Source organism: Prionailurus viverrinus, chromosome D2 (genome assembly GCF_022837055.1).
Source record: "Prionailurus viverrinus isolate Anna chromosome D2, UM_Priviv_1.0, whole genome shotgun sequence".
Classification (NCBI taxonomy): domain Eukaryota; kingdom Metazoa; phylum Chordata; class Mammalia; order Carnivora; family Felidae; genus Prionailurus; species Prionailurus viverrinus.
In genome coordinates, this window is record NC_062571.1 from 27,142,220 (window position 1) to 27,214,308 (window position 72,089).

The window sequence follows — 72,089 nt, forward strand, 5'->3', positions numbered from 1 at the left end:
TACTTTAAATCCCTAAACAGTAAATTTGTCAGTTTCCAGATACCAAATAGCATCTTAGATGTGATTCATTTGGATTCTACTACTGAAGTAATAACAGTTCAGGAAACCTAGGCTGGGATTTTCCATTGCTCTTGCCACAGAAATCCCACCTTTCTCTTGAGGAAGCAGATTAACAAGTTTGCACGTAGAGATGTTTAACCCACTTAAGATAAAATGAAAACTGTATGCAAACTCCTTTCCATAAAGAAGACTCTCCAAAGAATTCCCTACCCAGTAACCAAACCTAAGTCCACCAAACAAATGCAGCAAAACCAATCACTGGGACAAAAGGTTTGCAGCAAAGGAAGGGGTTATTTGAGAGGCAGTTGAATGAGACTGGAGGGCAAGTCTCAAATCTGCCACCTTGTGCTGGGAGAGAACAAGATTTTTATAACCACAAGGGTTGTGACTACATAGATATCGATGAAAACGGTGGGGCAGTTTATGACTTGGTGAGGAAAGACCGAGCGTGCACATTGAGCAAACATAGATGTAACATAAATCCCATGTCATGTTGGGGTGGAGAATTAACATCAGAACAAGGCAAAACTCAGGCCCTGATGACAGGAGGTTATCTAGGACAAGGAGATGGGTTATAGACATCCTCCACGAGCTGGTATAAACTGGCTGGGGTCTCTAGCTCTTTATCTCAGGTAAGGAATTCAGAGCCTTTCTTGTTCCTAGGCTGAAACTCTATCAGTTGACCTTGAGTCTAGGTTTCTGTAGAGACAGCTAGTGGACTTGTTGGTGGGGATCTGAAAAGACACAATAGCTGATTAAAGGGAAACAATTCTCTGAAAAACCAACATTAAATTTTGTGCTACTTTCAACCTCATTAACCCTATGAAGCATGGTTTCACCAGTACCTTATTAGCTTAGTTCAAGTTTCTGAATGTAATTGCAAGAAAAAAGATCAATTTATATTGTTATTTGATTCATGCTTTTCACCCCTTCAGATTGGTTTCCTTCCAATCATCATAAATTAGTAACGTTTATAAATTATTGAAAATCTTTTGTTGCTGAACAAATATTATGTTTAGGAAACCAATTTAAAATATAAATGCATTGTTTAGCACACATTTTTATGTAGAAGTTATCTTTGAGCTACAGGTTTCCTGTTTGTTCCTTCTAAAATATTTTGTAGATCTTATTTAGTAATAACACATGGCTTCATTTCCTCTCAGAAGTCTTAAAAAAGAAAAAAAAGCAATTCAAGTAAAATACTCTGGTTAGTGACATAATAAAAAAACAAACCTTTAACAAGTGTATTACCCAGGTTAGATTTTATTTTTATTTTTCTGCCCTACTGAAACTTTTTCCTCAGTGATATTGAAAGACAGGGTTTGCTCTGAGGATCAAAAGAAGTAGAATATATGAAAACTCACTGGGTAAATAATTATAGGAGTAGCCTAATGTGAGAAGTAAGGGTGATGATTCATTTTCAGAAATACCAAATAAAAACTGTGCTGCCTAATTAACAGTCGGTTTACAACCTATTGGAAATATGTACGACCAACCCCCCGCCCCCCCAGTGGAGTCCCAAACCCTGAGACACTTCACTTCCTGATTCTTCTTCCCCTCTCCATTTCTCATTTTAGTGGGCTTTGCAATGAGCATGCGCCAAAGAACAGGAGGAGGAGGAGGAGGAGGGACTGAAAGTCTGCATCACCTCAGACGACTTTTCTCTTATGTGGGCATAGGCCACATGGGGTGAGGCTGTAATCTCTGCAGTACTCAGCCAATGAGGAGCCAGGGGAGGGACTTGCATGCTAGGAGATAAATTGTCTGCTGTAACTGCACCAACTGTGCCTGTAGGTCAGACACCTACTCTTTCAAGAACATTGATGAAAACCTCCCTTCACTATGCTTCCAGTCTCCACCTCCCCCTTTTGATTGGGTCCGTGGGGCTTATGCTTCACGCCTAATGTTACATGTTCTCTAGGAACTTTGTGATTATTAGATGGTACTTAACAGTAAAAACAAACTAAATTTAAAAAGAAATAGATGCTTATGCTGTAGCCTCTTTAAAATCACGTGTTGCAAGTCCTACCAAACTGTTCTGGAATCCAACATTTTTGCCCTCCAATTGCTTTGTCATGACAACTGCAAGGAATGGCACCTCGATTACTCATATGGCAAACACTGCAGTCACAGTAGAGCAAAAAACCGACTCAAAATCCAAGGTGTGATGAGTCTAGAAATAATCAACTCAAGAAGGAAACCGAGTCATAATTATGATGAATGACCTCAGTTCTGTTCACGTGTTGATAATGGCAAAGCTGCCTTCCAGGCTCTGTAGTCAGTCTTATTGGCATTCGATTATTTTTCCTTAACTTTTATGGGTTAATTGGACTGAACTAGAAATATCACCAATGTGCCAGTGAGACAAAATAATGGTTATACCCACTCATTGTACTGATAGATAATACCAGTTTTAGAAATTGCCACAATGTCTCCAAAGAGGGAGTGGGATAGTTATAAGAGTTTGGGGTCTAGGTCACTGATAGATACATTATTTGTAAGTCATTGATTAGTTGCTTGAATTATAAATACTTAATTTTGGAGGTTTAAAAATAAAGGTATGGTTGAATTCAATTGAATTCAAATATATGATTTTATTTTTCATGTTTTCTTTATCAATTAGAACTTTAAATTCTAATTTTTAAATTCACCTCTCTCTCTCTTAAATTGCTTATTTAATTGAATTTTACATTTACCTTTATAGAGTTCTGTATACTAAATCCAAAGATAAGTTTTATAAAAGTTTATTTGTGTCTAGTCTCTTTTGAAATTTTATTTAAGCTAAGAATTCTCTCCTCAAGGAAATGAAGGTGCATGCAAAATATTACAAATAATTCCAGGGGTTCAAGGAATTCTTAAAGTCCATTCATGAAATTTTTGGAGAAAAGTTTGTTTAAGGATTAAACACTAGAGAAAGAATCTTTAAAACCTAAGAATAAGAGAGGTCACCACCACTATTATTTTTTTTCCAAAGTTTCTAGAAGCAAGAGATTAAACAAATTGGAAAACTAGAATAATTAGAAGGAGGCAAATTATTATTTTTTCAGACATCGTGATTATGTACTCAATCCCAAGAGAACCTTGAATTATTCCAAAAAATTATAATTGATGTGTTCAGTTAAGCATCTAGACACAAGTAATACATGCCAAAATTAATAGCTTTCATGTAACCCAGCAATATCCAGGTGAGCATGTAATAGGAAAGAAATAGTATTCCATTCAAAATATTAATGGAAAGTGTGAATGTGCAGGAGTCTGAAACAAGAAATGTACAGGAGCTGCCTCGAGAAAACTACGAAGTTCACTGAGAGGTGAGGAGGTAGATGTAACAAGAGGAGTGGCACAATTCACTCCAGGAAAGGCAAACAAAATAGTGTAAAGATAACAATTCTTCAAAATTTCATAAAAGCCGAATACAATTTCAATTAAAATTCTGGTGACATCTTGTTGGAACACAAAAACTTGCTTCTGGAATTAATAGGAAACTAAATATGAACTGGCAAAACTATGAATAAATTATAAATATCATATTAATGATGACAGACATCCTGTCTGAAATAATACAATATTTTATACAACTGGAACAGTTAAAACAAAGCAAGCAAAGCGGTACTATCAAAAGGATCCGTGGAGAGATTGATGGAATTGAATATTTAGCCCTGAAATAAAACCTAGTACAAGTTGACCAAATATATTCTCTGGGATTTTATTAGGTAGTCTCTTTCTTTTATTATGTTTTGGAAGAAGGCTGGATTGAGGAAAGGTCTAAATCCAAATGATTTTCGAAAACTCTAGATGAACATAATTTAAACGCATTATGTTATATATAAAACAATAGAAATATATAATATAAAAAATCTTTAAGAGAGGAATACAAATAATCATCATTAGCAAATAAAGGTATTATTTATAAGCAATCTTCCAAGATGAGGAATATAATACAGAATGCCCTGTCTTGGAATTTATATGGCATGATGTATACACATCATATATATATACATGTATATGCATATATGTATATGTATATACATACATACATACATACATATATATATATAAATTCTTATAATCCAACTATTTTGATTTTAGAAATACTGGCAGATTATTTGGATGGGAAAGGGTGAAAATAGATATTTAACTGATAAAATTCCTAAAGATAATAATAATGGAAGACATAACAGAGAAAATCTGTTTCAGATTTGAACACTTAAAAATGAAGAATTTTGGGGGATTCATACAAGCCATGAATATTTTTTAAATAAAGTGTGAAATCATAATAAATATTACAAAAGGGTTAATATTCACAATCTAAACATTTAACTTTAGTAATAGTGGCAACAGATGTCATTCTTTTTTTTTTTTTATTTTTTTAGTGTTTATTTAGTTTTGAGAGAGAGACAGAGTGCAACCAGGGGAGGGGCAGAGAGAGGGAGACGCAGAATCTGAAGCATGGTCCAGGCTCTGAGCTATCAGCACAGAACCTAACACAGGGCTTGAACTCACTAACTGCAAGATCATGACCTGAGCCGAAGTCAGACACTCAACTGACTGAGCCACCCAGGCACCCCTGATGCCGTTCTTATAATGTTACTTAATTTAATGAAAACAATAATCTAAAATGGAAGTTTTTTAAAGTTTTATTTAACTATCAATATGCCAAATTAAACATAACTCAGTAGTAATTTAAAGATTGCTTTAACTATAATCATTATTGCTCCTGTTATTAAACATTATCATTTCACTTCAGTCAATATGGGTCACAGAAAGAGATAATTTCCGGATTTTGTTCTTAAGTCTCTACATGTAATCAGGATTTTTTTTTATTGTTGTCAACATTATTATCTTTATCATTAACATATCATTTGGCTTTCAAAATAATCAGATAATTTCTAGGCACACTGCTTATTTTTATTAAACTTACTAAATTTTATTAATATTTAGAGGTAACATTCACAACAGAAACATCTAGAGTTTTTGTTTTTGTTTTAAGCAAAGGCATAGATTTTACTTTTAAGATACCAACTTTCCCTTTTTTCAACAATTTGTATAATGGAGTTTAGTCTTTCTATATCAGTAATTTTACACTGATTGCTTCGAAGAGGAACAGAGAGCTATCAAATAAATGGGATGTTTTATTCTGTGTTCATATCTTAATTTTATTTTGGTGAATTATAATGATGTTTAGGACAAACTGGTGAATTGCCATCATGACCATAAGGATACAACAAAAACTGAGTAGTACTGCATTGACATATCGAGGATACCTTAGTTTGACCTCAGGTGCTAAAGAAACAACATATAATTTCAGATGAGCAACTAAACAGCTGGATCCCAAATTAAGGGAACAGATTATTTTATGAGCCAACACATTTTGACAATTAATTTTTTGATAGGCTCACTCTAAGGAACCAAGAGATAATAATGTGTACTGGTAAGTTATTTCAGCGTTTTAAGTGAATTGAACATACTGTCCTGGATGATTTCTGATTTATAGAAATCATTAGATTCATAATTTGGGGGTTTAAGATCTCACTGTTAGCTGATAAAAGCCCAATTCTACATTTCACATTCCTGTAACCTTGTTCTCAGCCTTACTATAAAGTGAGGTAAAACGCTACTTCAGAAACGTAATTTCTCTTGTGGTAAAGGAAGATTTGATAGGCTTAATGGAGGCCAGGCAAGTTCCAAGCCATGACAACATATAAAAACTGTATTCTCCAATTACAACATTCAGCTGGCATTTCAGGTTCCTGCATCAAGAGTAGCTGGGGATATCAATTAGAAGCTGTACCCATAGTTTTATGCCATGGATAAATTCACCTTCAAAGGCCACAGATGTACAGTTCTGTATGTTTCATGTATTTAAATTATTTAAAAAAATATGTGTGCTGCCTCAACAAAGTAGGCTTAGAAGGAATGTACCTCAACATAATAAAGGCCTTATATGAAAAACTCATAGCTAACATCATACTCAATGGGGAGAAAGTGAGAGCTTTCCCCTAAGGTCAAGAACATGACAGGGATGTCCACTCTCACCACTGTTATTATTCAACATAGTACTGGAAGTCCTAGCCACAGCAATCAGAAAACAAACAGAAATAAAATGAATCCAAATTGGTAAGGAAGAATTAAAACTTTCACTCCTCCCAGATGACACAATATTATATACAGAAAACCCTAAATATTCCACCCCAAAACCACTAGAACTGGTAAGTGAATTCAGGAAAGTCACAGGTACAAAATCAATGTGAATAAATATGCTGCATTTTATACACTAATAATGAAGCAGCTGAAAGAGAAATTAAGAAAACAACCCCATTTATAATTGCATCAAAATGAATAAGATACCTAGGAATAAACCTAACTAACAGATAGAAGACCTGTACTCTGAAAACTATAAAACATTGGATAAAGAAATTGAAGATGACACAAAGAACTGGAAAGACACTCCATGCTCATGGATTAGTGGCACAATATTGTTAAAATGTCTACACTAGCTAAAACAATCTATACATTTAATACAGTCCCTATTAAAATAACAAAAAACATTTTTCGCAGAACTGGAACAAACAACCCTAAAATTTGTAACCACAAAGGACCCTGAATAGCCGGGGCAAGCTTGAAAAAGAAAAAGCTGGAGGCATTACAACTCGATATTTCAAGTTATATTACAAAACTCTACTAATCAAAATAGTATGGTACTAGCACACACACACACACACACACACACACACACACACAAATAGACACATAGATCAATGGAACAGAATAGAAAACCCAGAAATAAACCCAGGATTATATGGTCAATTAATAGCTGGAAATACTATCCAGTGGGATTTCCCAACAAATGATGTTGGGAAAACTAGACAGCTACATTTCAAAAGAATGAAACTGGACCAATTGCTTATATCATACTCAAAAATAATTTCAAAATGGATTACAAACCTAAGTATGAGATCTGAAACCATAAAATCTTTGAAGAGGGCACAGGCAGTAATTTCTCTGACATCAGTCATAGCAACATTTTTCCAGAAATGTCTTCTTGGTCAACAGAAGTAAAACAAAAATAAACCATTGGGACTACATCAAAACAAAAAGCTTTTGCACAGTGAAGGAAATAACTAACAAAACTAAAAGGCAACCTATAGAATGGGAAAAGATATTTACAAATGGCACATCCAGTAAAAGGTTAGTACCCAAAATATCTAAAGAAGTGATGTAACTCAAAACTCAACACCCAAAAAGCAATCCAATCAAAAAATGGGCAGAAGCCATGAACAGACATTTCTCCAAAGAAGAAATCTTGATGGCTAAAAGACTCATGAAAAGATGACCAATATCATTCATCATCAGGGAAATGCAAATCAAATCTACAATGAGGTATCACTTCACACCTGCCAGAATGACTGAAATAAAAAACACAAGAAACAGCAAGCATTGGCAAAAATGTGGAGAAAAAAGAGCCCTCATTTACTATTGTTGGGAATGCAAACTGGTGCAGACACTATGGGAAACAGTGTGGAGGATCCTCAAAAAATTAAAGATAGAACTCTCCTACAATCTAGTACCCCCAAAATATAAAAACCCTAATTCAAAGGGATACATGCAACCCTATGTTTATTGCAGCATTATTTTCAAAGCCAAATTATGGAAACAACCCAGGGTCCACTGATAGACGAATGGATAAAGAAGATGGTAGAATATTATTCAGCCATAAAAAAGAATGAAGTCTTGTCATTTGCAGCAACATAGATGGAGCTAGAGAGTATAATGCTAATCGAAATAAATCAGTAAGAGAAAGACAAATACCATATGATTTCACTCATATGTGGAATTTAAGAAGAAAAAAAAAGAACAAAAGAAAGAGACAGAGAAACCAAGAAACTGACTCTGAGCTATAGAGAACAAATTGATAGTCATCAGAGGGGAGGTGGGTAGGGGGATGGGTGAAATAGGTGATAGCGATTAGGGAGGCACTTGTCGTGCCGAGCATTGGGTGATGCATAGAATTGCCAGTCACGGTATTGCACACCTGAAGCAAATATAACACTGTATGTTAATAAAATTAAAATAAAATATTGAATAAAAAAAGACTGTAGTAAATTTTTTAAAAAAGCATGTACTAATTGAATAAATGAAACTGCATTCCACCTGTTTAAGTCACACAGCTTCCTGTTGTAATGCTGTGTGTGTGTGTGTGTGTGTGTGTGTGTGTGTATGTAAAGCCTCTCACATTAAAGTATATTTCTATTACAATCATCATTAGGTAGATGAGAGAGTTTGGACCCAAAGAGTTTAACAACTTTGCCTAATACACTGGGGACATTGACAGCCTTGCATCCTCTTAATTCCCAACCCCCTCCATCTTCTCTATTTTTGGAGTCCAACATTATACTCTGCAAAGTAAGAGATTTATAGGGATTTTGTTGTTGTTGTTGTTATTCTGGGTTTTTTTGTTTTGCTTTTACATCTCTGTTTGCTTTGTGTCACTGCCTCCCACTTGGGCTGTCACATTGCCTTTAATATAATTAAGGGTTAAATTCAAATCAGTAATTTTGCATTAAGGATTTCTTGGTGTCAGGAACGGTGCTAGGCATTTGTAGTTCAATAATGAGTAAACAACTCATTCTCTTCTAACAGAGACTCTCTTCTAACAACTACACTTTTCCCTGAAGAACAGAACTATTCCACAATGTGATACAATGATAATACTATTAATAGTAAGGGTAAAAATAAATTGAATCATAACTAAAATTCTTTAGTGTTTTATGACAACACTTTTCCTACATACTTTGCCTATAAACTGGATAACTCAGTTTTTTCCTTACAATGTCTTAAGAAATATTCTTATTTTCTTCATTTTGTGAATAAGAAACCTGAGGCACCAAGTAGTTAAAAAAAAATACTGCCAAAATAAATGCCAGTGATAATATTAATCTGAACACTATTATCTGAACACTATTATATCCAGGGGCTTCTCTTGAAACTATTATACTGTACTGCCCTCTCAATTGAAATGTATACTATTTTATAAAATTGATATTGAGGAACATTTAGGGTTAAAGAGAAGTGACCTCAAGGATACTTCACAAAGGAAATAAAAGTTAAGATGGGTCTTAGCACATGAGTTTGATAGGCAGATACAAGGCAGCTAAGAGTATCGTATAGAAACCACATCGTGGGGAAAGGCATCAACCTATGAGAATATATGTCTTCGCAGGGTGTAAGCTTCATGAGGACAGAGATTATGTCTGCTTTGTGCATTGCTAGATCTCCAGTGCCTAGACGAGATGCTGGGTTATTTCTAAATGACAGCAGGAACAAAAATCATATGCCATTACATTTTATGGTGTAAGCCATAAACAAAATTGCTGGTAGTTTTATGTGCACATTAAAATGCTCACTGCAAGCATAATATGCTAAACTATTTTTGTTTTAGAGAGCATGCAAGTGGAGGAAAGGGGTAGAGGAGGGAGAGAGAGAGAGAGAGAGAGAGAGAGAGAGAGTCTTAAGCAGGCTCCACACCCAGTGCAGAGCCCGACATGGGGCTCGATCTCATGACCGTGAGATCATGACCTGAGCCGAAATGAAGAGTCAGACACTTAACTGACTGAGCCATCCATGCATCCTGCAACGGAATTTTTACAGAAATGGGTCTTAGATAAATGACCCCAAACCATAATCAAACTTAAGTGCCATGGCAACAGTAATTTTGAAACGTACATCTTATTCAATTATAATCACCATGATTAAAAAATATACTGTCATGCTAAAGTAGCCCATGTAATTGATCAAGAAACTGCTGGCCATGAATTGGTGGGGTCATGTTTGCTAGTGCCCTAGTATCACAGGCCAATGTTACTACTGGAAACTCCACACTCACAATTGAATGATGCACAGACTTCTCAGTGAGGAGGTCATAGTTCCTTGGAGGTCTTCTGAATTTTCATAGCACTGGGGGTAACACGGAAGTGACTTTTGGAAGGTGCATCTTGAAGATCTCCTTGCCAAAGAGTTGTGATACTGGAGAGTTGCCTTTTCATCTCTCTCTGGAAAGGGCTCTTCAGCCTTGCACAAATTATGCCTTTTTTTTTTTTTTGGGGATGCGAACTCAGCTGTTGATTTATGTAGAAAAATGTCAATGCTTCAATGATTCCATAATGATTAATGAAAATAAAACTAGGAATAGATGAAACATGAGATGACTTTTATATTCAGTCATTAGTAGCCGTATAGGGAGTTCTGAAAGGCCCATTAAAATAGATTATTATAACAAGGCAAATTAATGGTTTCTTTAGAGTTTAGAAAATAAACTTGATTAGTTATATGAAAAATTCATTACCAAAAATCATTTTTCATATCTGAATAATAAATTACAGACTATGTACAACCAATTTAGATCCATTTTTGTGATGACATATTTGACCTGCTTTTGTTTATGGAATAAATGCAGCTGCTAAATGTGTTTATATAATAACTAATTAATGGTTGATGGTCCATCAGCTTGATCTATGAACTGTGTTGTTAAGAAAGCAAATAGAAATTACCAAAATGTGTGCCATGCCCTGAAGTCGCCAAGATTCTTCTGGGGAAAATATTTTGAAAGAGTTTTTTAGCAAAGTGTATTTTATTATATATGCACAATAATATGTAAATGAAATAGCTCACATCAGAAGTGCTGTTTTTCCTCAAGTAAACTGATTACCCACAGAATCTTTGCTCATCTCTTTCTATTTAAAACTAATACACATTAATTTCAAAATCTCGTTTTAAAATAATACATTTTGATGTGAATAACTCTTAAGGGGCAATTGAAGTGATGGGGAAAACTTTGCTTTTTATAATAGAAATTTTATACATATATTGGATTTATGCACGTTGACATTTTTTGTATTCAATATAAGAATATGAAAGTTAACTTTAAATTTCTATTTAAATCATGGCTGGAGAGCAGGCATTTGCCTCCTCTTCCTTCTGAAACCTCATTGTTATTCAGTGAAAACTACACAAAGGAATAATCTCTTAAAGCCTAACAAGAAGCATATGATGTGGTTATCAGCAGATGAGAACTCTAAATAAATCTCTGGAAAATGGAATATGGAATGCAAATTGATGGATGAAATGATGAAAACAAGCCACTATCTAGGGTTAGTGTTCAGGTGAAACTCACAGCTTAAGTGAAACTGCTTTGAGACCCCTCGTCCAAGCAATTGGCAGAGCAGAGCGTACTAAAAAATGAAGATCGATCCATATTTAACCACGGAATAACTAGGGAACTCGACCATCCTTTATACCTTCCTTCATATGAGAGGAGAACAGCTAGTTTTTACTCCCTCACCAAAAAAGAAAACGATTTCCTCTAAGGAAAACAGTTTAGTGAATTGTTTGGTTCCTAGTATTGGAAGTTAGCACTTCCGAGTTAAGAGCTCTTCCCTCTGGCATTACCTAAATACTACACTAACTTAGTAGGAAACACAACAACTGGATTTTTCTTTTTCTTTTTTTTTTCTTTTTTGCTATGAAAATTCAATCCATTAAAACCAGCAGCATGAAAGGGGGGAGGGGACTAAAGGAAAATCTTAATGCCATAATGGAAGGAGAAAAATAATTGTGTACAAAACCAGATCAATAAAAGAAAATAAATCATAGGAGGAAAAAATTGCAAGGTATCATTTGGAGTTGAAACGGACTAGAATACAATGTGTTTTGTTTTGTTTGTTTGTTATTGATTTATTTTTTTAAGGAAGTTACTTCTTTAGGGCAAACAAACAAAATCAAAGAAGAGAATAACCTGGGATTCAGAAAACAGTGAATGGAAGACAGGAGTGTGATGTGGTGAAATCTTAGAGTGGCAGCTGTGTGCAGAACAGATCCCAGTAAAGCAGAAGTTTGAAAAGTCTACAAAGCAATATCTCTGGCAAAGCGACTAGAAGAGATGATGAAACTCTAGATAGGGGAAATACTTTGTGGAGATGAGAGACATTCATTATACTTTTGTTAATAGAAAAGAAAGCCAATTAAAAGCCTCAGGAAGCAAAATATGTGGAAGAACATCATCATTTACATAAAAAACACACTATTCAATGTGATTTGAATTTAAGTGAACATGGGAGAGGAAGAGAAAAAATTGATTTTGCTTTGATGCTGGAAACATTTTCTCTGAGTGGTACGACAGCTGTGATGTTGGGTCTAAAGAAAAAGAAAAGTAATTCTAAGGTAACAATTAGCTCTGATAATAAATCCACACAATAGGGGCGCTGGGTGGCTCAGTCGGTTGGGTGTCTGACTTGGGCTCAGGTCATGATCTCACTATCCGTGATCTCACTATCAGTGAGTTCTAGTCCCGCATCAGGCTCTTTGCTGAGAGCTCGGAGCCTGGAGCCTGCTTCAGATTCTGTGTCTCCTTCTCTCTCTGTCCCTCCCCCACTAGCGCGCGCGCGCGCTCTCTCTCTCTCTCTCAAAAATAAAATAAAAACATAAAATTTTTTGAATAAAAAATTCACACAATAATTTCTCTATGTAATATACAATTTATATTATAATAAAATTATATATTACATACCTACATATTTATATAATAATATTATATATCCATAGATATATTATTTTCTAGAATTGGGAAATTAACTGTAGAGAAAGCCAGAAGACTTACCTGTCATCACAGTACAGAATGCAAACAGTATCAGGTAAAGTTTCAGGCGAAAATATTGCAAGGATAAACGGTGGAAGAAGTCTGCAGGAAAGTTGCTCTAAAATTTTTATCTTCAATAGTGGAACACTTGAAGAAAGTGTATCAATCAGGTAAGGAACAGCGGTTTAAGCACATTTTGTATTTAGTGGCATCTAAGAGCATCATACTGCAAGATCATTACCACTAGTGTTGAATAATTCCATTGTCCGTATGGCCTTGTTTGTTTATCGGTTCTCAAGGGCATCTTGGTTGCACCCAAGGTGTGGCGATCATGAATGAAGCTGCTATAAACATCCACATTCAGGTTTTGGTGTGGACGTTAAGTGTTCATCTAATCTGGGTAAATACCAATGAGTGCAACTGCTGGATCACATGGCTAGCTGTTGTCTAGCTTTCTAAGAAACAGCCAAACCGTCTTCCAAAGCGGCTGTACCATTCTACATTTCCTTCTCCACGTCCTTGGGAGCACTTGGTATCCTCAGTGTATTGGGTTGTAGCCATTTTAATAGTGGCTAGAGGTATTTCATTGTTGTTTTAATTTGCATTCCCCTGAGGATATAGGACCCTGAGCGTTGTCTCATACGTTTATTTGCCACTTGTATATATTCTTGGTAAGATGTCTTGAGATCTTTTGCCCATAGTTTAATCAAGTTATTTTAAGAGTTATTATATATTTTGGATCACAGTACTGTATCAGGTATGTGTTTTGCAAATACTGTTTCCAAGTCTAAGGTTTGTCTTTTCATTCTCTTGACATTGTCCCTCACAGAACAGAAGTTTTTAATTTTTTTTTTTTTAATTTTTTTTAACATTTATTCATTTTTGAGACAGGGAGAGACAGAGCATGAACAGGGGAGGGTCAGAGAAAGAGGGAGACACAGAATTTGAAACAGGCTCCAGGCTCTGAGCTGTCAGCACAGAGCCCGACGCGGGGCTCGAACTCACAGACCGCGAGATCATGACCTGAGCCGAAGTCGGACGTCCAACCGACTGAGCCACCCAGGCGCCCCCAGAAGTTTTTAATTTTAACAACGTTCAGCTTATCAATTCTTTCTTTCACGGATTGTGTCTTCAGTGTTGTTTTTAAAAAGTCACCACCGGGGCGCCTGGGTGGCGCAGTCGGTTAAGCGTCCGACTTCAGCCAGGTCACGATCTCACGGTCTGTGAGTTCGAGCCCCGCGTCGGGCTCTGGGCTGATGGCTCAGAGCCTGGAGCCTGTTTCGGATTCTGTGTCTCCCTCTCTCTCTGCCCCTCCCCCGTTCATGCTCTGTCTCTCTCTGTCCCAAAAATAAATAAACGTTGAAAAAAAAAAAATTAAAAAGTCACCACCAAACCCATGGTCATGTAGATTTTCTTGTATGTTACCTTCTAGGAGTGTTAGTTTTTCATTTTATATTTAGGCTATAATCCATTTTGTTAGTTTTTGTGAAGGGTGTAAGATCTGCGTCTAGAATCAGTTTTTCCATGTACACGTCCAGTTGTTCCGTCATCATTTTATGAAAAGACTATCATTGTTTCATAGTATCGTAGTTTCTTATTTGTCAAAGAAAAGAAGCCTATTTTTGTACTTGTATCAGTCTAGTTTCTAAATTGCTTAATAATTTTTTTTTTATTTGAGAGAGAGAGAGAGAGAGAGAGAGAGAGAGAGAGAGAGAGTGGGGGCTGGGGAGAGAAGGAGAGGGGCAGAGGGAGCAAATCTTAAGCAGGCTCCACACTCAGCATGGAACCCAACATGGGGCTCCAACCCACAACCCTGGGACCGTGACTTGAGCCGAATGCAAGAGTCAGATGCTCAACCAACTGAGCCACCCAGGTGCCCCTATGTATGACTTTTTAAAAGCTGGTATAACATGTTTAACAATTATTTTCACTGCCACCCTTTGGAGGTGTTTCTGACCTAGTAACTGGAACAAACTCAGGAAAGAAAACATAAGAAGAGAAACTTAGGGAAAAGTAGACTTTTTAAAATTAAGTCTAATTTGTTGATACAAAATTACATGTAAGAATTGCACACATAAAATTAATGGCCAAAATGTACATCATTCACCTCATTTCCTGTTACAAGAAACTATTCCCTGGGAGTAAATGCTAGTTAAACCTGTGGTTTCAGGCCCAATTTGCTAACTTGTGTTTCTCTTGTGTTCTGATGTCCAGGTCTGCATGGCATTCATCTCTCTGGCACTGTTTTATAAATCATTTTTATAAATGATTTTACTGTATACAAATTTGATCCATTCAACATGCAGATATCAAATATGTACTACGTATCAGATTGTGCTAAGATAGTGCATCTTTTGTGACCGAAAGTGCAATAAAACCAAACTACTCATGTTTTAGGTATCCATTATAATTCAACAGGGTCAAAGCACTGAATAGGATGGAAAGGGACTTTTTTTCTTATTTAGAATATTGGAAATATTTTGACTATCTGCCACTTGTTAATTCTACTAATGTTTCACAATGTGTAAAATAGTCAACAAATTGAGAAAATTGACACTTTATGTGTTATAAGGCAGTATTTACACCTCTAGAATACCTCTCAGAAGAAAAACCTTTTGAGAAAGTAAAACTTCTTAGTATATTACTGCAGAGAATTTGAGATGTTTGTGTGCAATAAATGAACTCCATAATAAGTATTATTTTTATGATTTTTGTTTTCTGAGTTTATATCTACCAGTAAGAGAAGAAATGAAGATAATTTACCTGAAGGTCTCCTGGCGTGTATGTGGAGAAAGACAGGGACGGAGATGGGTAGAGAGATGGTGGAAGTGAAAATTTAGAAGCTTAGATTTTATTATCACATATTCCCTTTATGGTTATTTGATGAGTTTTGTTAACAGTATTGCTATTGTACTGAGATCTTGGCAAATTTCAGGAGGATAACATCTTGAAACATTTACTTTAGGAGAATAATTATTTCCTTGATTCTACTTAGACATAGAAGGAGCTAGAATAGGGTAGCTCAAATTGAAGTCATTTTTAAAATTAGGTACATGGGGCGCCTGGGTGGCGCAGTCGGTTAAGCGTCCGACTTCAGCCAGGTCACGATCTCGCGGTCCGTGAGTTCGAGCCCCGCGTCGGGCTCTGGGCTGATGGCTCAGAGCCTGGAGCCTGTTTCCGGATTCTGTGACTCCCTCTCTCGCTGCCCCTCCCCCGTTCATGCTCTGTCTCTCTCTGTCCCAAAAATAAATAAACGTTGAAAAAAAAAATTAAAAAAAAAAATAAAATTAGGTACATGGATATTTCAAGAAGAAATGAAGATTGGGGATAAAAAAAGAAAGAAAAAAATGAGGTACTTTTCTATGAAAGCGACCATTATAAACACCATTTTGGTCTAATATTTGTCTCAGATATTTCTAGAATACTTATATATTTTCTAGTTTCTTTTACTAAAAAGTGAACTTATAGTGGGAATGTAAATTGGTGCAGCCACTATGAAACAGAGTATGTAGGTTTCTCAGAAAATTAAAAAGAGAAATACCACATGGTCCCATTATCCCACTTGTGGATATTTGTCTGAAGGAAACAAAAGCACCAACTCCAAAAGATATCTGTATCTGCACCCTATGGTGCAGCATTATTAATGGTAGACAAGATATGGAAACAATATAAGTTTCCACTGATGGATGGGTGGATAAGGAAATTGTTGTGTTTATTTATAATGGAATATGATTTAGTCTTAAAAAAGAATAAATTCTTACCATTTGGAAAAATGTGGATGGACTTTGAGGGCATTATGCTAAGTGAAGTAAGTCAGACAAAGAAGGACAAATACCATTTGATCTTTCTTATACATGGAATCTAAAAGAAAAACAAAAAACATTCATAGATACTGAGAACAGATGGGTGGTTGCCAGAGGCAGGGGTTGGGGGTGGGAGAAATGGTTGAAGGGGGTCAAAGGGTTAAAAATAAAAGAAATAAAAGAAATAGGAATGAAAGAAATAATAAAAGTAGAAGAAAAATAAAAGAAATAAAAGTGTAAAAAAGAAAAGATGCCTTTCTGATTAAAAAAAAAAAAAAGTTGACTGGGGCACCTGGGTGGCTCAGTTGGTTAAGGGTCCAAATTCGGCTCAGGTGGCAATCTCAGGGTTAGAGGCCCACATAGGGCTCTCTGCCATCAGCATGTAGCTTTAGCACATGGGTCGTCAATACATCAGTTCATCGTGAACATAGAATCTTACAGTAGGCAGTTTGGTTTCAGTACCCAAAGGATTTTCAAACCTAAACTTACTGATTTATAAGCAGATTGCTGCCACTGAATTTCTAGTCAAACATCTGCAATATCGGCACCACCACCCCCACAATATCACAATCCCCACTGTTTTGCTCAATTACACAAGTGGCAGCATTTATATTCATATTTATTATGAGATTTGTGTTAATGTGTTCAGAATTCTGGTTCCTAAAATATTATTGGTAGTGCTGTCAAAGAACTTTAATTATGGAGAGACAAAAAAAAAAGTTGTTATATTGAATTGTTTATTTCCTCTTTGCAAATATATGCTAGACATATTTTAATTTAAATCCTTCAATAACAAAAAAATCGAAAGAGTTTTAACTTGTAAACTATAAGTTCCCCATAATTTCTAAGGGCCATATTTTCAAAAAAAAATTTTTTTTCAACGTTTATTTATTTTTGGGACAGAGAGAGACAGAGCATGAACGGGGGAGGGGCAGAGAGAGAGGGAGACACAGAATCGGAAACAGGCTCCAGGCTCTGAGCCATCAGCCCAGAGCCTGACGCGGGGCTCGAACTCACGGACCGCGAGATCGTGACCTGGCTGAAGTTGGACGCTTAACCGACTGCGCCACCCAGGCGCCCCAGGGCCATATTTTCAGATAAACACTCTAAACTATTTCTGGAAAGTTAGTGCTTTTTATTCATAGATGAATAAACATTTAAATAAAATATTTTATGGATCTCTATATTTAGTCTGTCCAATATTAAAATCAGTTATATCATGGGAAATTGAAAGACTAAATCCTTTATATTTATGTAAACATTTGGTGAATAAAAACATCTTTAGAAAAATATAGTTATAGTTCATAGAAATTAAGTTTAAATATGTTATTGCAAATTTGAACCTCTAATACATTCTGGATAAATTTGAAAAGAGCACATAAACAATACATGAAAATGTTAACGATGTCAGTTAATGCCTAGAAGGATGTCTGTTTTCAAATATACGTTTCCCAGTAGTGGAAAACTTTCAGCTTTTATAACAGGGAAGAAAGTTCAGATACATTCAGTGTGACTTCATAGTACAGACATAGACCCAAGTAATTCGTCAAGTTATATACCAGAAATTTGTAATAGATTTTCTCCATAATTATTACATGTCTACAAAACTAAATAGATTATTCCTGTGAAAAGCTTAAAAATTGTCTGTCTTGGATATGGATAATTTTCAAGCTTTTCTCAGAAAAATATATCTCAGTTTATATATTCTTCCACTGGGTGGGGATTGAAAACAAACAACTATGAAGTTCCATTCTGACCTCTAAGATGCTCTGATTATTTATTTTTTTAATATGAAATTTATTGTCAAATTGGTTTCCATACAACACCCAGTGCTCATCCCAACAGGTGCCCTCCTCAATGCCCATCACCCACTTTCCCTTCCCTCCCCCCCCATCAACCCTCAGCTTGTTCTCAGTATTTAAGAGTCTCTTATGGTTTGCCTCCTTCCCTCTCTGTAACTTTTTTCTCCCCCTTCCCCTCCCCCATGGTCTTCTGTTAAGTTTCTCGGGATCCACATAAGAGTGAAAACATATGGTATCTGTCTTTCTCTGTATGACTTGTTTCACTTAGCGTAACACTCTCCAGTTCCATCCACGTTGCTACAAAAGGCCATATTTCATTCTTCCTCATTGCCAAGTAGTATTCCATTATGTACATAAACCACAATTTCTTTATCCATTCGTCAGTTGATGGCCATTTAGGCTCTTTCCATCATTTGGCTATCGTTGAGAGTGCTGCTATAAACATTGGGGTACAAGTGCCCCTATGCATCAGCACTCCTGTATCCCTTGGATAAATTCCTAGCAGTGCTATTGCTGGGTCATAGGGTAGATCTAGTTTTAATTTTTTGAGGAAACTCCACACTGTTTTCCAGAATGGCTGCACCAGTTTGCATTCCCACCAACAGTGCAAGAGGGTTCCTGTTTCTCCACATCCTCTCCAGCATCTATAGTCATTATAATCCTCCCTCCCCATTCACACCAACATCCTATAAAAGTGCAATTTTTCTAGCTGGGGTTTTATAAAGTAAAAGCCTCCTTTTGGTTTTATGCTGTGGACCTTCTCTATGTACTAAGATAAATTTTTCTTGATAAGGAATCACAATATTGTCCATGTGTATGGTCTAAAATAGTTCAGTTACATTCCGTTGCTTGGTGTAAGATTTATTTGGCAAGCTTTCTTGGAGCTTTCGAGACTCCATTCAAGTATGACCAGGTCTCTGCAACCTTTCCTGACACTCTTCCATTTCCACAGAATAGAATCAACCTTTTGGGGGTTTGTATTCTCACTACATCTTCAGTAATTTTCTATTTTAGTCATAAATCACTCCGCTGCCCACAATTCGTTATAAATCTTTTTGCCCTTGATAAACATAAGCTACCCAAGGACAAATTCTCATTTATCTTTTTTTGTTTCCAATGTCTAGCATGATATCTCATACCTAAAATGGTGTCTAATAATTATTTTTTAAAATGAGTAATTAGTGTATAAATAAGTAACTCACAGGTGGCTCCTGTAACTTTGCTTTATTTAAGATTCTATAAATTATGTGAGATTAAAATTTTTAAAAAATATTGTTTTTCTCTGTTTTCCTAAAAATCAATCTTCACCATAAAATAACTTGATAGCATTTTATTTGGCTAGTGTCCAATTTATTTTAAATGTCAGCAAGGAGAGTTTGTCTGTAACTAGGTTCTTAAATTATTTTATTTTGTCATTAAATATCAATTCCCTTTAAAAACTGTTATCTAATAATCTAAACAAGATCCAGGTCAGGTTTAAACTCATCTAGTAAAAGAAGAGCAAATGAAATCACCACCCAGGAGTTAGAGGGTGTTTTCAGGGATGCATACTTGGTAACAGTTTCCATTTACTCTCATACTTAAAGCATTTCTTCTCACTTAACTGTTCACTTCCGAGACCAGAAATATTTTTGTCTGCTTTTTGAAAATGTGTTTTTGAAAAAGCACAAGCAATACACAGGGGATTCTTTAAAATCCGTTGTAAAATATTCTGATGTCCACTATCAGTAATAATATGGAATACAAATCACATAAAAGTTCTACATGTTTCTGCTAGTTATTATGTGTACCATTCATTTTGATATTTAAGAATAGTCACTTTTTCTTCCCTGTGTGTGCAACCCATCTATTACATCTGAATATAGTCTGTCAAAGCTAATCCAATCTTACTGTTATTTGGACAGATTCTCAACATTTTCTGATTGCACTTTTAGAATTCCTTGCAGTCAGTTCTTAGTCCACAGAACATGAATAACCAGAAATATCTGCTTCCTGGTCAATCTAGTTTTCCTATTCCAGATGGCCTTCTATTTCTCCCTCAATTCTAGATGCATCCTGTATATCCTTTGTGCTGGAACCAGAAAGACTAATGTCACACTGCTACCCTTTGTGTGCACGAGTGCTATGTCATTTATTTATTTATTTATTTATTTATTTTTGTTTTCTAATCCTGCTTGCTTTTTTCCCCCTTTATTTTAATAGCACCCAGTGCTTACCACGAGTGCCCTCCTTAATCCCCTCACCCATTTAACCCATCCCCTACTCTGCCTCCCCTCCAGCAACCCTCACTTCGTTCTCTCTAGTTAAGAGTCTGCTTTATGGTTTGCCTTTCTCTTTCCCCCCCATGTTCTTTCTGTTTCTTAAATTCCACATATGAGTGACATCATATGGTATTTGTCTTTCTCTCACTGACTTACTTCGCTCAGCATAACACACTTTACCTCCATGCACGTCTTTTGCAAATGGCAAGATTTCATTCTTTTTGATGGCTGAGTAAGATTCCATTGTATATATAATTACCACATCTTTATCCATCCACTGGTACATGGACACTTGGATTCTTTCCATAATTTGGGTATTGCCCCTAAGGCTGCTGTAAACATCAGGGTGCCTGTGCCCTTTTAAATCAGTATTTCTGTATCCTTTGGGTAAATACCTAGTAATACAATTGCTGGGTTGTAGGGTAGTTCTATTTTTAACTTTTTGAGGAACCTGCAAACGGTTCTCCAGAGTGGCTGCACCAGTTTGCATTCCCACCAACAGTGTAAGGGGGCACTTCTTTCTCTGCATCATTGCCTATTTGCTTTACATCTAACAATGCTTCAGAGAGAAGCTTCTACAAAACAAACAGATCACCCAGCATATTCCACTGGGGTGAGGAGGAAGCAGAGAAAGCCAGTTGCAAGATACGAGGATGCCTATCTTGTGACTTTATTTATGAGTGTCCCCCTAATATAAAGATTTTTATTTTCTGAATGGCAGGGGTATACTTAGATTGAAATTGCATTCCCCTCACACCAAGAAAATGTTATGTATTGAGTAAATAATTCAATAAACAGATGTAGTTATCAGAGTTTCTTTGTTCATTCAGTACACAACATAATTTAAATAATCATGAGAAAAATTTTACCTTCCAATAATGATTTCTAACTTGGCAAATCCAGTGAAAAGAAGAAAACATCTTACAAATGAGTCAAGCAATCACAAATACACAAATAGATTTTAAAATAATTCACTATGGTTCTTAGGGATTTCAGTGTGAATTTACATTCTCAAAAGTCTGCAAGTAACTGGACTATTATGAATCCAATATCATTATAGATCAGTGATTGCAAGGGAATTATCACAAAACATCTGATTAAATTCAAGACACTTTTCATGAGGTGGTTTCAATTTATCATTAGAATTATGCTAACATATTGAAGACAAAAGTATTTTTGTGCTTCTTTTATATCCACTATATCTTCTAAAGGTATGTTTTGATTATACCCAATAATCAAACTATGTTTGTTGAATAAATGAAGAACACTTTATGGTATTAAAAACTGAGCAATATGAAAACAATATATTAAAACACTTCTTTCTATGAGGAGAAATCTAAACACAATAAAAGATAAGAAACTTGCTAAATGCCTTTTTATTTTCATAGAACCTGGTCTAGAAAGATTATTTGAAAATGGCAAACATTTCCACTGACTTCCCACTTATTATTACTTCTTGGAAAAAATGTTATCCATTTTGGGGCTCCTGGGTGCCCCAGTCAGTTAAGCGCCTGGGTGGTTCAGTCGGTTAAGCGTCTGACTTCAGCTCAGGTCCTGATCTCACAGTTTGTGAGTTCAAGCCCTATGTTAGGCTCCGTGCTGACAGCTCGGGGCCTGGAGCAAGCTTCTGATTCTTCATCTCCCTCTCTCTCTCTCTGCCCCTCCATCGCTCACGCTCTGTCTCTCTCTCTCTCAAAAATAAATAAACATTAAAAAAAATTTTTTTTAAAGATGTTGTCTGTTTTTAATCTCATACATAAAAGAGCATGGTTTTTTCCTATACAATGTCTATGAGGCATCATATGTAGAAACACTTGAAAATCCTGAAGACTTTGAATGGTAAAAAGGTATGTTATTTTACCTTTCATTTTAATAGACTTTTCCCCATGTCTCTAATCATTTCTAAGTAATTTCAACTTTTTTTTTTTAGTAGGCTCCACGACCAGTTTGGAGCGTGTAGCCCAATAATCGGGGCTCAAACTGACAACCGACCGTGAGATCAAGACCTGAGCTGAGATCAAGAGTCTGACGCTTAACCGACTGAGCCATCCAGGAGCCCCAAAGTAATTTCAACTCTCTTGTCATTGTCCTCCTGTCTGATAAGCAGAACATAAAAATAGATGACACAAAAATCTGTGACCAATTCAGATAATCTGTCAGGGCTGAGAAGGCAGAAAGTGATGGCAGGTCACTAACTTGTTTAAATGTGAACTGGAGTGACAGGGTGCAAAGCATTTGAATTCAAATTACTTCTACACCTTTTAGGTATGTTTCCAGCAGGCAAAATGCTTTAAATCTTTCTCTTTTCAGCCCCTCCCTATGAGACTCCTTTAGCTAGAAAAGTGTGTGTGCAATGCCCAGTGGGCCATTTAATCTAAAGTCTTTATTTTCTTAGACTTGAGGGGAATTAAAAAACAATTAGTAAAAATACTGGGAACTAAGATGCTTTGTTTCAAAAAAGTACTTAACTTCAGCTTTAAAATGTAAAATGAAGGAGCCAGAGAGAGTCTTCTGAAATCTTTCAGCTTGAAACTTTTCTGATATTCTGAGAGGATTTATATTAGCTTTGTGTGTGTGTATCTTCTGATTACGAAAGTAATGTATATTTATTTATTTAATAATAACTACAAGCAACATGGGCTCAAACTCATGATGCCCAGATTAAAATGCTGATGCTCTACTGACTGAGCCAGCCAGGCTCCCCAAAATAATGTATGTCTATAATGAAAATAAATGAAAGTACAAAGGAAAAAAAAAAACAGTACATCAAGAATTTTTAACATTTTAGCAATTAATTTACATTTACTGACAAAAGCTCTGGGATATATTTTTGAAATGTCTGTTTCACTTGTTATCCTATGGCCTTGGATAATTTTTCTTCTGCTATTACTGTGATTTTCCTGAAACATTTTCTCTTTTCCTCCTCTTTTCTGTTTTAAATATATATTTAAGTTCCGTATTAAATGCGTGCAAATTATTTATAACACATGTGGAATTATAAAGCAAAAATAAGATGGACTCCCGTAAGCCCACTACAATTTAAGAAACGTATTTTGCTGTGGGATATTTCAGATTAAATATCCCATAGGCATTTAAGAACGTAAATGTAGAACATCAGAAATTATGTACACTACCAATTTGTAAAGACCATTGAATAAAAAAAGTATGTCGAATAAATATTAGATAAGTAGGGAATGCAAGAAGTGTGAAGAGAAACACCAATTAATTAATTTTATTAACTATCTGAAAATTTAGTTTTAATATTTTTTGTACCATATTCATAACGACTTGTCCCTAAATCACTTGTGTTTGAATAAGTCTGTTCCCTTAGTCATGCTACTTAAACATATGATATGTTCCATAAAATGTTTTGATTGCTTTCAGGGCATTATTCAAAGTCATTGGTAAATTTGCTTATTAGCGTCTAATAGCATATCTGAAATGGCAAATTATAATGATTTTTTTAATTCTTTTTACAATTTCATGAGTATGAAACATATTTTAAAGAAAAATACCAAATAGTTTTACTCATCTGTCAAATTTATGAAACAAAACAGATGAGCATAGGAGAAGCGGGGGGAAAGAGAGAAGGAAGCAAACCATAAGAGACTCTGAACTAGAGAGAACAAATTGAAGAGGGCTGGAGAGGAGGTGGGTGGGGGGTGAGCTAAATGGGCAACGGGGATTAAGGAGGCACTTGTGATGAGTCCTGGGTGTCATATGTAAGTGGTGAATCACGAAATTCTACTCTTGAAACCCATATTACACTATATGCTAGCTAGAATTTAATTAAAAACTTAACCAACAAAAAAAGATTTGTCATATTTGTTTCTTCAGCAATAGACTTCCACATGCATTTTAAAATCATTTTGCCAAATCACCTCTCAATTGCTTTTAATCCGTAGGTATTTTGTGGACAGATTCTATGATAAAATCCTCCTGCTCTTTGATCCCATGTTTCTTTAGATTGTATTTAAGCTCGATCTCTCTAGTGTGTATTATTTATGATTTTGCAATTAATTTGAGAATTTTTGCATCCTGGTTCAAGAATGTGTCTTGCACATTAGTATGTTCGAACTTCTCAACTTCTTATCACCAATCTTTTATTTATTTATTTATTTATTTATTTTTAAAAATTTTTAAACATTTATTTATTATTGAGAGACAGATAGACACAGAGTGTGAACAGGGAAGGGGCAGAGACAGAGGGAGACACAGAATCTGAAGTAGGCTCCAGGCTCTGAGCTGTCAGCACAGAGCCCGACGCAGGGCACGAACCCACGAACTGTGAGATCATGACCTGAGCTAAAGTCGGTTGCCCAACCAACTGAGCCACCCAGGTGCCCCACAAATCCTTTAATATTTAGTATCCATTTGCTTTCTAAACAGCTCTCAAGTGTCCATCTGTTTCTCTTTACCTTCACTAGTACTTTACCTTTCACTTTACCTTCACTAATACTACAAAATCCCTATAATCTTTGACCTGTACTTCCGAAACAGCTCCTCATTAGTGTCGCCTTATCTCCATTCAGTCCTCTCCATTTATTTTTTCTCATCCCAACTAGAGTGATCTCGAAGATCTTTTAAATCCGTAAATTATTCAGGGAGTCTGGGTGACTTAGTCAGTTAAGCATCCAACTTCAGCTCAGGTCATGATCTCCTAGTTCACGAGTTCGAGCCCCGCATCGAACTCGGTTTTGTGCTAACAGCTCAGAGCTTGGAGCCTGCTTCGAATTCTCTCTCTCCCTCTCTCTCTCTCTCTCCCCTCCCTAACTCACACACTCTCTCTCAAAAATAGATAAACATTAAAAATGTTTAATAAATTAATAGACTCTTACTCTATTGAGATCTCTGTCAGTATGTACTTACTTTGGGAAGCCTTTCCTATTATTCCTGAGTTAGGTTTCTCTCTTTCCTTATTTCATGAAATAATACAGCTACTCTTAAAACCACTTGTCTCCGTTGTAATCCTATATTATTTATTTATTTATTTATTTATTAGCATAATTTTCCCTCCCCAAGACTGTGAACCCCATGTGTGCAGAAGCCTTATCAGTTTTGCCAACCATATTGTTTCTGTTAATTTGGGGGGATGGATTTGTTATTTTATTTTATTTTATTTTATTTTATTTTATTTTATTTTATTTATTTTTTAGTTCCAGGTTTTTATTTAAATTCCAGTTAGTTAACATATAGTGTAATATTGGTGTCAGGTGTAGAATTTTTTGACTTTTAAATACCCGGCACTCATCACAAGTGTCCTCCTTAATACCCATCACCCAATTCTTCTACCTAATTAACTATACATAAAACTTTTTAAAATTATTTGGTGACAAAATTGATACAATGTCACTTTGGAATTAATTTTGTTTTCACTATGGCCTAGTGTGGTAGGTTGCAAGTTGGCCTAGTGTGTTAGATTTCAAGTTAGATTTTCAGGAGCACGAAGCTTCTACAGAAATGCCTGTCTTAGCCATGATGGAAGTAAGCTCGGGAGCTAGGTATCCAATTTCTGTTTGATCTACAGTAAATCTGCTACCATCTATGGGATTGTTTCACGGAAAATAATCTTAAGAAACAGTGACTTTAGTGCTAAAATAAAATGCCAAAAATTCCTGGGGATAGCCATTTTTAAATAAGTGTTCAATGATTGACTTTTTAAAAACCTAGTACTAGCTTATAAGAACCCACTTGTTGGGATGAGCACTGGGGGTTATGTGTAAGTGATGAACGATGGGAATCTACCCCAAAAGCCAAGAGCACACTTTACACACTGCTTATAGCCAATTTGACAATAAATTATATTAAAAAAGAAAAATGAAAAATAAAAAAGAAATATAATCCTATAATATTAAAAAAATATTTTTGTGTTTTGTATTTTATCTCAGCAAAAGCAATTGAAATACTCAGCTGACAGAGACTTAAGAAAATCTTGGTTTTGTTCCTTTTACATTTAGCATTTTAATTTCTTATATTCATTCTTTTATTTCAAGTTTATTTATTTGGACAGAGAGAGAGAGAAAGACTCAAGAGGGGCAGAGAGAGGAAAGAGAGAGAATCCCAAGCAGAACCTGATGCAGGGCTCAAACTCACAAACTGAGACTGTGACCTGAGCCAAAATCAAGACACTTAACAGACTGAGCCACCCAGACAGGCTTATTCATTCTTAAATAAGGAATGATCTACCTATTTGAACGTTTGCCAGTATATAGTGAAATTTCAATACATTATCCACCTACTTCCTTTATTTTATTTTCACTCTCCCTCAATAACTGTGGGGAGGAAACCTAGTCAAAAAATAATCTGAAGCATTATCTCCCACCCATTACCATTAGAATATATATATATATATATATATATATATATATATATATAATAACAAGTGTTGTCTAGGATGTGGATAAATTAAAACCATTGTGCGCTGGTGCACTGTTGATGGAGATATAAAGTGTGGTGACTGCTATGAAAAACAGTATGGTTGTTTCTTAAAAAAAAAAAAAAACAACCAACATAGAATTACCATATGATCCAGCAATCCAGCAATTCCATCTCTGGGTAATACTCAAACGAATTGAAAACAGTCTCAAAACTATATTTGTACACTAAGTTCATAGCAGCATTATTCACAGTAGCCAAAAGGTAGAAGCAGCTCCAGTACCCATCAATGAATGAATAGACAAACAAAATGTGTGAATGCATACAATGGGATAGTATTAGCCTTACAGAGGAGGGAAATTCTTTTTTTTTAAGTTTATTTATTTACTTTGGGAGAGAGTGTGCAAACACGAGCAGGGGTGGGGCAGAGAGAGAGAGAGGGGGGGGGAGAGATAGAATCCCAAGCAGGCTCCACACTGTCAGTGCAGAGCCCAATGTGGTGATCTAACTGACGAACTGTGAGATGATGACCTGAGCCCAAATCAAGAATCAGGTGCTCAAACGACTGAACCACTCAGGTGGCTCAAAAAGGAAGGCTATTGTAACACATGCTACAATATAGATGAACCTTGAGGACACTGCACTTAGTGAAATAAGCCAAACACAAAAAGACAAATAATGTGTGATTCTGCTTATATGGAGTAACCAGAACAGTCAAATTTATGGAGACAGAAAGTAGAATGGTGGTTGCCAGGGGCTGGAAAGAAGGAGGAATGAAACTTCCAAAAAGGAAGTTCCAATTTTGCAAGATGACAAGAGTTCTGGGATGGATGGTAGTAAAGGTTGCACAACGATATGAATGTATCTAATGCCAGTAAACTGTACATCTAAAAATGGTTAGAATGTAAATTTTATTTGTATGTATATACCAAAATTTTTTTAAAAATAAGAAAATCAGAAAAAAAGATAATTCTGAAGCAGCCAAAAATTGGCAACAACTTAAATGTCTACTAATTTGTGAATAGATACACACATGGAGATTATCTTCCTTTCCCATGTAAGTATCACATTTCTTGTGAAATTTCTATTGCCTGTGACAGAATGGAAAGAAAGAGTAAATATCTAAGAGTGTTTGAAACTCATGCCTCACATGCTTAGATTGAACTTGCCTCAAGTAAAATGAACTGGCATAAACAGGTAAGGGCATTTCAATTTATATGATTTTATGTTTCATTATATTACATTACTTTTTCTCCAGAACCATGATCGAGACTGAGTTCCATCATTAAGATCTTTCTTTAGTTTCCCTTTGCATCGTGCACTCAACCTGAGAGTATGAAGACTGAGAAGCATAAGATCGGATTATGAGTCTAAAGTGCCTTTATCATGGAGACCACATCGCTTCTTAAATCTCCCATTGTATCTAACCAGTTGTCTTTATCTAAAAAAAAATACATCATGGTTGTACTTGAGGCAAGCTCAATCTAAACATGTGGAGGCATGAGATTCAGACACTCTTAGAGATTCCCCTATTCTTTTCATTCTATCACAGGCAGTAGGAATTTCACAAGAAATGTGATATTTACATGGGAAAGAAAGATAAAAAAAAGTAGGATTATAAAGTAAGGTTATATCTTCTAGATGAATTAGGATATCACAGAAACAACTTTTGAGGAAATGCTGCCTTTTAAAATTATACAACTTTTCCATAGGAGATTACCATGAACAAAAATTTTAGCTGGAATGTATGAGTTATTAGAAACAGTATTTGATTATATGTCTTTGACAGGTAGGTGCTTGTCAAATTTGTTTTATCTTGATATGACAAGTAAGAGAAAGCATTTCTGTCATCTGGCATAAGTGTTTTGTATTTCAAGTCAAATATATTGTTATTTTCCAGGGAATCTATACCTTGATGACTTGCACATCCAGGAAATACATCATGGAAACAAGAGTATCAAATTGAGTTTAGGTGCTCTCGCTTTGGCAGCACATAAACTAAATTGGCTTTATGCAACTATTTTAAACTATGAATATATACACACCTTGAGAAGTGTACATAGATGGAATTTTTATGCATATGTACATATCAATATATTTAATAATGGAAGAAAAGGAAGCTTGCAAATGGGCTATAATGAGACAAGAAAACACAAGGATATATATATATAGATATAGATATAGATATAGATATATAGATATAGATATATATCATCCACACACTAAAATTAGAATTGAAGTTGTATAAGAATAAAATATAAACTTGCAACTGTATAGTTTTCAGTTTCTGAATTCTTAAAAACTGAGTAGGTAGAAGAATGATACATATTAAGAGACTTTCTAACTTCTAAAAATCATTCTGATATTTATTAATCTTTAATGATTTTATTATGCATTATAGAAATGGGAAATAAGTTGGTTTGTGTACAATCAGACTTAAGTTTTGTTTTGTTTTTTTGGTTTTTTTTGTTTTTGTTTTTGTTTGTTTTTGTTTGTTTTTGTTTTTGTTTTTGTTTTTGCTTCTTCCTCACACAAGCAAAACCTTGATGTCTATATTAAGATTAAGAAAAACAAGGTCACCACATGTTGGACCATTCCACTGAGTCAAGCCCAGGATACAATGGAACACTTGTAAGAAACCATATGAATTGTCCCTGTTAGCATTCAGGCAATAATGTAGATATTAGACTTTAAACCAATTTATTTATGTGAAATGAAACCTGGAGCAAAATGTTTGCTTTCCATATACCCACATACCTTCTCTAAAATAGTACATTTTTTAGTAGTTCAAGATCACCAGGAATACTGTACTAAAAATGGTAAGGAAAGTGTCATTGTTTTCCCACAGACGGTTGTTTAGAATTTGGTAAGTGCCTTTGTTAGAATTATATCATTGTAAATACATTGATTTGTTTGAATTATAGAGCTTAGATTTAAAAAATAGCAAACTCAGTTTTACAATATATATCAACATGATAATAAGTTTTGTTTGGTGTCTTTTTTCAATGAACTTAATTCACTGTACTTGACTGGAATATTTAACTTGAACAATTTAATCTTCATGGTTAACCAGTTCTTAAAAGTTTGTATATCATTAAAATAAACACTTGATTAACCATGCCATATATAGTCTATGCCATTTATGCAAATACTTAATCCTGTTCTTTATCTGATTTACCTATGCATAATTATCACTAGAAATTTGTGCAACATGTGTAAATCTACACTGTGCAAAAACAACCTCAACTAACTCTAATGTGGTGACGGGACTGTAAAAATACTGGAATAGTGCACAGTTCATTGGTGAATTGATTAAAAAGTTGCATTCTGCCACAAGTCCGCCAAAGAATGGATGTGAGGATTCCTCCTATTCTTTCATTGTCTCCATCATTTGTCAGTTGCTCTGTTTGCCAGACAAGATTCTTTTAAATAGATAATTTACTGCATAAAAGCCAAACACTTGCTACCTTTCATCTGTTTCATGTTTCTCCTATTCCCCTATCATTCCCCTCTTCCTTCTCCTCCTTGCCTGCTCTTTCTCTTAAAGTATCTTAGGAAAGTGTGTAGTCTATATGATCTATAGATCTATAGTCTATGTGATCTTAAAGCAAAAGTTAAGGCTTTTACCACAAGACTTCTTTGATTACTCCGAAACCACACCAGTATGCGTCAGTTGATTGAAAGACTAAGATTTTGCCTTGCTCTCTAACCTGTCCATCATTTTTTGGTTGTTCCATTTGGAGGACAGGGCTAAATCTCACAGCACACCATTTCCAGAATTCATGAGTGTCCATCCCAGTCAGTATGTCTAGGAGTTTCTACCTCTAGCATGAATGGTGGAGAAGGAAAAGAGCTTGTGGTTATACAAACATGGGTTCTTCGTATTGCGCGGACAGGTGATTTACGATGGAAAGATTAAGATGTTCTTTAATTTTATTGCTTATTTTTATTATTTTATTCCGTGTTTTCTGTCTTAATTATTGTCAGGGCCTGATACACTGTGTATGAAGTCTATTTTCTTTCATTGCACACACTGAATTTCTTCTAACCATCTATCCAGTCCTCCTACTTTATGATGGTAGTTTTACTTACTCTTTGCTTCACTTTCCAATATTGCCACATAAGTAATTTTTTAAAAACTTTAAATCTGCCCCACTTACTTCCACTAATTCTCTAATTTGCAAAGTGGTCATTACATCCTGCCTATTTCAACTACCATTTGGCATTTGGGATTTTCATCAAAATCTATCATTTTGTTCCGTATTTGTAAGTTTACTCTTTCTTCCTAATTCTAATTATTATCATGCTTTGATAACAATCCCATCCTGACTTGAAAATAATCTTGAATTCTGAAGAAGACAACCTTTACCATACAGTCCTAGGTTGGAACCAAAGACTTTTTCACTGATTTTTCATTAGTTTTAGCTTGGTCAGCATATTATTGATTTACTTCAGACACACCCTGAAAAGTTCATGATCAATGAGGTTGATGTTCATAAAATGTGTTTATACATAAATTCAGTGATTGCTCAAGAGACTTGACTTCTTAAAATAATTAGTAACAATTCTTTAGTAATTTCATAATTCACTTAATTTTTGGTAATGATATTTAGGTAATAATTTACTACCAAATGTAATGTATTTATGTTCTTTTTTTCTATTGGCCAGGACTTCTGTAGTGTTTTACTTGATTAGGTTAGGGACACATTTGCAACCCAAGGAAATCAGTCTGATAGAGAAGATTCAACAATGTCACCCTCTTTCTAATGAGGGGATTTTAAGATTCATGGAATGTTCATATTAGTAAATATGTTCAAAAGCCACTTTTTCTTAAAAATGTTTTTAAAAAATATTCTGGGATATTTTCTATGTGTGAAAACCATATTCCATCTCTCTTACAAGGTCTATTAAGAGTTTTAAAAAGTAACACTCCTTTGTATTCACAAGTTCTTACCATGAAAATATTGATGTATAAATTTTTGAGGAAATAGAGAAAAATTTGTATGAAGGAGCTTCTTAAAATAACATATATATTTATTTACATTCTAGAAAACAACATTTGTAATGAGTCATGTGTAAATCTGGAAAAAAAATACAATGGAGAAAAAAGGCCATAAAATATTTCCAGGATGTTATTCAGTAAGATCATTTGTCCTCATTCCTCATTAAAAATGTGTACTGTTTGCGATGCCTGGGTATCTCGGTTGGTTGAGCAGCTGGCTTTTGGTTTTGGCTCAGGTCATGATCTCACAGTTTGTGGGTTCGAGTCCCACCTTGGGCTCCACACTGAACAACTGATGCCTGCTTGGAATTCTCTCTCTCCCCCTCTCTGCCCCTCCCTGCTCGTGCTCTCTCTCTCTCTCCCTCCCTCTCTCTCTCTCAAAATAAATAAATAAACTTAAAAAAAATGGTTACTATTCACAACACCATCATGTTTAACTTTAAAAGTTACTATTGAGCCCATATAAGAAAATGAAAACTTTGTGTCAACTTAAATTTGTTTTTGTTTTATTTTTAAGAAAGTATTGCTTAGGAAAGAATTGTAAATATTAGCCTTAATCCTAAACTGATACAAGTGTATATTTACTAGATTCAAGGTTATTTTCCCTGAAATATCGGGACTTTAAAGCAGATTACCATCTGCTCATTGTTTCTAAAATTTTATTCTATTTTTATTTTTTTTTCTTTCAGTTAATGTTATTAATTCAATATTTTCTTCAAGCTCTAAAATATGCCATATACCAACAATAGTTTAATCTCGTGAATATTATGGTGAGCAGAAAACCTGTGGTTTTCACCTTCAATGTCATACAGATTAATAGACAACCACACAATCAAGTCCAAATACTATACAGCTTAAAGGAGCTGCTGCTATCTCCTAAGTCGGATAGGATATACCTTCTCTAAATGTGATGATGTTATTGTCCTGAAAGATGCACCCCATGATCATTTAAATATGATAAATGATGATATCTGAAATCAGAGGTTGATACTTCAAGAGAGTATGGGTAAGTGAGAATGTGGGGGTAATAATAGGAAATTTCCTGGAGAGATGTGGTTTGACAATGAGGACCCCTATAAGGAACCTCCAATATAGTGGAGATTTTAGAGAAATTATGTGAACAATAAATGTTTATTATACACACACTAGTCTCTAGTTTTGGAATTTGCCAGATGTAACAGCAAAAGGGAGGCAGAGGGAAGTGAGTAGAAGATTGGACCACAGAAAGATTGTGACCTAAAGAGGTGATTTACTTTATCTTCATCCATTCTGCAAATCTAGTGTAGACACAGCTCAAGATAAAGAAAAAAAAATGGTTAGAGTTTGCTCAGAACAATGTTAATAAATTGACTCTATTGCTTGTCCCGATTTCTTAACCCCTCTACGGTTACTCTTCCTTCTCCACTCTACTTGTCTTCAGACACTCTTGGGTCTAACTCCAAGATAAGAATCAAAATGAAACATGAATCGTAAGATTGATTGATTGATTGATTGATTTTACTTTTTTTATCTTTATGTATGAAAGAGAGACAGGGTGTGAGCAGGGGAGGAGCAGAGAGAGAGGGAGACACGGAATCTGAAGCAGGCTCCAGGCTCTGAATGTCAGCACAGAACTCAAGGCAGGACTTGAACTCACAAACTGAGATCATGACCTGAGCCCAAGTTGGCGCTTAACTGACTGAGCCACCCAGGTGCCCCAGTTGAAAGCACTTCTAATTGATAGGTATTCCACCCTGGTGCCCCCCATAGAATTTGTTTAAAAAAAAGAGAAATGTGGGGCGCCTGGATGGCTCCTCAGTTAAGTGTCTGACTTCGGCTCAGGTCATGATCTCTGGGTTCATGAGTTCGAGACATGCTCAGGCTCTGTTCTAACAACTCAGAGACTGGAGCCTGCTTCAGATTCTGTGTCTCCCTCTCTCTCTGCCCTTCCTCCACACGCACTCTGTCTCCTTCTCTCTCAAAAATAAACATCAGAAAAAAAAATTTTTAAAGAGAGAAATGTAAACACACTGCTATGAAATATTATGCACCATAAGAGGCATTACTAAGGGAAACACAAAATGGTGTTGGATAGAACATCCACCATGATTATAATAGAATTACAGACTTGATGTTTCCTTTAAAAGAAAAAAAAAAGTAAAGAAAACTCAACAGAAAAAATATATAGCATAACAATGAAAAAAGCAGATATTTTCCAGAAATAAGACAAAAATAGAACTAAAAGAAATAAAAGCTAAATGAAAAATAAACAGACAAAAACAGTAAGAATAATTTTAAAATGCTAACATAATGGATAAATCTTAGTATATCATAGTAAATAAAATTGAAAACTAAATAATGGCAGGGGCTTCTGGGTGGCTCAGTCAGTTAATCATCCAACTTCAGCTCAGGTCATGAACTTGTGGTTTGTGAGTTCTGAGCTGTTAGCACTGAGTCTGGAGCCTGCTTTGGATTCTGTCTCCCTCTCTCTCTCTGCCCTTCCCCGCTAATGCTCTGTGTGTCTCCCTCTCAAAACTAAATGAACATTGAAAAAATGAGGACATAAAGTTGAGAGAAAGTGATTGTTATGTAATACAGGCAAAGGAAATCCCCTTAAACATATAAAATTCCAAAAGAAAAATACAGTTCAAATAGAACGGAAAGCATGTTGAAAGATAAACGATGCATTCCCTGAAAAAGAAACCTGATCTTGAAAATTCAAAGGGCACAGCTTATCTAAGAAAAATAAATGAATGCCATAATCTAACAAAGGTTTGTTTGTAATTTATGCTATATGTCCATTGAGCCATATGAGATTGATTGCCATTTTACAGGTCAAAATGTTCAAATATAAATAGTTACATGTGGCTCAAACTATGGATTAACAGGGGCTCTGAACCATAAAGCATTATCCTCACCAGCTGGAACGTCGTGGCCCCTTGTCACAGTAGCATATGAAAATCCACGCTTTTGATGATTTCAGCAAGTTTAGTTTACCATCTCCTCTCATATCTCATTTTCAGCAATTTAGTTAGGAAGTATGGTCATTTGTGTTCCCAGAAGATAGGGAGAACCAAACATTGGTACGTATTTGTAATGTGGGTACAGACACGATCAAGTGTAATAAAAGGGGAAAAATTAAATTATCTTCATAGTTCTACATAGCAACACAAGCCAGATGATGGTTGAGTGATCACAGAAAGTTCTGGCAAAACTAAAATACAATTCTAATACTTTTCTACACAGTCCACTTGAGTTTGAAAGTGTGCAAATATGTTTAAGTATACTCTAAATTAAGGGATATAGAGCGTAAGTAGGACATTCATGAGAAGCCATACAAAAAAAAAAAACAAAAAAACAAAAAACAAGGCAAACAGACCCATCAATATAGTAAAAATGAGAATAATTTAAAAAGCAATAAGCTGTGATTTAAAAGGTAAATCTATTCACATATGAACAAAGCCTAAACATCTGTAGCCATTATGCATACAGTGGAAAATTACATTTTTTTAAAGAAATTAATTTTGTAGAGACACCTGGGTGGCTCAGTCTGTTAAGTGTCTGACTCTTGATTTCAGGTCAGGTCAGGATATCACGGTTTGTGAGTGCAAGGCCTGTATCAGGCTCTGTGCTGACAGTGCAGAACCTGTTTGAGATTCTCTTTCTCTCTCCCTCTCTCTCTGCCCCTTCCTGCTCCTGCTCTCTCTCTCTCTCTCTCTCTCAAAATAAACAAACTTAAAAAAAAGAAATTAATTTTGTAAAAGTAATATAACCAAAATAAATCATTGATAGGAAGAAGGTGAACTGAAAATAAAGTGTGGTGATGCCATCATATTTTATTTTTAAATCAGTACGTATTGTTTGATAGAATATTACTATTTAAAAAAATTAATGACCAAGACCAATACATTTTTATTTTGACTTTTATTACTTTTTAAAGTTTATTTTATTTATTTTGAGAAAGAGAGAGCGAGTGCGTGCACATGAGTGGGGGAGGGACAGAGAGAGAGGGAAGGAATCCCAAGCGGACTCCATGCTGACGTTGGGCTCATGACCTGAGCCAAAATCAAGAGTGGGATGCTCAGCCAAATGGGCCACGAGATGCCTCTAAACCTTTACATTTTTTAACTGCAGAGGACTCTTAAAATTAACATCTTCTTTGTGTAAGGATTATGGCTTTGTTTTATTTCACCACTCTTTCAATATCAATTTACTTACATCTTGGTCAAATTAAGATTCAATTCAATATTTTTATTTTAAAAATAACACATAACATACAGCAGGTTCTGATTTAATCAATCTTTAAATTCACACATTAAGCAAATATTTACTTTATGCTCACAAAGTGCCACTCTGTTCCTACAGATAAAACTGCAATAAGAGAAGCTAATCCCCTATCCCCATTGAGTTCGCATTCTAAAAGGAACACATTCAGTAAAATTATCCAAATAATCATGCAATATAATTTTCAGTAAGTATAAGTGTTATGAGGAGAAATAAAGTAGGGTAAGAGATAGGACACAGAGCTGCCTTTTAAGGATGGTCTGGTAATTCCTCTTCATAGTCCTGTTTTAGCAGAGATCTAGTAAAATATAGAAGTATTCCAGGCAAAAACCTTGGGAAAGAATATTCTTAGGGGAGAAAAGAGCAAGTGTCAAGAGAAGAAATGACCTCAGATCCTTCTAGGAAGTTCAGCATGACTGGAACAGAGGGGGCCAAAGGGGAATTGCTTGAAGATTCTCTCAAAAAGGCAGCTCAGGGACCAGTAGGACCATAGAGGCCATGCCAAGAAATTGCATTTCATTATCAATGTGACAGGAAGCTCTCTTATGGTTTTGAGTGAGGGGATAAGAGGGTCTGGTTTTTATGTTTAATGGATAATTATCATGACTGTGGTGAAAGATGAAAGAAAGAGGTGTTGAAGGGAGACCAGAAGCCTATGGAAATGGTCAAGGAGAAGCACCAGTAGGAACTTATCGTTATTGGTGGCACCGATGGCAAAGTGTTCAAAATCAGGAAATATATGGTTTCAGTTACTGAAATATATACATTTTGGGGTTGGTGGAAAATGAATGTCATTTAAAGTCACAGGACTACATGAGCTCTTCTGGGAGCAAAAGTGGGAAGAGCTTTTCACTTCATCCATCCATCCATCCATCCATCCATCCATCTGTCCATCTATTATTGATCTGTTTATACACTCACAAATACATCTAGAAAAATAATCTGTGATGTCATTAGATTTTGAGTAACTTTTTTGTTTTGTTTTGTTTTGTTTTTTGTCTTACTTAATGACAAAGATATGCATGTGTGATTTTTACAAAAACAGTGACCTCAGTGATTGATGACAAGAGTGAGAAACAAGGAAGCATAATGGTCATTAAAAAGACGATGAATTAGTATCTCCTGGAATAATGAGGTTTTTTCATGTAAACACCTTTAGTAACAGAAACCAAGATTTAAGTATCATCTCCGAAAACGAGAGGGCTGAATGCCCACACATGTCACTTTCTGGACATCTGTGTTTAGAGTTTGCCATTCAGCTTCTATAGAAAGAACTAGAAGAAAAAGGTAATAGCAACAAACAACATATGGTAGAAATTAAAGGGATAAATAATCTAGAGAAAATGTAATTGTTAACAGTTACATTTTAATCTTTTAGGAGTGATGCCAAGTAGCAGATTAAGAGCTCTTTCAAAATTTCTAGGATAAACTTTTGTTTGTTTTTCAAGCAACACATTGCTAATTAAAAATCCAAATACACTGTGCTGCATATTTAAAAGGCAAATGTTGACATGTAACTTTGTCAGATTTTGACAGATCTAGGTTGAGAAATTTTGAATTTCTGATAAAGTGAAATAAATTTGCAATACCACACGTTAATTAGACTGGAGTTTGAGTCACAGCTTTGTAAATACCTAAATGAGGAAACAAATCGGATGATGTTAAAGAATTATGTAACACCACCACCCTGAAATGTGTCAGGGGGATCTTTGACACTGAAATGACAAAATGTACCAAGCCAACAGTTTGAAAAGAATGAAGTAGTGTTATACCAGGGATTGTTACAGTATTACAGAAATAGCCAGTGTTCGGTCTCTCTCATGCTTTCATTCATCAAAAAATAAAATCCCCCAGCGACTTCACACGACCCACCTATCATTATCTTTCTCTGCTGCTGTTCTTTGTCTGCTTTGTTGATTTCAGGGCTAGTGATCAGAAGTAGAAAGAGGCTGCAGATTCCCGGATCTTTAACTTAAACATTGCTGTGGCAACGTCTGAATTTCACCAATAGCCCTCTCTAGGGATTGGTGATCTTCCAAACTCCAGGAGGTCAGTTCCCTGATTGCTAGCTCTCCCCGTTATACCAGGATTTGTTTTATTCTACACAATTTTTTTAAAAAATTTCCTGTTAATATATGTAGCTACAATTCAATATGTTTTGTCAATCTATGAAATTCTATTTTTGTATTTGTACAAACTAAAACTATTTTGATCTCTCCAGAAAATCTGGAATTTGTCTTTTTTTTTTTTAATTTTTTTTCAACGTTTATTTATTTTTGGGACAGAGAGAGACAGAGCATGAACGGGGGAGGGGCAGAGAGAGAGGGAGACACAGAATCGGAAACAGGCTCCAGGCTCTGAGCCATCAGCCCAGAGCCTGATGCGGGGCTCGAACTCATGGACCGCGAGATCGTGACCTGGCTGAAGTCGGACGCTTAACCGACTGCGCCACCCAGGCGCCCCTGGAATTTGTCATTTTTAAACTAATTTTCCTTTTTGTTAAACTATAAAATTTATAATATTTATTTTTACTGTAAATATATTTTTCTACCATATTTGATAACTGGCCGTTGCCCTTAAAAACCTCAAAAACAAGGGGGTGCCTGAGTGGCTCAGTCGGTAAAGCAACTGACTTCGGCTCAGGTCATGATCTCGCAGTTTGTGAATTCGAACCCTGCATCGGGCTCTGTGCTGACAGCTCAGAGCCTGGAGCCTGCTTCGGATTCTGTGTCTCCCTCTCTCTCTGCCTCTCCCTGACTCATGCCTCTCTCTCCCTGTCAAAAAAATGAATAAATATTAAAAGAAAAAAATAAAAAAAAACCTAGAAAACAAGATGGATATACTAAATCAAAAGCAAGCATAAAGATAGAAATGATGAAGAACGGAAATCAATATAATAGAACAAATAACTCTAAAATTACAATAAATAAAAAAAAAAGTGGTGTTGGTTACAATGTAGACACACACAGCACAATGGAATAGAACACAGAGTTTGGAAACAGACACACAAATCTAGTCAACTGAGCTTTAATTAAGATCCAAGCCAATTGAGAAAAGTACAAGTAACGATTTTAACAAGCTGTGCTAGAATTGTCGAGTGTAAACACACAAATATAAGAACATTCACCTATATCTTGCAAATTATACAAAAGTTGAATGGATCATAACCCCAAATATAAAATGTAACTATACAACTTCTAAGAGTAAGCGGGGAAAATGTCTGTCACCTTTGATATGTGACAGACATTCTTAAAGAAATGAAAAGGCAGACCACAAACTCAGAGAAATTATTTGCAAACTTCACTTATGACAACAAATCCAGAATAAAGAACTCTCAAACTCAACACTCATAAGAAATCAAAAACAAATTTCAGCAAAATATCTTAACAGACACATCACCAAAGAATGGCAAATAAGCAGGCAAAAATATGCTCAACAGCAGTAGCCATTAAAAAATTGCAAATTAAAACAAGATACTACTATGTACCTATTCTGACAATACCAGCTGCATGTGTAGTTTCTGAGTTCCCAGACTTTCATAGATTCTGGGCGGGGGCGGGGAAGAAAAATGGTAGAGTCACTTATTAGCATTTTTATAAAGTTAAATATACACTTATCTTATGACCCAGAAATCTCATGCCTACCTATTTACTAAAGAAAAATGAAGACTTATGTTCACCCAAAAACCTGTATGTGAATATATATAGAAAACTTTATATATAAATGCTAACAAGTGGGAACAACACATACGTCCTTTAGTAAATTCAATATAAGGAATATTATGCAGCAATAAAAAGGAATAAACGACCGAGTGATGTGACAACGTGGATGGCTCTTAAATGTATGTTGCTAAGTGAAAGGAGCCAGATCCTGAAAGCTCCATCTTGTATGATGCCATTTATATGATATTCTGCAAAAAGGTAAACGTTAGGGATGGAAAACAATGTTTTCTAGGATACTGAGTAGAAGGCTGTTTTAACTATAAAGGGACAGCATGGGAAAATTTTTGGACTGATTGAACTGTTCTATATCAAGACTCTTATGGTGGATAGAAGACTTTGTGCATTATTAAAACCCATAGAATAATATACTGCATAGTACAAATTTTATAGTATATAAATTAAAAAACTTCTCAGCTTAGAATATAGAGGAAATCAGAATGTCATTAATTCATAAAACAGTTTAAGTCAGTGTGTAACCAATTGTGGCCATCCCTGAAACGTATTCCTTCTCTCCTTTTCCTTACTTTTCTCCAGAAGATGCTTGGCCCTGGGACAGATATTTGTGTCTACAGGATCATATTTTACAGATAGCGATTGTATAAGAGGAAAGGAGAATGGCCAGATCTAAGGATATGGCAAAAACAATTGCACTACTGTATGTAATATATGAAATGTTTGTAATGCTGAAAATTATAATGCCTTGACATATTTTCTTAATTTCATTAGTTTTAGCAATGAAAATACAAATACACTGGATGTTCTCAACAAACCTAGTCATTTTCATTAGTGGAATGAAATGAAGTATGTTTTTCATGACATAGGTTTTTAAAAATAATTCTACTAGTTCTTTGCAGATGGCTTTCTTTTTTTAAAGAAATCTTATTTATTTATTTTGAGAAAGACAGAGACAGCATGAGTGGGGGAGGGACAGAGAGAGAGAGAGAGACTGAGAATCTCAAGCAGGCTCCACACTGTCAGCAGAGTCTGATGCAGGGCTCAAACCCACAAAGCCGCAAGATCATGACCTGAGTGAATCCGAGAGTAGGACGCTTAACTGACTGAGCCACTCATGTGCCCCACAAATGGCTTTATTTCTTAATACTTAAATTAACTCATCTTAACTCCTTATTAAGATATTCTGGAAGTGAGGGAAATTAAAAATAGAGTTAATTCACTCACTTTCAGCAACAGCAAGAACAAGATAATGATTTTTTTTTCCAATGGGGTATATTGGTTCTTACAAAAATGTTTAGAAGATCAGGCATCAATTTTGTGCCTTTCTGCATCCATGGCAATTGTGTAGGTAGGCTCTGATTATAACAGGTCAAGTTCCCAGATTATGTCACTCTTCTGAGAAAATCTTTTAGTGGTTTTGCATTACTTCTGGAACTAGGTCTAAATTCATTTTTCACGGGACACCATTGGTCATCAAGCCAAGTGATTCTAGATATCATCATATCTACAAGAAAATAGATAGGATTTCACTTTTCTCTCTTTTTTTTCTTTTATCTACTCTCTTCCTCAATATTTTGTATGAAACTATTAATGAAAGTACAGCTTACTCTCATTGTAAGGGATTTGTGTCTCCATAGAAGGGATATTAGCCCTTTAAACTCAAGGGGGCATCAAAAAGATAGTTAAATATTCCAGTTAAGTGTCCTAGTTAAAGTTGCTACTGCTGAAAATTACAAAAGTAACTGTTCAATAAACAGTGAGGGAGAAAATATCATTTAATTAGAACTGCTAAATTGACCACAGTATGCCAACAGAAACAGAGATTTTCATTTCTGAAACTGGGCTAACTATGGTCATATCATTATATATATTCAAGTGAATCTTTTTTTTTTATATGAAATTTATTTTCAAGTTGGTTTCCATACAACATCCAGTGCTCCTTCCAACAGGTGGCCTCCTCAATGCCCATCACCCACCCTCCCCTCCCTCCCACTCCCCATCAACCCTCCGTTTATTCTCAGTTCTTAAGAGTCTCTTATCGTTTGCCTCTCTCCCTCTCTAACTTTTTTTTTCCTTCCCCTCCCCATGGTCTTCTGTTAAGTTTCTCGGGATCCATGAAAACATATGGTATTTGTCTTTCTCTGTATGACTTATTTCACTTAGCATAACACTCTTCAGTTCCTTCCACGTTGCTACAAAAGGCCATATTTCATTCTTTCTCATTGCCATGTAGTATTGCATTGTGTATATAAACCAAAATTTCTTTACCCTTTCATCAGTTGATGGACATTTAGGCTTTTACCAGAATTTGGCTATTGTTGAAAGTTCTGCTATAAACGTTGGGGTACAAGTGCCCCTATGCATCAGCACTCCTGTATCCCTTGGGTAAATTCCTAGCAGTGCAAGTGAATCTTTAAGTTCCAATTTAGTATACATTCCATTCCATTCTGACATAAACCAAGATGCATTGCCTAAAGAGAATACATGATCGGCCCCATAGAAAGTTGAATAACCTGTGTTATACTTTTTCCTAAATTTACGTTTTATTTTTATTTATTTGCTGTTGTTGTCCAAGGTTTATTGAAGATAGTCCAGCACCATAAAAAGATTCAAACGGCCCCACATGGTGTTTTGAAATCCATCCCACCTGTAGGCTGGGTAACCTACGGTTTGGACAGACTGCCCAAGTTCAAAAGTTTCAACATTTCCTTAGTGTCTGGATCTACTTCAGCCATCTCCTGATCTAAGGCTGAGAACTCAGGTACATAATGATTCATCCTTTCTCTCTCCTCCCCCTGCAGCTTGATGGAGGTAACTCTCCCCCTGCAGCTTGATAGAGGTAACTCTCAGCAGGCCTCTCTGAATCTGCTTCATCAGATGTGTGACATAGCCTGCTGTCTTATTGCGTGGCTTCTCGCTGGGAATAATGGTGGTCCTCTTGCCTGTGCGTTTGTTGGTGTGGAAGTCATTGCCCAGGTGAATGCAGTGTTTCTTAATGATGACCCAGCCTGCCTTCCTCATGGTTTTGGTGCGCAGGTGGCCCATGTCGGTGGGTATAGTCTCTGTTGGGGTTTTAAATAAATACAGGTTTAATAAGAATGATGATTTTTTAAATGTACATTGTAACATTTCCCTAACATTGCAAACTAAATGCAAATGCATTTTCATCTTTGAATCTTTGCAAGATATTAGCAGATACTGGAACAAAGATTGTCATCTCTATTACAAAGAGTAATGGCTAATATTTATTATTATTGTTTTTATGATTATTATTATTACTGTAGAGAGAGAGAGTGAGAGCAGGGGAGGGGGATGGAGACACACACACACACACACACACACACACACAGAGGGAGAGAAAATCCCAAGCAAACTCCTTGCCCAGCATGGAGCCCCATCTGGGTTTTATCCTAAGACCCTGGGATCACAACCTGAGCCAAAATCAAGAGTCAGATGCTCAACCAATGGAGCCTAGCAACAAATATTGCTAATATTTGTTGACAGCAGTATAGGAGGTACTGTGTCTAATACTTTAAACATATTATCTCATTTAATTCTCACTTAATTCTCAAACCACCCTATAAGAAAATGACTATTGTTTTATCATTTATTCTTTTAATATTTATTTTTTAGACAGTGATAGAGACAGAGTGCAAGTGTGTGGGGAGGGAGTGCAGAGAGAGAAGGAGACATAGAATCTGAAGCAGGCTCCAGTCTCTGAGCTGCAGCACAGACCCCAATGCGGGGCTCAAACTCGCAAACCATGAGATCATGACCAGAGCTGAAGTCGGACACTCAACTGACTGAGCCACTCAGGTGCCCCAGTACTGATGCTTAAAGGTAAATGTCAGAGCAGGTACTAAGACTCAGGGCCCAATCACTGCATGCAGCTGCCTTCTGAACGAGGACACTGAAAATCCAAGAGCTAGTATTAGGTAGCTAAGCCAGATGTAGAATCCACATTTCTAACTGCTTATCAAACACATTTTACTTCCATTTCACAAGCCATATTTTTATGTGATGCATTCTCCAGCATGCATACAACCTGCTAGTATCTGCCTTTTCATTTCAGAGAATACATAATGTATTTGTTCATCACTAAACACCATCTTGCTGATTGCTGCATGCCAACATAAACTGCTTATCATCCTCAGTCAGTCATTAACATCTTTAAAATGGTTACTTTGCTGGGCACCTGGGTGGCTCAGTTGGGTAAGCAGCCAACTCTTGATCTCAGCTCAGTCATGATCTCCCAATTCGTGAGTTCAAGCCCCACGTCAGGCTCTGTGCTGAGAGTATTGGAGCTTTCTCGGAATTCTCTCTCCTCTCTCTGTCCCTACCCCACTTGTGCTCTCAGCAACTCCCCCCCACCCCCATCTCTCTCAAAAATAAGTAAATACACTTTAAAAAACAGTTACAGTGCTGAATATTGATAGCTGCATCAAACAACTAATTTCACAATAACTCAGTGCTTTTACTCACACACCTTTTCACTTATCTATATCAGCAAATGAAAGAACAAATATTTGTCATTCATACAATTGAGAGCCAAGCCTTTTTTGCTGTTGTTCACAGAAAGAATACTTGGCTCTGAAATAGTTTTAAACACAATTGTTGATGCTATACCAGTAAAAGACAAGAATATCGACAGCAGCTTTAAGTCTTACCTGGACTATGTCCACAGCATTAATATAAAAAGCTTAGGTTGTCTGGATCTTATGCTAATTGACCCACCATTCTACATGTCTTTCTGGAGTCTTCCAAATGTTAGAGTGTCTTAAATTTGAGATTTATGATTTTCATGTTCATTAAATAACACCAGGTCCTATTGCCCTACTTAATAAACCAGTAAGATTTAAGTGTCATTTTCAACTTGGACTCAATTTTTCCATACTATGCACTCAGGTCTTTTTATCTGGTTAAGAAAAAGAATTTAATTCTTTTTAAAAGTTATAAAGATAAACATCAGCATGCTTTTTTGTGACAGAGAATGCATTCAGAATTAAGAAGCATGACAATAATTTAACTGCATAGAATTTAGATGTGTTCTGTCATTGACTGGGCTGAGATATATTTTTAAGATGCCCAATGGAAAAGGCAGGTGTTACAAATGAGAGAAGATAGAGTCTGGAGACAGGGTGTTGTGCAGTCAAAAGAGCTGAAGGTAAGAGAGATAATTAATTCTCTGTATTACCTTTGTACCTTGGACAAGCTTTAACTTCTTTCTCATCTGCAAATCTGGAATAATATGTATTATAATAATTTAGGGTGACAATGTTGATAAACTCTTATTATAGACGCTGACCACAGAAAGTACTCAAAACGTAATAACCGCCTTTAATGTGTATTTATTTTTGAGAAAGAGAGAGAGAGAGAGTGCGTGCAGGGGAGGGGCAGAGAGAGAGGGAGACACAGAATCTGAAGCAGGCTCCAGGCTCTGAGCTGTGGGCACAGCTGCCTCAGTAATTGCCCTTAGTAATCATTATTTCTAAATGTCAAATAGACAAATGAAGTTCCCCAGATATTATGTGACCAAGTTAAATATAATATAAATGTATATATAGATGGTTTATGACTACAAAATATTTATCAAAATAGGGTTACTTATTTCAGTTTACAAGGAAATTATAAAATTAAATATCTATAATATTGTAAGCATATGGAATAGTTAATACTATAATGACTATAAATGAGTAGTGTATTCAACATCTCAAAGCCTTCACAAATCTTAAAATATTTTCATATTTTCTTTAGTTACATTTTTAATTCAAAGTTGAAAACAAACACGAAGTCCCTAGTGTACCCTTCTTTAGGCTTGGGACCCAGATGGCCTTAATGCTCCCATAATTTAATTACATTTTAGACAGTTCCTCCTGACACGAGGTCCTAATCTCCTTTTTCTTAGAGCATTTGCTTTAACCAATTTACATTTTTCTCTGCTTCTTTGAGATGTCTGTACATTTTTTTAAAAGCCTCTTGCCAGTTTCACCACCTGGGATGTAATGATGAAAGGAGGTAGCATCCCATCTCCTAGTTCCTGTAAGACAGGAGAAGCCTAAGTTCCATGAATGCTTTGCTCCAACTTGAAAAACTGCCTCCTGTCATAAAGATAGAGTGAATTACCAGAGTCAGATGGACTGATGTCCTACAGAACATTCCTACCAGCTTGTTCCACACATTAAACCCTACCACTACCTGTGTTAGTGAATTTAAGTTCAGACTTAGCCCTGGCCTCTCTCCCCTATTGCATTAGTCTTGAATAAAATCTTCCCACTCTGTTTAACATTGTCAGTGCAATTTTTCCTTTAATGTGGATTATCTTCCACCCCCAATGCCACTGAGAAAATTTGCAGTATTTTCATAAAATCCAGAAATAAAAAAAATACTATAAATAGTTAATAACAAAACAAGCACAGACTTATAACAATAAGTTGATGCATAAATTAATAGTTTTTTCGGACACAAGTATAATCATCTGTCCTTTAAGGGCAGGGTTGCAGGGTGCCTGGGTGGCTCAGCCAAGCGGCTAACTCTTGATTTCGGGCCATGGTCTCATGGTTCCTGAGTTCAAGAGCTGCATCAGGACTGTGAACTGACAGTGTAAAGACTGCTTGGAATTTCTCTCTTTCCTTCTCTGCCTCTGCCTGCCTCTCTCTCTGTCTCTCTCTCCCAAAATAAATAAATAAACTTAAAAAAAAAGCAGCATTGCAAACTTTCAGTTACTATTTCTAATATATTGCTCAGATTGCAGATTTTTTCAACATACACTTTTTTGCCTAATATCTGCTACAATTAAAGACATATTCCAAAATTTGGCACATGTATGTTTTACTCTCCAAGCTTTCTTCTTCTATTGTTATCAGTTTTAAGGTGGAATAGGAAGGACATAAAAACTCTAAATGACAGATGTTGAGATCTGACTGTGAAAATATTGATGCCAACAAAACTAGATGATGTTTTGACAACTTCTCAGGCTGAACCTTTTTTACCACCTCCTGTGCCTTCCCCTATGAATGGGCTTTTTCAAAAAGACTACTTGATGGATTATCCATTCAGCCTCTTTAAGTGACTCACTAGGACCCCTTCATTTACAATGAGGCAGCTGAGAGAGCTAATTACCAAACTAAGCAAGACCCAGCGGGAACCAGTAATCATTAGTCACACATTTACCACACCTGGGAAAGGAATACATTTAGGAGGGAGAGCTTTTGACGTCTGTTATTTTTTGACATGAAAGTAGGTGAAATTTTTGATGCGAACTCTTGGTGGCCAAATGTCCTCCTGAAAGAGAAGCTAACTTCCATAAAAACTTTATGGAAGAGGAATCAAGAAACTGAAGGAAGATATGGGAGTGTTGGTAAGGAGGAAAAGTCACTGCTTCTCTTTCTCTTTCAGTCTCTGCCTCAGCTTTTGAAAAAAATGAAAGAATATTAGCATGAATGGATTTTCTTAATGAACCAAAAGATAGTATGTTTTGCTTGTCATTATGGCATAACAACTGAATTTACATTCATTATTGGCCATTTAGTAAATACCACTTTTTTGTTTGTTTGTTTGTAATCCTGCAAAGTCCTTTCAGGATTCATTCCAAAATATAAAAAGATTGATTAGCATCATAATTTTAGCTAGAAAATTCAAATTATAAATAGAACTCATGAATGAATGATGAGAAAAGCAAGACTCACCATTTTTACCAATGCAGAGATCTCTATCAGGCAGCTGAAGACATAACAAGAAAACAAAACAACAACAAATGTATGTATTTGTTAAAGTTTTGCTTTGAGTCATGCATTCTATATCTCTTGGTGTCAGCTACAAAATCGTTTTAAACAACCGTATCAAATCCTTACTGTATATGCTGTCTATAATGATGTAGGAAACAAGAGAAAAGGAAAAAAAATATTAAATTTCCCTTCAACTTACAGCCCATTGACAAGTCCTTGAAACAGACAGAGTGACCTTCCTCGAGGAGTTCAGCTGCCTCCATGATGACACTTTGCTAAGGACAAAAGGAAATCTTAGCCCAGCACCCCAGGATGCTGTAAGTCTACTTTAGCAAATAAAAATTCCGTTGGAAACTTCTTTATCTCTACCCCCCTCCGCAACATATATGCTGGCAATCATATGCCAAGCTTATGGTCCCTTGATATACATCTGAAGGGTCTCATGAATGAGTTTTCACTAAATAGTAATAAAGGACCTTCCCTAAAGCAGCTAGCCCCTCAAGGTCCTAGAAGCCTTGTTTCCAAAATACCTTAGAGCCTCACTCTATCCCTAACACCCTGCCAACCTGAAAGTATATAATCAGTCACCCATCACAACCTCAATGCAGCAACTTCTGTCCATGGGTCCTGTCCCCATGATTTGATAAAACCACCTTTTTGCACCCAAGACGTGTCAAGAATCCTTTCTTGGCCATCGCCTCAGGACCACAACACTTCATACCATGTCACATAATATCACTCCTGATGACATCTGGTTCACTCTATCAAAGAAAGTGGCAAAATTCGTTTGGAAAATCTTTTTTTCTCTGAACCCATATTGACTGTAGTGATTACCTTTATTTTAGAAAGTACTCACATCTCATGAGTGTAAAGGTTCAATTTACAATCATGTCTATGCAACTCATATATATTTTAACAGTATACGGAGTTCTGAAACACACCGAATAACATTTTGAAAGATCTATTCAGTTAATATAATGCGCTTCAAAATTCTCCTAAATGTGCATGTATTTATAGGAAGCACTATTTTCAACGTGGACCCATTCCATAAAACATCCTTTTGAGGTAGAGAAGCTAAAGGCACTGTTTTAGAAAGACTCCATCTCTGCGGTTTTCTGTCAGGCCCCATTTCCTCAGGTTCAGTGTTTTGTCTCTGAATAAGCCAAAGAAGCTATGTTTCCACTTTAAGGAGGAAGCAAAAGTTAATTCTCTGAGTTTCATCCCAGGCCCCAAACACTTAATGACGTCTGAGAAGAGCCAGATCCCAAACATCCCAAACGTGTTCAGGACATTAGCTTCCAACAAATCTCGACTGATGCTGGCATCTATACCCCCTACCTTCAGTTATTTGTGGAATGACACCTATCCTTCACCTGGCACTCGCCTTTGATCGGACCCTACCTGGATTCCTGAAGGAACACGTACACTAGACCGCTTTCCAATGTAAACCCGTAAACTCAAGTGATGACATGACTCATTTTCCTTTCCTTCCCAAGTCTTCCAGATGCTCTGTCTGCTATTCTCTGTCTGTCACTTCCACTATTCAATAAACTGTTTCACTTTCTCTGGCTCAAGTTTGATCTGTGTCTCGAGTGAAACCAAGGACCCGTGTGGCTGGTCCTATGGGACCCTCCTCTGCCTCCTCAGATTCAGCCTGCCTGCATCACCTTCTTCTCTCAAAAAAGCATCTGGATCCTCAGGCAACGGTCACACATGCAAAGTGTGATCCCAGCCTCCTGACATGGGCACCGGTAGCTGAAAAATGGTGGCCACACAAACCAAGTTTTGATTATCAGAAATTCTCTCCCAGGTATATGGAATATGGACTAGAAGATAACCAGTGAGTCTGTATGCATGACTAACACTTAAACATTACAATCTCTGGTACACTGGGATGTCTAATTTCTTTTTTTTTTTAATGTTTACTTATTTTTGAGAGAAAGAGAAAGGGGTAGAGAGAGTGGGCGAGGGGCAGAGAAAGAGGGAGACAGAGGATCCTAAGGGGGCTCCACGCTGACAGCAGAGAGCCCGACGTGGGGCTCAAACTCATGAACCATGAGATTACGGCCTGAGCCGAAATATGATGCTTAACCGACTGAGCCACCCAGGCACCCCTGGAATGTCTAATTTCTATGATGTAGTTTGAAAATGGAAAAAGCATATCTTCGACAAGAAGAAAAAAATGATGCAGATAAACAGAATAAAGCAACAAGTGTGCAACAGGTTAGGCGACCTTGGGATCTTTCTAGATCCAACTCCAGCTCCTGAGGTCTATCTGCAGGTGCATTTTAAAGGTGCCACTCTTGTATCCCGTTATGACAATTTCCCTTTCTATCCTGGCAGTTGTTCAAGTTGTGTTGCTTTGTGTGTAAGACAACCATAAACCTGTGCAGAGCCCTGGGTAACGTCTACTGCTCCAGTTCCCTCTCAAGTGCAATGTTTCATATGACTGTGAATAAAAAGATGTTGTTGTTAATATTATTAAAATAGTTTAATCAGATGCTATTATTCATGAATTATTTTTTGAATCATTGTTATTAAAAACATCATTTAAATAGGCCATGATAAGTTTGCTGGACCTTCAACTGCGTAAACACAGTTCCAAGGTAACTGAAGACCTTTCCTTCAGTGGAGAGTGGTGGCTGAAGCTTGCTCAGATCTGAGTAACTAGGGGGAGCTATTTGACATCGCTCCCCCACCAGCCATTTGGCGTACCTCCCCATTGTGCCATTGTCTTCAGTGGCGACTCCAAGACGCAGGGAGCTGCTAGTTGCTACCTGGGACTGTCAGTGGGAAATGTGGGAAATTATGTTATGCTCATATGAAACCTGAAATGAGCAAGTTCAACTATTCTTTTATACATTTGGTTTTTGAGTAATGACTGTGTTTAGTTTTTGTCATAGCATTTTTTGCCTGCAATGAACTAAAAAAACAAAAAAGGAACTTCACACCTAATGAAAGAGCACTGAATTTCCCTGTTTCATTCTTTACACCATTCACTTATCAAAGGACGGATCCAAATTAGTGTTACTTAATTTCTTTATTTTTTGTTGTTGTTCTTGAGAGAGGGTGGGGGAGGGGCAGAGGGAGAGGGGAGAGAGAATCGGAAGCAGGCTCCAGCCCAGCGTGGAGCCTGACACTGGGACTCGAGCCCGTGACTGTGAGATCGGGACCTGAGCCGAAATCAAGAATGGGACGTTTCACCGACTGAGCCACCCCGGCGTCCAAATTTTGCTTAGTTTCAGTTTCAATTTTGCTTATGCACTTATAAAAATGAAGCATAGTTAGGAAGCTTTTATACCGTTGGCAGAAGTTTTGCAGATGTTTACATAATATCAGTGTCGTATCAGTGTTGGTCTAGGGTCTCCAGAAAAACAGAACTAATAGGAGATAGACACATGCATGCACACACAGAGTTTTTCTATGAGGAGTTGGCTGTCCTGATTATGGAGGCGGAGAAGTTCAAGATCTGTAGTCAGTAAGTTCGGGTCTCAGTAGAGTGGATGGTATAAATTCTAGTTTGAGTCTCAGTCCAAAAGCAGGAACAGACCAGGTCCCAGATTGAAGACACTCAGGAAGAGAGACAGAATTCTTACTCTGCCTTTTCTTCTATTCAGGACCTCAGAGACTGGATAAGGCCCACCCACATGGGGGGTGGGGGGGCACAAGGTGCTTTCACAGATTATTTCCTAGTTATTAGATTATACTAGACTTTAGTTTTATTCTTCCTATGTTGATGAATGTTTTAAGCTTTTACGAGAAAGTTTTATGTTTTTATCATCAGAGAAACAAAAAAAAATGATTTTGCATGTAGTAGAATTACTGATGGATAGAACTAAAAGTCACAAAATATTTTTTTTATTTGTTTCATTCCATAGTATTTTGTATCTTAATTTGATTATATAAAGTGTTCAGAAAACACTGAATAAAATGGTGAATTCTGATGAAATATTACCTCATTGAAAATTCACCTAATATATTTTTTATTCAAGGAAGTTTCAATAGCCGATGAGTTTAACCAGATATTAACTGTCCCTCTTAGCATTTGGGAGTTCATTAGCTATCTATCACTATAACAAATTACCACAAAACTTAGTATCTTAAAACAACCAATATTTATTATCTAACAATTTCTGAGGGTTGAGAATTCAGAAGTATCTTAGCTAGTTGTTTCTTGTTCAGAGTGTCCCATGAGGATTATTTAAACTTTAGGCAGGTGCTGTGGTCTCTGAAAACTTGATTGGCATTGGAAGATCTGATTCCAAGCACACATGGGTGGTTTTTGGCTGGAAGCGTCCATTCTTTGTCACGTGAGTCCCTCTATAAGGCTGAGCATGATGTGACATGATAGGCAGAATAATACACTCATGAAGATGTCTACACCCGAATAACTGGAGTCTATGACTATGTTACTCTACACAGTTACTTTACATAATCTATGACTATGTTGCATATGTGATTAAGCTCAGAATTTTGAGATGGGGAAATTTTCTTGAATATTCCAGGTGGACCAATGTAATCACAGGGCATAAAAGAGAGGCAATAGAGTTACAGTCAGAAAGAGAACACCATGCAACCACTGAAGCAAAGATTGGAGTGCCCATGAGCCAAGAAATGTGGGAAGTTTCTGGAACCAGAAAAGGCAAGGAAAATGTTCTTCCCTGGGGCCTCCAAAGCATCAGCCTTTTTAACTTTCAATTTTATCTTCTTAAAACTCATTTTGGAATTCTAACCCCCAGAACTTTTAGAGAATAACTTTGTGTTGGTTAAGCCATTAAGTTTGTGGTAGTTTTTTTTAAGCAGCACCGGGAAACTGATACTTATGGCTTCCCCTCAAGAGAGAAAAAAAAAAAAAAGGACAAAGAGATCAAGATAGAATCTTTATAATTTCTCTTATAATCCAATTGTGGAGGGTGTATACCATCACTTCTGCTGTGTTCTAATGTTCATGCAAACTAATACTGATATAACGTAGGAGGGGTTTAGAGCATACATTCTGTGAAACAGGGGGTTGGGCAGGAGGGCATTTGAAACTTGTCTAAAACATGGGATGTTCTTAAAGTTACAACATCATTTGAACTAATGGTTTCCTGTGGCAATTAGAGAAATATGCTTCCTAAATATATATGAGGAGTCATAACGCTCCTGTTTTTGTAAGAGAAGTTTCTATATATGCCTGAGCCCAGCTCTTTCAATGTTGAATGAATTTGATTTTAATTCTTTAAAATTATTTCCAAAACTGAAAAATGTGCTTGTCACTCATGGTACACACTGATATAATTCATGGAAAGTTTCATCAGCCTTGAGGTTATAATAAAAGTACTTTTCCAAACAAAAGCCTGTGTAGTATTAGGCAGGAACTTTGAGTCTATTATAACATGCTTTGCTGCTAGAGACAGAAAATGGTAGTAGACTTTTTGTCTATTTATAAGAATAAGGCTGAAAATATACCACATATTCAAATCAACCTTTATCAATAGTATTATGGATACTCATCAATGCTTACCTTTTGGTGGAGATGAAATTAAATTCAAAATTAAAACATTTGAAATTAAAAATAAAATATTTTATTAAAAATAAAATATAAGGTATATTATTAATTGCTTAACAGCTTGTTAAAAATTATAACAAAAGGAATTAAAAGGGTTGGCAAGAGAGGGTATCAATGAACTATTTTTCCCAAGGGAAAATATGAGTGTACACATAAATCTAGGACTAGAGAAAATGTCAAAAATTGTGAGTACTGCAGTTGCATAATGAGACTACAGTACAATTATGGATAAACTTGAAAGCCTAGCAAATATATTTAAATTGGCATAATGTAAATAAGGAGCAATTGCTGAAGTTGACCAATACAGTAAGATCATAAAATTAGCATAGCTTTCAGTAGGACTAAACCTTTTTTAAATATTTATATTGAGATAAAATATTCAAATAACTAATAACAACTTACTGGGGGATGATTCCGGAAACTGTGTCGGAAGAAACAAGCTGATTAAGATTCTTTCATTATTCTATACACGCATTTATTTTGTATTCAATATAAATGGATGGCCGCTGTGCTAGAAATGTTGGAAGCAGCAGTAAAGAAAACACATTGCCTCTGTTCCCAGAGGATTTAAAGTATGGTGAGAAGGGAAGACAAAGAAGGATTTGCAATTCTGTAAATTAAGTGCTATAGTAGATCTATTCACAGATGGTTATTGAAGAGTGTAAGTAGGCTCTAATCTAGATTAGAGGGTGAGAAACCACAGGGAAAATCTTGAAGGTTGGAATATTTGGCTAGAGTCCTAATAAATGAGTGGAAATTTACCTAGTAAAGAGGTGTGTGTGTGTGTGTGTGTGTGTGTGTGTGTGTGTGTTGGGTTAGGGAACAGATAGTATATTATTGGCCTGAAACAACACAAAATCACCGTGTTGCAGTTTTGAAGGTCGGAAGTATGATATGTGTTTTATTGGGTGAAATTGAGGAGCCTGCAGGGCTGCTGTGTTCCTTTCTTTCTGGGGAAGAATGAATTTCTTTCATATCTGGGTTATTGGCACAATTCAGTCCCTTGCAGATAAAAGACCAAAATCTCCATTTTTTTTTTTTTTTTTTTTTTTTTTTTTTTTACTAGCTGTCAATGAGGATTGTTCCTAGCTTCCAGAGCCTGGCATATTCGTTTCATGGACACTTTCTTCCATCTTCAAAGCTAGTGTATTAGTTTCCTATTGATACATAATACATTACCATAAACTCAGTGACTTAAAACAATACAAATTTATTTTCTAAAATTGAAGTTTCAGCAGGGTTGCATTCTTTCTAGGGGTTCCATGGGGCCTATGTCAGCTTCTAGAGGCTGCTTGAATTCCTTGGCTAATAGCTCCTTCCTCCATCGTTAAAGTACATCACTCCATGGGGGGGCACCTGGGTGGCTCAGTTGGTTGACCAGCTGACATCGGCTCAGGTCATAATCTCACAGTTCATGAGTTGGAGCCCCACATCGGTCTTCAGGCTGATCACACAGAGCCTGCTTGTGATTCTCTCTCTTTCCCTGTCTTTCTCTGCCCTTCCCCTGCTCACTTTTTCTGTCTTTCTCCAAGTAAATAATAAACTTAAAAAAAATAAAGTACATCACTCCAATGTCTGGTCACATCTCCTTCTTGTCACTTTGATCCTCCTGTCTTCCTCTCATAAGAATCTTTGAGATTGCTGGAGAGGATGTGGAGAAAAGGGAACCCTCTTGCACTGTTGGTGGGAATGCAAATTGGTGCAGCCGCTCTGGAAAGCAGTTTGGAGGTTCCTCAGAAAATTAAAAATAGACCTACCCTATGACCCAGCAATAGCACTGCTAGGAATTTATCCAAGGGATACAGGAGTGCTGATGCATAGGGCCACTTGTACCCCAATGTTCATAGCAGCACTCTCAACAATAGCCAAATTATGGAAAGAGCCTAAATGTCCATCCACTGATGAATGGATAAAGAAATTGTGGTTCATATACACAATGGAATATTACGTGGCAATGAGAAAAAATGAAATATGGCCTTTTGTAGCAACGTGGATGGAACTGGAGAGTGTGATGCTAAGTGAAATAAGCCATAGAGAGAAAGACAGATACCATATGGTTTCACTCTTATGTGGATCCTGAGAAACTTAACAGAAACCCATGGAGGAGGCGAAGGAAAAAAAAAAAAAGAGGTTAGAGTGGGAGAGAGCCAAAGCATAAGAGACTGTTAAAAACTGAGAACAAACTTAGGGTTGATGGGGGGTGGGAGGGAGGAGAGAGTGGGTGATGGGTATTGAGGAGGGCATCTTTTGGGATGAGCACTGGGTGTTGTATGGAAACCAATTTGACAATAAATTTCATATATTAAAAAAAAAAAAGAATCTTTGAGATTGATTTGGGCCCATCTGGATAATCCAGAATATTCTCTCCATCTCCAGATGATTAATTTAATCACAACTGCCAAATCCTTTTTACCATTTAGGTAACATATTAGCAGTTTCCAAGGATCAGGAAGTCATATTCAGAGGGTCCTTATTCAGCCTATCGTTACCAGCAACAGTGGGTCAAAGGTGGTTTTATTGTGATTTTTCTCTTTGACACTTCTGTCTTTCAAGGATTTGTGACTAGATTGGGCTCATTTGGACAATGCAAGGTAATCTATTCCCACTTTAACTATATCTTCTAGGTCCCTTTTGTCATTCCAGGAATTAAGATATGGATAATCTTTGGTGGGTATTATTCTGTTTTCCACAAATAGCTGTTAGGTTTTCCACAGAAGAAGAAAGCCTGGTGACTGGAATAAACAAAGCCTGCACTACCAAAACATACAAGTGGTCCCAGAGGGTTGAAACACACAGCACAAGGCAAAGAGAAAATATAAGAAGTGGTATAAAGGGTTTGTCACGTTAAAGATTTTTTTTTTTCCTTAGAAAACGAGAAGCCTCTGATGGATATGATGCGGAGGAGTTAACTGTTAAATCTGCGATTGAAAATATTTGGCCGTACAATTGTGGACACACAATTGCCAGCAGAAGGTAAAGTTCACTATAACAAGAATTATTGTCTATGTGTTTTATCTGCTGCATTCCAGCACCTGAACTAATGACTGGCGTGCAATTTCTATTTAATAAATATTTGTTGAATGAAAGCACGAATGAGTGAAGGAAGGATTTGGCAGACTGTTGCCACATTGTGCCAGGGATAGAGACATGAAAGGGTCAATGCTGCAGTACAGCGAAACAGGATACAAAAAGATTGAGGGGCTGAATCAACCCGACAGAGACATGGATTTTGAATGGGGAGTTAGAGCAAGGAATGCTTCAGGTTGGCTGCTCACTCTTGTTTAGGCAGGCAGAAGCATTATGGTACATACATAGAAATAAGAATTCTAGGGAGAAAAGCAAGTTTATAGGGGAGCACAACTCTTGATTGGATGTGGGTTTCTCCAAGAGGAGAAATCAGGCAAATGGTTATCCAGGTACAGAGCTCAGGGGAGTGACAGTATTAAGTCAGGAATACTTATGTTCATTAAACTATATATTATGATTTTTCTTGGAAAAAGTAAATCTGTACAAAATATAATCTCATTTAGATGGTAGCAATTTTCTAATTAGATATGAATTTAATATGGAGTATACTTAATGTGTTGTATTTAGTGACTCATTAACATTTAAAGTACGGATTTCTCTTCACACTTATGAATCCATGGAACAATCAAATAAAAGGTTAGATAATATAGCAAGAGTGAAGATATGTGTAAAGAGTTTAAATAGATTCACGGTTACTCTTTAGGACCACAGATTTATGAAGTATGTAATGTTAGATGTTTCCAGAACGATTCAACCAGAAAATAGAAACTATTTCATGGAAAATAAATAAACCCTATAATCTCGTTGATTTTGAAAGAATGTTTCTTTTGCTTAGCAGTGGTAACTGAAGAATTGTCTATTATTGATTGGATTTAAACATCATTTTTCATACTGTATTAGACAAGGTTTTACTCTTATTTGGAATCAATAAGAGTCCAGGTTATGGGTAGATTTCCTGGAATTATGGGCCAAAAGTCATTGTTCCTAGTGGTTTTTCGACTTCTATTACCTGTTATGAAGAAGAAAATTATTACATACATATCTATTCTCACGACTACAGTATCTTTAGGGATTAAAATATTTTATCAATACACTATATTAAGTTAATGTTCTCTCTCACTCTTTTTTTTTTAATTTTTTTTCAACGTTTTTTATTTATTTTTGGGACGGAGAGAGACAGAGCATGAACGGGGGAGGGGCAGAGAGAGAGGGAGACACAGAATCGGAAACAGGCTCCAGGCTCCGAGCCATCAGCCCAGAGCCCGACGCGGGGCTCCAGCTCACGGACCGCGAGATCGTGACCTGGCTGAAGTCGGACGCTTAACCGACTGCACCACCCAGGCGCCCCATCTCTCACTCTTAAATGTAGAAACCTTATCAAAGATACCATACTCTATTACTTTGTTATATTACAGAGGCCTTAAGTATATCGGGATTGAGCTAAATAAAAATGAAAACCTCTCGCCTCCTTAAAATAAGAGTTAAATACGGAAAGGAAAGAATTTCTGACAAACATGAATGACAATGGGAAATAAAAACTATTAGACAACTGTAACCAGGCTATATGGTTACACCCTATGCCAATAAAATCCCCTTCTACATCCTGAGTGCACAGAAACTCCCCACGTAACTTAAGCAAATTAATAATTACAAAGATTATTCAGTTTTTTTCAGTTGTCTACCTTAAAGGTATTTAAATTCCACCTACTTATTTTAGTTTAATAATTTATGATAAAATTTAGACTACAAACAGAGGAGAGGAAAATTCACCTCGATTAAATTTTATAAACATCACCAAATGCCAGTCTATCACATAGTATTTCTGCTGAAATTTTAAACAAACTAGGACATTTTCTTGTTCCTTCTGTAAATATTTTATATGTCTAATAAATCAAGATTTTAAAAACATAATCATAATATAAAACAAAATAAATAGCAATCCATTAATGTTACCTAGTGTTCAATGTGTGTTCAATTTTCCCTGGTTATTACAAACTCTTTTTTTTTTTTTTATGTTGGTGAGTCAAAATCACTATCCAGAGTGTTCTCATTTGGTTGATAGATCCTTGAATAATCTTTATTATTTTTATTATTTTTTAGGTTTATTTATTTATTTTTGATAGAGGAAGAGAGAGAGTAAGCATGTGAGTGAGGGACAGAGAGAGAGAGAGAAAGAGACAGAATACCAAGCAGGTTCTGCGCCATTAGCTCACAGCTCCACATGGGTCTCGATCTAATGATCAACGAGATCATGACTGAGTCGAAATTAAGAGTCTGGATAGGTAGGGGCAAGATGGCGGCTTAGGAGACGCTGGGCTCACTGCACGTCCTGCTGATCACTTAGATTCCATCTACATCTGCCTAAATAACCCAGAAAACCGCCAGAGGATTAGCAGAACGGAGTCACGGGAGCCAAACGCGGACGAGAGGCCCACGGAAGAGAGTAGGAAGGGCGGCGAGGCAGTGCGCGCTCCACGGACTGGCGGGAGGGAACCGGGGCGGAGGGGCGGCTCGCCGGCCAAGCAGAGCCCCCGAGTCTGGATTGCAAAAGCGGAGGGGCCTGACGGACTGTGTTCCCACAACAAGCACGACTTAGCGTCTGGGAGGTCATAAGTTAACAGCTCTGCTCTGAAAGCGGGAAGGCTGGAGGACAAAGGGAGGGAGAGCTGCTGAGCCCCCTGACGACAGAGCTCAGTTTGGTGGGGAACAAAGGCGCTCGCCAGCGCCATCTCCCCCGCCCATCCCCCAGCCAAAATCCCAAAGAGAACCAGTTCCTGCCAGGGAACTTGCTCGCTCCGCGCAAACACCCAACTCTGTGCTTCTGCGGAGCCAAACCTCCGGCAGCGGATCTGACTCCCTCCCGCTGCCACAGGGCCCCTCCTGAAGTGGATCACCTAAGGAGAAGCGATCTAAGCCTGCCCCTCCTGCCCCCGTGCACCTTGCCTACCCACCCCAGCTAATACGCCAGATCCCCAGCATCACAAGCCTGGCAGTGTGCAAGTAGCCCAGACGGGCCACGCCACCCCACAGTGAATCCCACCCCTAGGAGAGGGGAAGAGAAGGCACACACCAGTCTGACTGTGGCCCCAGCGGTGGGCTGGGGGCAGACATCAGGTCTGACTGCGGCCCCGCCCACCAACTCCAGTTATACACCACAGCACAGGGGAAGTGCCCTGCAGGTCCTCACCACGCCAGGGACTATCCAAAATGACCAAGCGGAAGAATTCCCCTCAGAAGAATCTCCAGGAAATAACAACAGCTAATGAGCTGATCAAAAAGGATTTAAATAATATAACAGAAAGTGAATTTAGAATAATAGTCATAAAATTAATCGCTGGGCTTGAAAACAGTATACAGGACAGCAGAGAGTCTCTTGCTACAGAGATCAAGGGACTAAGGAACAGTCACGAGGAGCTGAAAAATGCTTTAAATGAAATGCAAAACAAAATGGAAACCACCATGGCTCGGATTGAAGAGGCAGAGGAGAGAATAGGTGAACTAGAAAATAAAGTTATGGAAAAAGAGGAAGCTGAGAAAAAGAGAGATAAAAAAATCCAGGAGTATGAGGGGAAAATTAGAGAACTAAGTGATACACTAAAAAGAAATAATATACGCATAATTGGTATCCCAGAGGAGGAAGAGAGAGGGAAAGGTGCTGAAGGGGTACTTGAAGAAATAATAGCTGAGAACTTCCCTGAACTGGGGAAGGAAAAAGGCATTGAAATCCAAGAGGCACATAGAACTCCCTTCAGACGTAACTTGAATCGATCTTCTGCACGACATATCATAGTGAAACTGGCAAAATACAAGGATAAAGAGAAAACTCTGAAAGCACCAAGGGGTAAACGTGCCCTCACATATAAAGGGAGACCTATAAGACTCGTGACTGATCTCTCTTTTGAAACTTGGCAGGCCAGAAAGAATTGGCATGAGATTTTCAGGGTGCTAGACAGAAAAAATATGCAGCCAAGAATCCTTTATCCAGCAAGTCTGTCATTTAGAATAGAAGGAGAGATAAAGGTCTTCCCAAACAAACAAAAACTGAAGGAATTTGTCACCACTAAGCCAGCCCTACAAGAGATCCTAAGGGGGACCCTGTGAGACAAAGTCCCAGAGACATCACTACAAGCATAAAACATACAGACATCATAATGACTCTAAACCCGTATCTTTCTATAATAACACTGAATGTAAATGGATTAAATGCGCCAACCAAAAGACATAGGGTATCAGAATGGATAAAAAAACAAGACCCATCTATTTGCTGTCTACAAGAGACTCATTTTAGACCTGAGGACACCTTTAGATTGAGAGTGAGGGGATGGAGAACTATTTATCATGCGACTGGAAGCCAAAAGAAAGCTGGAGTAGCCATACTTATATCAGACAAACTAGACTTTAAATTAAAGGCTGTAACAAGAGATGAAGAAGGACATTATATAATAGTTACAGGGTCTATCCATCAGGAAGAGCTAACAATTATAAATGTCTATGCGCCGAATGCCGGAGCCCCCAAATATATAAAACAATTACTCATAAACATAAGCAACCTTATTGATAAGAATGTGGTAATTGCAGGGGACTTTAACACCCCACTTACAGAAATGGATAGATCATCTAGACACACTGTCAATAAAGAAACAAGGGCCCTGAATGAGACATTGGATCAGATGGACTTGACAGATATATTTAGAACTCTGCATCCCAAAGCAACAGAATATACTTTCTTCTCGAGTGCACATGGAACATTCTCCAAGATAGATCATATACTGGGTCACAAAACAGCCCTTCATAAGTTTACAAGAATTGAAATTATACCATGCTTACTTTCAGACCACAATGCTATGAAGCTTGAAATCAACCACAGAAAAAAGTCTGGAAAACCTCCAAAAGCATGGAGGTTAAAGAACACCCTACTAACGAATGAGTGGGTCAACCAGGCAATTAGAGAAGAAATTAAAAAATATATGGAAACAAACGAAAATGAAAATACAACAATCCAAACGCTTTGGGACGCAGCAAAGGCAGTCCTGAGAGGAAAATACATTGCCATCCAGGCCTATCTCAAGAAACAAGAAAAATCCCAAATACAAAATCTAACAGCACACCTAAAGGAACTAGAAGGAGAACAGCAAAGGCAGCCTAAACCCAGCAGAAGAAGAGAAATAATAAAGATCAGAGCAGAAATAAACAATATAGAATCTAAAAAAACTGTAGAGCAGATCAACGAAACCAAGAGTTGGTTTTTTGAAAAAATAAACAAAATTGACAAACCTCTAGCCAGGCTTCTCACAAAGAAAAGGGAGATGACCCAAATAGATAAAATCATGAATGAAAATGGAATTATTACAACCAATCCCTCAGAGATACAAACAATTATCAGGGAATACTATGAAAAATTATATGCCAACAAATTGGACAACCTGGAAGAAATGGACAAATTCCTGAACACCCACACTCCTCCAAAACTCAATCAGGAGGAAATAGAAAGCTTGAACAGACCCATAACCAGCGAAGAAATTGAATCGGTTATCAAAAATCTCCCAACAAATAAGAGTCCAGGACCAGATGGCTTCCCAGGGGAGTTCTACCAGACGTTTAAAGCAGAGATAATACCTATCCTTCTTAAGCTATTCCAAGAAATAGAAAGGGAAGGAAAACTCCCAGACTCATTCTATGAAGCCAGTATTACTTTGATTCCTAAACCAGACAGAGACCCAGTAAAAAAAGAGAACTACAGGCCAATATCCCTGATGAATATGGATGCAAAAATTCTCAATAAAATACTAGCAAATCAAATTCAACGGCATATAAAAAGAATTATTCACCATGATCAAGTGGGATTCATTCCTGGGATGCAGGGCTGGTTCAACATTCGCAAATCCATCAACGTGATACATCACATTAACAAAAAAAAAAGAGAAGAACCATATGATCCTGTCAATCGATGCAGAAAAGGCCTTTGACAAAATCCAGCACCCTTTCTTAATAAAAACCCTTGAGAAAGTCGGGATAGAAGGAACATACTTAAAGATCATAAAAGCCATTTATGAAAAGCCCACAGCTAACATCATCCTCAACGGGGAAAAACTGAGAGCTTTTTCCCTGAGATCAGGAACACGACAGGGATGCCCACTCTCACCGCTGCTGTTTAACATAGTGCTGGAAGTTCTAGCATCAGCAATCAGACAACAAAAGGAAATCAAAGGCATCCAAATTGGCAAAGATGAAGTCAAGCTTTCGCTTTTTGCAGACGACATGATATTATACATGGAAAATCCGATAGACTCCACCAAAAGTCTGCTAGAACTGATACAGGAATTCAGCAAAGTTGCAGGATACAAAATCAATGTACAGAAATCAGTTGCATTCTTATACACTAACAATGAAGCAACAGAAAGACAAATAAAGAAACTGATCCCATTCACAATGGCACCAAGAAGCATAAAATATCTAGGAATAAATCTAACCAAAGATGTAAAGGATCTGTATGCTGAAAACTATAGAAAGCTTATGAAGGTAATTGAAGAAGATATAAAGAAATGGAAAGACATTCCCTGCTCATGGATTGGAAAAATAAATATTGTCAAAATGTCAATACTACCCAAAGCTACCTACACATTCAATGCAATCCCAATCAAAATTGTGCCAGCATTCTTCTCGAAACTAGAACAAGCAATCCTAAAATTCATATGGAACCACAAAAGGCCCCGAATAGCCAAAGGAATTTTGAAGAAGACCAAAGCAGGAGGCATCACAATCCCAGACTTTAGCCTCTACTACAAAGCTGTCGTCATCAAGACAGCATGGTATTGGCACAAAAACAGACACATAGACCAATGGAATAGAATAGAAACCCCAGAACTAGACCCACAAACGTATGGCCAACTCATCTTTGACAAAGCAGGAAAGAACATCCAATGGAAAAAAGATAGCCTCTTTAACAAATGGTTCTGGGAGAACTGGACAGCAACATGCAGAAGGTTGAAACTAGACCACTTTCTCACACCATTCACAAAAATAAACTCAAAATGGATAAAGGACCTAAATGTGAGACAGGAAACCATCAAAACCTTAGAGGAGAAAGCAGGAAAAGACCTCTCTGACCTCAGCCGTAGTAATCTCTTACTTGACACATCCCCAAAGGCAAGGGAATTAAAAGCAAAAGTGAATTACTGGGACCTTATGAAGATAAAAAGCTTCTGCACAGCAAAGGAAACAACCAACAAAACTAAAAGGCAACCAACGGAATGGGAAAAGATATTCACAAATGACGTATCGGACAAAGGGCTAGTATCCAAAATCTATAAAGAGCTCACCAAACTCCACACCCGAAAAACAAATAACCCAGTGAAGAAATGGGCAGAAAACATGAATAGACACTTGTCTAAAGAAGACATCCGGATGGCCAACAGGCACATGAAAAGATGTTTAGCGTCGCTCCTTATCAGGGAAATACAAATCAAAACCACACTCAGGTATCACCTCACACCAGTCAGAGTGGCCAAAATGAACAAATCAGGAGACTATAGATGCTGGAGAGGATGTGGAGAAACGGGAACCCTCTTGCACTGTTGGTGGGAATGCAAATTGGTGCAGCCGCTCTGGAAAGCAGTGTGGAGGTTCCTCAGAAAATTAAAAATAGACCTACCCTATGACCCAGCAATAGCACTGCTAGGAATTTATCCAAGGGATACAGGAGTACTGATGCATAGGGCCACTTGTACCCCAATGTTCATAGCAGCACTCTCAACAATAGCCAAATGATGGAAAGAGCCTAAATGTCCATCAACTGATGAATGGATAAAGAAATTGTGGTTTATATACACAATAGAATATTACGTGGCAATGAGAAAAAATGAAATATGGCCTTTTGTAGCAACGTGGATGGAACTGGAGAGTGTGATGCTAAGTGAAATAAGCCATACAGAGAAAGACAGATACCAAATGGTTTCACTCTTATGTGGATGCTGAGAAACTTAACAGGAACCCATGCGGGAGGGGAAGGGAAAAAAAAAGAGGTTAGAATGGGAGAGAGCCAAAGCATAAGAGACTGTTAAAAACTGAGAACAAACTGAGGGTTGATGGGGGGTGGGAGGGAGGAGAGGGTGGGTGATGGGTATTGAGGAGGGCACCTTTTGGGATGAGCACTGGGTGTTGTATGGAAACCAATTTGTTAATAAATTTCATTAAAAAAATAAATGTTATAGGTAAACTTAATAGCAATTAAAAAAAAAAAAAGAAATTAAGAGTCTGAGCCCTAACCGACTGAGCCACTCAAGCACCTCAGACCCTTGAATAATCTTTTTTACTGGCTTTATTTTTTATAACAATTTCAGGCTCACAGAAAAATTGAGAGGAAAGTATAAATATTTCCCATATATCCCGGTCCCCACACATGCATAGCCTGCCCCTTATAACACCACTCATCAGAGTGGTACATTGTTACAACTGATGAACCTACATTCACGTATCATAATCACCTGAAGTCCATAGTTTACAGTTCATTCTCCTGGAATTGTACATTCTGTGAAATTTGACAAATGTATAATGACATGTATATCCCTCATTAGAGCATCTCATGGGATATTTTCACCGCCCTAAAAACCCTCTGTGTTCTGCCTATTCATATTTCACTGCCCCTTCTTCCTCCAATCCATGGCAACCACTGACCTTTTTATTGTCTCCATGGTTTTGCCTTTTACAGAATGCCATACAGTTGAAATCACATAGTATATAGCCTTTTCATACTGCTTTCTTTCACTTAGTAATATGCATTAAAATGTCCTCTGTGTCTTTGCATGGCTTGATAGCTCATTTCTTTGTAGCGCTGAAAAATATTCCCTTGTCCTAATGTACTGTTGTTCATTTATCCATTCACCTGTTGCAAGACATCTTGATTGCTTCCAGGTTTTGACAGTTATGAATAAAGTTGCTCTAAACATCCGTTTACAGGATTTTGTGTCCACATAAGTTCTCGGCTCCTGTGGGTAAATACTAACAAGCAGGATTGTAGGATAGTATGGTAAAAGTATATTGAGTTTTGTAAGAAACTACCAGTCTTCCAAAGTGGCTATACTATTTCTCATTTCCACCAGCAATGAATGAGTTTCTGTTGCTCTATGTCTTTTCCAACATTTGGTGTGGCCAGTGGTCTGGATTTGAGCCATCCTAACAGGGGCATTGTGGTATCTCGTTACTGTTTTAATATGCATGTTCCTGATGACATATGATGTAGGGCATATGCTTATTTGTTTTCTGTGTATCTTTGATGAGGCGTCTGCTAAGTAAGGTCTTTGGTCCATTTTTTAATCAAGTTGTTTATTTTCTTATTGTTGAGTTTAAATGTTTATTGTCTATTTTAGATAAAACTCTTGTATCAGGTATGTCTTTTGCAAATATTTCATCCCAGTCAAAAATTGTCTTCCTATTCCCAACATTACCTTTCACAGAACAGAAATTTTTAATTTTAATGATGTTCAGCACATCAATTATCTTTTTCATGGATCATGTCTTTGGTGTGATGTCTAAAAAGACATCACCGTACTCAAGGTATCTAGGTTTTCTCCCATGTTATCTCTAGAAGTTTTACAGTTTCATATTTTACGTTTAGATCTGTGATCCATTTTGAGTTAATTTTTGTGAAGCATGTAAATTCTGTGTCTCAATCCATTGTTTTGCAGGTGGGTGTCCAGTTTTTTTCAGCACCATGTGTTAACACAACTATTTCAGTTCCATTGAATTGTTTTTGCTCCTTTCTCAAAGATCAGTTGACTATATTTATGAGGATCTATCCTGGGCTCTCTATTCTTTTCCATTGATTTATTTGTCTATTCTTTCATCAATTTCATGCTCTCTTACTGTAGTTTAATAGTAAGTCTTCAAGTCAAGTAGTGTTAGTCCTCCAACTTTGTTCTTCTCTCACTATTGTGTTGGTTATTCTTGGTCTTTAACTCTCCATATTAACTTCAGAATCAGTTTATCAATATCACAAAATAACTTGCTGAGATTTTGATGGGTATTGCATTGAATCTATAGATCATATTAGGAAGAACAGATATCTTAACAATATTGAGTCTTCCTATCCAGAAACATGGAATATTTCTCCATTCATTTAGTTTCTTTTCATTTTGTTCATTAGATTTTAGAGGATTCTCATAAGATCTTGTACATATTTGGTTAGACTTATATCTAAATATTCCATTTGGGGAGGGAGGACTAATGTAAATAATATTTTATGCTTTTCAGTTCAAATTCTAATGGCTCCTTAATGGTATAGAAAAAAAGTGGTTGACTTTTGTATAATAACCTTGTATTCTACTGCCTTGCTATAACTACTTACTAGTTCCAGCAATTTTTAAAAAAATAATCTTTTAATATGCACCAGCTTTTCCCCTTAATGTATCTTTCTGTGTTCTCCATTTAATGGATCATATAATTGTGTAGACTTTTAATATATTGCTTTATCACATATATCTCTATAAACTGGTATTTAGATCCAGGGGTTTTATTAGATTTATTTTTCTGCCTCCTTCATTTATTCTTTTTTCTCTTTTCTTTTTTCTTCTTTTCTTTCTCTTCTTTCTTTCTTTCTTTCTTTCTTTCTTTCTTTCTTTCTTTCTCTCATTTGTGGTAAGCATACTGCATAAGTGTTGCTATATACTCTTTATCACATCCCAGCATGAGGCACATAAACTCTGGCCATTCCAATTTAAATGTTAGGATTGATAGAAGTGTTGTCAGTCTGATCCATCCATTACTAAGTTTTCTGTCAACATTTACCTACTGGTTTTAGCAATCCTTGATCAGTTGCAAAGTGCTTGCTTCTCTAATTCTGACATGTCTCACATTTACTAGCTATAATTAAAAAAAAACAAATAATTTTCCCCGTTATTAACTATTTGATTTCTGTGAAATATAGTCTGCATGTGACAGACATATAAATGCTTTATTCTTTCACTTTATTTTTATACGTTCAGAATACTGAGTTGGTGATTTAATTAATTCCAAAAGTTACCAATAAATATTTTAAACTATGCTTTGGACCTTTATTAAAAATTTGCAGATTTTTATTTATTTGACATGTTATATCCACTGTAGTCATTTTCATTTTTACAGCTATATTTACATCCAATTGTGTATACAAAACTGTACATACTTAATGTGTGTAACTCGATGAGTTTGGAAATAGGCAATAAGGAAACTCCTGTGATGCCATCATCGCCATCAAGATAAGGGAACAACCCAGCACCTTCCAGAGTTTTCTTGTGTCCTTTAGGTTTTGTTCTGCTGTTGTTTTGTTTGTTTGTTTTGTTCCATTTTTGGGGTAGGAACAGTTATCCTGAGAATTACCCTGTTGAAAAATTTTCAAGTGCACGATGCTGCGTGGATACAGTTTCAGTTATGATGAGTAGATAAGTTCTAGAGATCATTGTCACTTTTGATACTCCAGTTGTCTCATCTTTCCACACTGGAAGACTTTTCAAATTACATCCTTGTCTCTGTAGGCATGACATTCTTACTGTCTGGCTTTGAGTCTGGCTTTGAAGCTAGACAAAATGTTCCTGCCTCATAATGTGCACATCCTTCTCAAAACAAACAAACAAACAAACAAACAAACAAGCAAGCAAAAATCAACTCTTTGCCTAAGGAGTATTAGCTCCTTTTAGTGAGAATTGGTATTTAGAAACTACAATCAGATGCTACCGTTGCTCACTGCTAGTAGGTTGTTATTGATGTCTTTTCTATCTACTTAGGAAGTTTCTAAGAAAGAAAAAATTAATCATGTCCGTACCGATATTTTCAGTTCACTGTTTAAGATTACATAGTTTTTAAATATAATATTTTGGTTGCATATTCTTTATCTCTTTCCCTTATGCTGAAAATCTTATAAGAACACACAAAAACACACATACACATGCATATGATACATACCAATATCACTAACAATATGATTCATGAAGTAATAAATGCCGTTGTTATCGTTATTGTTACATGACATTGTCATTACCATTTTTTTCTATTACCATTTATCCATTTATTATTATTATCATTATTTGCAAATATGTATCTACCACTACGTATGAACAAGCAAATGCTGTTTCATGTACTTGACGTTTTTTTTTCTGTATGACTTTACCACCAACTTGATTAACAGTTAAACTCAAATTTTAATTTTTTTAAAAATTTCACTGATTGCATTTTTAAAATTGTTAAGTGTGGGCTTTAGTTATGTAAAATATTTACATGGTTGCCAAGTATAATAACACATTATCTTTAATGTGATCTAGTCTTTATATCTATCTCATAGGTCCTATTTTCTTCCCTTTGACATAAGGTAGCCATTATTATTCAATTTTTGTTGTTATTATCCCATCCTTTTAAAAATATAAATACAAAAATGCATATACCACCCATTTTCCTATACATTTCCTACTGTCAAATAAAATTTAGTGCTCCATTTGATGTCCTTCATTCAAGGTCTAACAATCCATGGATTGGGAGAGTACATACATGATCTCACAAGCAGTGGAGGACTGTTCTTGAGGGATCTGTGGCAAGAGTGAGTCTTACAGAACATTAGACCAGACAGTGCATGATTAACTAGGAGATCAAGATTTCCTTAAAAGGCCAGCAGGTCCTGTGTTTTGGGAGTAAGGTAAACTAGCTAACACTGAGTTGGAGAGTTGTGACCAGCGTTCATTAGGATTCCTTGACAGGTATTTCCCAGAAGAGCAGGCTGATACAGGTTTAGATTTGTGGTGTGGGCCGGGTCACTGGGGTGGCCTCCACTTTGTGGGTCCCAATATATAAATTAACTTCATCACTACACATGATTGAATCCTGTATTTTCCCTCCAGCGTCTTACTTAAGAATATATACAAAATAGTATCAAGAGATGATCTTTGCCTCAGGATCTGGATGTGCCATAGTTCTCTACCAGTACTCTATTACAGAACATTTGAGGTGCTTCCTGCTTTTGCCAATTATTAATATGCTGCACATAATTACTTTGTGTCAAAATCACTTTGTTTTTGCCAATGTATCTTTGGGGTAGAATTCAGCTTGTTACTTATCTTTTTGTTTTGCTTATTTTTTGTCATCTAAAAGTGTCTTTAACGTAGTCAAATGTGTTACTCTTTTATTTCTTCTGGATTAAAGTCATAGTGAATAATTTTCTCCCTTTCCGGACTGTGAAGACTCTATTCATGTGTTATTCCATTAGTTACATGGTATCAAGTTTTTTCACTTAGAGTTCTTGATCTATTTAGAACTTGATTCTGTTTCATGGTATAAAAATGAATCCATTTTTATACTTTTCCATATAATTATCCAGTCATTCCTACACCACTTACTACAACTCCTTCTTTCCTCCATCCATTTCACATGCCATCTAGGACAGTCCAAGCAATGGCGTATGCTGTATTTGTAGTCAAGGAGAGTTTTCTTATAGAAAGAATTTGCTTGAGTTACTGCTCCCACCACGACAAGTTGAGGAAATGCATAGCGCTATCTGGCTGGGGCCGATTATTACCCTTATGCTCTTGCCTTATTGGACTTTTCCAGCACCCTGGCTTTCTGTGACGCTCCTCCCTCTGCCAGAGGAGGCCAAGTGGTACAGCAAAGAAGGGCAGGAGAATGAATGAAAAATTGGGGATTGAAGGAACTAATGATTAATCATTTCCTTTCTCTTCTCTCAGACGAACTATTCCCAAGTGCGGTATTTCATTGGGTTTCTCAAAGAAAATACCATCAGGGTGAGCAATCAGTTAGAAGTTGTGGCAGTTCAATGGAGGGCACTCTCTAATGGGGTTTCCCAACTTTTCTGACTCACTTTTCCCCCCTTTCTCTTCTGTTTCCTTCAGGTTTCATCCTCAAATCTCTAGCTATAAGCTTTTGCCCCAGACTCAGTTTGTTTGAGAACCCCGACTGAGAATTATCTGTTTAATACAAAGAGCAATCACAAGTTGTTTCAATTATAAAGGCTCTGCATTATTATTTAATAGTGACCAAGATGGCCTTAATGTTCTGGAACTAAATTTTAGGTAGACTGCTTGCTGCTTCTATGTTCCTGTTCTCCCTTTCCTTAAAGGCAATATGCTGGAAAATTTATCATTGTAGGGGCGCCTGGGTGGCTCAGTCGGTAAGCTTCCGACTTCAGCTCAGGTCATGATCTTGCGGTTTGTGAGTTCCAGCCCCATGTCAGGCTCTGACACAGGCTGACAGCTTGGAGCCTGCTTTGGATTCTGTCGCTCCCTCTCTTTCTGCCCCTACATCACTCACACCCTCTCTTTCTCTCTCTCAAAAAAATAAATAAATAAACATTTTTAAAAATTTTTAAGAAGAAAAAAGAAAAGAAAATTTATCATTGTAAATTCTGTCTCTTCCTCTTTGGCATGTAAATATTTCACAGAGCTTTTGGCAGTTTTACAACCCAGGCTGCAAATCAGATATCAGGGCACCAGCATAGTGAGGTCCTTGGTGAGTGCCCTCTTCCTGGTCTGCAGAGGGCTATCTTCTTGCTGGGCCCTCACATGGTAGAAAGAGGGCTGGCTAGCTACATGGCTACTTCTTGTAAGGGCACTGATCCCATTCATGAGGACTTCACTCTCATGACCTAATTACCTCTCAAAGTCCTCATCTTCAAATACCATCACATTGGAATTGGAGTCTCAACATATGAATTCCGAGGCAGGGATGCACAAATTCGTTCCACTGCAACATCTGAATAGTTCAGCAATAAGCCTACATTTAGTCATGGCTTGATTCAAGGGTCCCCAAAATGTCATAAGTCTTCTGTTTCCTTCTATCTCCTCTCCGGCATCTCTTGTATCTTCAGTTGGCTGCAGTCAAAAAAAAAAAAAAAAATCTTCCCTTGAGAAAGCAAGATATCCATGGCAACCCTTGATTTCACATTCCTTAGATTCAACTCTAGTTAGGAATATCACTGATGTTGTCCTAGCATTTATATGTCCTGTGGCTTTTCATTGCTTCTGTTTAGGCCATTTGTCCCTCTCAGAACTATTTACTATATTTAGGGAAACACAATAATTTAATTGACTGTGGCATAGATGACACACTTAATTAACCAAAACTAAAGTTTTACCCAAACAAACACAGGTGCTAATATTGGGTGGGGAAGTAGATATCAACAAGTTTGTTTGAAGTTACTAGAAGACAGTGAGTGGGTTTTAAGAAAGAAAATAAAATCGATTCATAATGTCTATTTTGCTGTCCCAAATCTCAAGATGGCTTCCCATAATGGTGAAGCCATTGCTTCAGTCACATCAACTACACAATAGGACACCCAAGTGCTAATACTTAACCATCCAGCCCCCTTTGTGGTGAGTGACGTCTTCCCAAATGCCTTAGTAGGGGTGCATTTAAACATAGTGCTTAAAACCAGATTATCTGAGTGAATATCTGCATACATAAAATTCTTAACATTAGTCCCTTGTGTCCCCAAAAAAGACATGCAACAAAGACTATCATTACTAGCATGCAAATATAATTTCACCCAGATTTTAATATCTAAGACAACTTCCAAATGTTTGTAGGGGAATCAAAGATTCAGGCCTTGCCCATAGGAACTGGAAAGTGTTGGGGAGAATTGCCTGTACCTATTGCAGAAGATGGTTAAAGAGATAGATGTATTTGAAAAAGAAGAAGAAGAGGAAGAAGAGGGAGAAGGAGAAGGAGAAAAAGAAGAAGGAGGAGATGGAAAACAACTAGTTTTCAGAAACATTCATTTTTGAGTTTCTAACAAATAGGTACAACTAGGGGGAGGGAACTGAAAACAATTGACTTTTTATTTTCACCAACTGCTTTATTGCACTTTCTGGAGTAGGATTCCAACTAGACCTGTTGAAAAGTTGTAATAACCAAGATCTTACTTCGTGTTGTTCTTATTTGA

At 36.7% G+C, this 72,089-nt stretch overlaps 1 protein-coding gene across 1 annotated transcript; it reads right to left on the reverse strand.

The window, feature by feature from the left end:
• Positions 1-14,516: 14,516 nt before the first annotated feature.
• Positions 14,517-42,919, reverse strand: LOC125148133 (40S ribosomal protein S17-like). Its single transcript, XM_047825904.1, has 5 exons — positions 42,726-42,919; positions 42,473-42,691; positions 33,811-33,817; positions 29,953-29,956; positions 14,517-14,542 (listed from the first exon to the last, which is right to left on the reverse strand). The coding sequence occupies exons 1-2, from the start codon at positions 42,917-42,919 to the stop codon at positions 42,538-42,540; spliced, it is 348 nt and encodes a 115-aa protein (XP_047681860.1). The 3' UTR covers positions 14,517-14,542; positions 29,953-29,956; positions 33,811-33,817; positions 42,473-42,537.
• Positions 42,920-72,089: the final 29,170 nt, after the last annotated feature.

What these genes read in the sequence shown, in the direction of transcription:
- LOC125148133 (XM_047825904.1), bottom strand. Translation starts at nt 42,919, where the DNA reads ATGGGCCACCTGCGCACCAAAACCATGAGGAAGGCAGGCTGGGTCATC. An exon ending in AAGCAGATTCAGAGAGGCCT is followed by an intron (nt 42,692 to 42,725) that starts GCTGAGAGTTAC and finishes CTGCAGGGGGAG; the next exon opens with AGTTACCTCCATCAAGCTGC.